This window comes from Nicotiana tabacum, chromosome 15, assembly GCF_000715075.1.
Source record: "Nicotiana tabacum cultivar K326 chromosome 15, ASM71507v2, whole genome shotgun sequence".
In the NCBI taxonomy this organism is placed as follows: domain Eukaryota; kingdom Viridiplantae; phylum Streptophyta; class Magnoliopsida; order Solanales; family Solanaceae; genus Nicotiana; species Nicotiana tabacum.
This window is the reverse complement of record NC_134094.1, coordinates 86,426,356-86,498,444: the sequence shown is the minus strand read 5'-3', so window position 1 is coordinate 86,498,444 and position 72,089 is coordinate 86,426,356. Positions and strand designations below refer to the sequence as shown.

General features: G+C 34.6%; 3 protein-coding genes and 2 pseudogenes across 4 annotated transcripts; all 5 read right to left on the bottom strand.

The window, feature by feature from the left end:
- Positions 1 to 1,736: 1,736 nt before the first annotated feature.
- LOC107813049 (zeatin O-glucosyltransferase-like) lies at positions 1,737 to 3,403 on the bottom strand (annotated as a pseudogene).
- Positions 3,404 to 28,872: 25,469 nt separating this feature from the next.
- LOC142169467 (zeatin O-xylosyltransferase-like) lies at positions 28,873 to 30,092 on the bottom strand (annotated as a pseudogene).
- A 7,232-nt stretch (positions 30,093 to 37,324) lies between these two features.
- Positions 37,325 to 39,197, bottom strand: LOC142169468 (zeatin O-glucosyltransferase-like). Its single transcript, XM_075230975.1, has one exon. The coding sequence runs from the start codon at positions 39,051 to 39,053 to the stop codon at positions 37,626 to 37,628; it is 1,428 nt and encodes a 475-aa protein (XP_075087076.1). The 5' UTR covers positions 39,054 to 39,197; the 3' UTR covers positions 37,325 to 37,625.
- A 4,449-nt stretch (positions 39,198 to 43,646) lies between these two features.
- LOC107777806 (transcription initiation factor IIB-2) lies at positions 43,647 to 51,808 on the bottom strand. Of its 2 annotated transcripts, none has more exons than XM_016597956.2 (7): positions 51,317 to 51,808; positions 49,218 to 49,242; positions 48,382 to 48,511; positions 48,162 to 48,292; positions 47,931 to 48,019; positions 44,428 to 44,504; positions 43,647 to 44,109 (listed from the first exon to the last, which is right to left on the bottom strand). In XM_016597956.2, exons 1-7 carry the CDS (start codon positions 51,664 to 51,666, stop codon positions 43,976 to 43,978), a joined length of 936 nt encoding a protein of 311 aa, XP_016453442.1. In that variant the 5' UTR covers positions 51,667 to 51,808; the 3' UTR covers positions 43,647 to 43,975. The 2 variants fall into 2 exon arrangements, with proteins under 2 accessions (XP_016453442.1, XP_075087075.1); XM_075230974.1 differs by lacking the exon at positions 51,317 to 51,808 and adding an exon at positions 51,184 to 51,295.
- Positions 51,809 to 54,511: 2,703 nt separating this feature from the next.
- LOC107777807 (transcription initiation factor IIB-2) lies at positions 54,512 to 61,318 on the bottom strand. The gene is made up of 7 exons (XM_016597957.2): positions 60,830 to 61,318; positions 59,385 to 59,409; positions 57,238 to 57,367; positions 57,029 to 57,159; positions 56,848 to 56,936; positions 55,159 to 55,235; positions 54,512 to 54,940 (listed from the first exon to the last, which is right to left on the bottom strand). The coding sequence occupies exons 1-7, from the start codon at positions 61,171 to 61,173 to the stop codon at positions 54,801 to 54,803; spliced, it is 936 nt and encodes a 311-aa protein (XP_016453443.1). The 5' UTR covers positions 61,174 to 61,318; the 3' UTR covers positions 54,512 to 54,800.
- Between the last annotated feature and the right edge of the window lie 10,771 nt (positions 61,319 to 72,089).

Genomic DNA, 72,089 nt, shown 5'->3' with positions numbered 1-72,089 from the left:
TTTCAGAACTGGATTCCGACCCCGATATCAAAAAGTCAACCCCCCGGTCAAGCTTCCCAAAAATTTTATTTTCGCCATTTCAAGCCAAATTCCACTACGGACTTCCAAATAATTTTTCATACAGAACTATTGGAACCATGAGAATTTGAATCCGAGAGCGTTTACTCAAAAGTCAACTCTCCGGTCAACTCTTTTTATTTATGCTTCTAAATAAGGATTGTTCTTTTAACTTAATTCAGAATCTTCAGTAAATCAAACTCGACCACACCCGTGGGTCATAATACATATTGCGAAACTGCTCGAGATCTTAAGTCACTGAACGGGGCATTAATTCTTAAAACGACAAGTCGGGTCATTACAATACAAGTTACATGGTATCTCTTACAAACTTCATAAATCTATCAAGGTCCGGAGGAATTTTCGTTGGTGGTGGCAGAAAAGTAGCTGGGTCATCGCCACTTCCGGACGAAACAACATCCTCCGCAAGTTTAGCTAGCATTTCTTCGTAAGCTTTGTCTTCATCTGGTTGTGATTCAGCAAGTTCAAAATTTCTTCTTTCCGACCGGATCCAATCTCTGAAAAGTACTGATTTTTCCAAGATCTCTCTCATAGACGCTCTATAATCACCGAGTTGAAGTCTTGATTGACTGAAAGCGCTATCTGATGCCACTGTTGAAGCTTGAATAGTTAAAATATCTCGGGTCATCCTTGAAAGAACCTGAAAGTATTTTTCTTTGTCCTTCCACCATTCCAAAAGATTAAAGGAGCCGTCGGGATTCACTTCCTCAATTCCCTGCGACAAATAAACTTCAAACTTATTTAGTTGTAAAAAATCACTACTACTAGAACCTTGAGAACTCCTAAGCCCTGCCCAAGCACTAAGTGCTCTTACTCTCGCAGTTCTTTTAGATGATTGAGAATCAGAAGAAGAAGGAGTTGGAATATTTGGTCTAGCATGATTTAATGCAACTTGATAAGTATTAAAAATAGTTTGAGCATTTATTCTAATTGTGGCTATTGCTTCCGGAAGTTGAGACAATTCCTCATCTTCAAGTGCTAAACCATTATAAATAGTTTCATACCAAAAATGAGGACCTCCTAATTTCATACAAGGATTTAACAAAGCAGAAAAACCATAAATAGGGGAATAGAAAAAAAAATTAAACTTTTTTCTCATATAATCAATAGCAAATTTATAAATTTCTGATGCCGACACCGTACCAACAATGCCGACACCGCACCAACAATGCACTTATTATTTTAGTAGAACAATAATCCTCGTTCACATGGGATAGGGAAGATTTTCAACATCATATATCAACCAATATATGTTTTTCTTTTCGCTTATTATTGGTCGAATTTTAGTGTACTCTAATAGTGTATAATAGTTTTATACCATTATGCTAAACTACCTGCAACAATAAGTAGTATTTACTAACCTGAAAGGTAAAAAGTAGATAACCTAGTATAACCAAGTTAAATTAAATTGATGTAATAAAAAATTTACACCGAAATATATACTACACATTTTATTTTATTTTATTTCATATGAACCTGTTTTATTGAGTATAAAGTTAAAGAAAGAAACGAATATTTTTGTAACTTGTAATCTTAAACATATCATTAAATTTGTGTTAGTATACGACTTTTGAAGTTTATGGTCTTATTATAACATTTGTATGACTATAAAAGCTTAACATTAAAGGTAAAATAAATCATTCTTCTTGGAATATAATGAAAATATGAAATAGCTCAGGTCACATAATTAAACGGGAATAAATGTATTAAAGGAGCATAACTTAAATCCTTAACGGTAAATATTTATCTAGTGATGTGACCAATGAAAGACTCCAATTCCTTACTTGTCACGCCGCCTTCCACCACCGACTTCCGAATAGCCACTCCTAAATCCGCCGCTCTTTTACGAATCTCGTTTCCTTCATTGCTCAACACCAGTGTTTTCACAGCTCTTTCAACAGTATTTGATGTTACTACTTCATTTCTACGTTCCCAATTATTCACAAGAATTCCAACTTTCAGAAATTTCGATATTAAAATGCTATTTCTTGGCTGATCAGAATGCATGGGCCATGCAATAATAGGAACTCCCATTGAAAGACTCTCCATGCGCGAATTCCATCCACAATGGCTCATAAATCCACCAATTGAAAAATGTCCTAATATCTCTAATTGTGGTGCCCAATCTCTTACTATTATTCCTTTATTCTTAATTCTTTCTTCATACCCATTTGGAAGTTCCATTTTTCTCACTTCTCCTGAAAAAATATCTCCTTTATCGGCATCTCTCAATGCCCAAATGAGCTTTGTCTCACTTCTTTCTAATCCTATACAAAGCTCTTTAATTTGTTCATCAGTTAATGAAGTTGTTGTTCCAAATGAAATAAAGATGACGGATTTTGGAGATTGTTTATCAAGCCATGTCAAACATTTGTGACGTTGCCCGATTGATGAATTGTTGCTTGAACTACTAGTCATCACTGGATTGAATGGACCTATACCCCAGTGCATTTTGTTTCTTTTTATTGGTTCTTTTTCTAGTAAATTCATGAATTTTCCTTCTATGACTCTGCTTGTGTTGTAAATATTTCCAGTGTCAGAATTTGAGTATTTCCTTTGTGCAGCCATGAAATCCATGAACTCTGACGTAAAACAACCTTCAAATTTTCGGGAAAAAAAAAAACAAAATAAGAGAGATGGTAAATGTAAGAGATCATAGTAAATTCAGAAAATTTACACCCAAGATATATTTGGGTGTTTGACGAAAAGTAAACATAAATGAGTTTAATATGGTGTAAAAAATACAGGGGCATAGGCACCTTGTTCCAAGCGGTGTCACGTGACACCGCTTTGTCGAAATATTTTCGTAATATGTATGTATAAATAACAAATAACATTAAAATATTAGGTATAAATATAAAAAATAACGCTACTTGTTGTGACAAGTAATTTATTTATTTGTTCATTTTTCATATATTGACCCCACTTACGAAGATTTCTGCATAAGCCGTTGATGAAATAGTTCTACAATTCGGTTAGTTATAGGATAAATATTAATAAAATAAATTTTTTGATGACATTAATCACTACTTCGATAATTATGGCTACTGACCTACTATCACAAATTAAAATTTGATGATAGTGTAAAAAAAATACTTATTTTATCGGTGTATATAACTTGAATCCAATATAAAAATAAAAAAAACAACCTGTAAGAGATGGTACGTTTTCTAGTATTCGGGCTTCAATAGGGAAAGGCTTTCCCATAGATTCCCAAAAGGAACAAGAAAATAGTAAAAGCTGACACACTATGAAAGTTGTAGGACTCAGCATTTGGTATTGAAGTGAAATCTTGAACAACATAAGCCATTAGAGAGTCATGAATAACAATAATTCGACGTGCATTTGGTGATAAAAAAACGTAGAAGTGAAGCCACAGGCTCTCGAAGATGAGACGACGATGATTCGAATGAAGGTTGAAGGTGTGAAGGGAATTTAATGGTGGAATTAGGATTTGGAGGTGGTGACTGAAATGGAGGTGTTGGCCATAGAATATGTATGATGTTATAATTTATTAGTTTGACAAAGTAAGATGAATGTTGTGTGTGTGTATATATATATATATATATATTTATTTATTTTATTTATTTTATAGAATTTGACCTAAAGGAATTTTGATGCTCTTTGTATCTATGTTTACGAAAAGCTTCTTGCTTGTTCATTTATTCTTATTTTTATTAACAAAAAGAGTATCAAAATCTAAATCTTGGATAAATTTGAATTTGAGTGGATACAGTTCATTTGGATAGATGGAACTAAAAGTAGCATCTCAGTAGAAATGCCGTAATATATGCAGTTATAGAACTTGCACTGGAATGAATTCTTATCAATGTCGAGATAAACATAAGACTAGGCAGTTATAAGAGACTAAAAAATACTCCACTAAATATCACACTTGGGATTTAAAGTTGTTACCCCCTTTATCATTACACTAAAATTTTCCATTATGCTAAGAGAAAATATTATTTTTTTCGTACTTGTACATTATATATAATTCTCCCAAAGGGAATCCTTTATAACTACATATTGCGGCCCCTGGGTCTAGGATATACACTGTCGGAACACTGATAAGAAATTGCACTTTGTGTATAGGAAGAAGACAATCTCAACGCGAAATAACTTCCACTAACAATATCCTTTTTTTATATAAACTAAGTAATATTTTCATGAGTCGACAGTCGACAGTGCATAAATATGGAATGTCATTCAGTCACCTAAATGATGAATAGAAAATAGAAAATATTAATGCCGATCATGTCAAACGAGTCGACATCTCTGTTAATGTGAAAAGTTCTTTTTGAATTGACAACAAACACTGATCATGGAGCAGCCCATGTCCCTAGCTTTTAATAAAAAGGTCCTTAACGAATATTGCATGTCACTATATATAGTATATAATAATATATCAATTAATATTTGGTTTATCTGATATTGGCTTGGCTACATATTATGTATATTCCATTCTAGGTGTGTTAGTATTAGATAGTATTCTCATGTCAGATTAGTATAGACGAACTTGATTCTCTTTATCCTTTGATGGAAACTCTCGTTAAGTTGCAAATAACTGATCGACATGTAATATAAAACACGTGAAATTGATATTGACAAGTCACTGTACATGTGTTTTTATGTTAACAAGTCTATAGTGTACATGTGTTAGATAATTCTAATTCTAATTCTAATGTACATATCTTGGTCTTTGTTCAATGAATTTGACTTTTTAAGTACTGTTTCAACAAATAGGAAAGCAACAACGTTTTTCATGATTTGACTTTGTGTCGGGGCAGAATTCTAAGTTTGTGTACATATATTGATGCTTCTTTTGAAAAACAAAAAAACAGCTATCTGTAACAGTTACTTGCCATTTCTTGTGCAGAGCACTAGCAGATGATACTACACTCCATTTATGAGTATAAGTTAATCCTACTAACTCTTGTACTGGACTTCATAAATTGATTGATTTTGATAATAATATTTTTTTAATGCCCTCTCTGAAACCATCTACCCATTTATTTCCTCATGCAACTGTAGCCTTTAATTTGATTAAGGACTTAAAAATAAACTCTTCACTTTATCACCGCTTGCCCTTGACTCTTACTTTAAGTCTAACTTAACCCTAAAAATAAATTTATAAAAATAAGAATAGCCCGAAATCATATAAAGAAACCAAGACACTCATTACTTACCGATATGAGACAGCTCAACATCATCCTAGCTCTATGGCACGGGGCATATTTCATGCGAAGGATCCTGAGATGTTAGTTGATCTTTGACTCGTTTCAAGACCAAAAGCGATCAATGAAAGCACATTAATCTCATGAACCAAACGCAAATATTTTGTTTGGTTTTAAGAGGAAAAGAATTTTGGAAATCTTTTTTCAAAAACTAAAATCAAGAGGTGTTGGAAAGACAAAATCAAACTGTTTTTTAAGGATATCCATTATTCTGAAATTGGTAGTTAGTTCCTTCATGGTGACTCAATTCATTCTATTCTATATTTTTTTCTATATGTACAAATCTTCAGAATCTTGTCTTTTTCAGTTTTATATTCCATGAAGGACATCGAATTAAGTTATTTTCCTATAATGAAGGGTCCAATTGGAAAAGCTCTAACAGGTGGAAACTAATATTCCACGTCAATGATTAAAAAGATCAGAATATTAGTTCAAAGAAATAAAGTGATACATCGAGTAGTTCTACAAATTTAATGTATAACTAAATTATATATCAATAACGCCAACCATAGAAAAGATAAATTATTAATTCAAGAAGTCCAAACAGTGATTTGAACTTCCTATTTCCTGAAGTGGAAGGGGGTTTGGCTATTTTTAGACACAATAAGTATTGGACCGCATGTAGCAAAGTATATGGCAGAAATGTATGAAGATGAAGTTCATAAATAGAAGTCGTTGCAATTTGATAGCTGATGATAAGATGCCATTAAAAGTAGGAACCCGAATAGATGTCTTGTTTTGTATCTATTTTCTGTCATTGATCTATTTCTGTCACCAAATAAGGCAATATAGAGGACTGTGTGTGTGCCACTATTTTGTAAGTATCCATTTTATTTTACTCTTAATAAATATGGATAAGGAGAATAGTAAAAGATTCGTTTTGGGCATTTGCATCAATACCCAGTTTTGGGGTCATAATTGAAGTTATATCCACTTTATACAAAACTTTGCAAGTCTACTAATGTTAAGATCAACTTCATACTTATCGGGTTTGAAGTTGAAAAAGATTAGTTTAAAGTGCAATGCACTTAAGGCCAATTAAGTCTAATGTGCACAAATTGCACTTAAGATGCACTTAAGGTCAAATAGGTCAGAAATGTAACAAATGTTTTCATGCACTTAGAACCAAATAGGTCTGAAGTGAAAAAATTGCACTTCAAATTCACGTAAGGCCAAATAGGCCTGAAATGCAAACTACCCAGAAATAGAAACTTGTTCTTCGAATTTCAATAATCCAATACACGATTTAATACCTAAATCTACTCCAAATGGGCTCAAATTTAAAACAGCCTCCAAATATCATTAAGAACAAACCACAATCATCAATTTGTCAAAACAACAATAAATCTAATAAACTCATTTTGCAAAGAAAAAGAAGAAGAAGAAACCCTAAGCAATAGTAAAAAATAAAGTGTCACAACAACTCACTACTGTAAAATACCAACCACCTTAAAACATGCTCGCAAACACCATATAATTCGATGTCACCTTTATTTTCACAACGCAGAAGAAGAAGAAGAAGAAGAAGAAGAAGAATAGGAGGAGGAGGAGGAGGAGGAGGAGGAGGAGGAGGAGGTGGAGGAGGAAGACGAAGACAAAGAGGAGGAGGAGAAAGAGGAGGAGAAGGAGAAGGAGAAGGAAAAGGCATGAAATTGTCTATACTTTGGGTGTTGGTTAAAAAAAATTTAAAAGTTGGTACTGGTTAAATGGGGCAACCAAATAGGGAGCCCCGTGAAATTTGTACATCCGTTTTCTTAACTGGTGCAAGGTTAAACTTAAAAGGTGTTAAGAGGCCGGGTCATTCCAGGCCAGTCTTGGCAAAAATCAGCCCGGCAAGCCTCAGTATCGGTCTGCCATTAACGATATTAACGTGTCCTGGTCCCAGCCGATTAAAATTGGGCCTAGAACGGTACCGTGTTTAAAAATTTTATTTAAAAGTCGACATACATATATATATATATATATATATATATATATATATATATATATATATATATATATATATATATATATACATATATATATATACATATATATATATATATATATATATATTATATATCTAATTTTTATTTTAATGTTATGAATATTCTAACTTATAAATAATAATTTTAATTTATACGAAGTGAAAGTAAAAATATAAAATTTCCTCTATAAATAATATTTGGATAAAAAATTTCAAAGGCTTAAGAGCTTTATATTTCATTAAGATAATATCATAGTACATTAAACATGAAGATCTTTAACTTATAATTTGCAAGTTTTTTAAAAGAAAATTAAACTTTCAAATTAAATTTTACATTTTACAACAACCAAATTAAAGTAAAAAGAGTACATTCAAATTTGGATTTAGTCTTTAAATATTTTGCATTTGCCTAGTAAGTTCTTCGTAGTCAAAATGAACTTCATGGTCAGCTTCTAGGGGGTGTTAAATTCATATGGGCAACTATTTGTCAATATATTTCTAAGTTCCTCGTCCTCTTGTTTATCTATATCTTCACGTCTTTGATTTCTTCGCTCCGATCTTTCAATCGCTGAAACATACTAGAACTTACAACGCATTACTTCTCAATGAGTGATTACTTGTTGTCTTGCTTGACTAAGTGTGCTCTCTGATGAAACGATTGAAATTGGCACATTTAGCATGTCCCGAGTCATTGCCAAAAGAACGGAAAACTACTTTTCATTTTTCTTTCACCATGCCAACAGTGAAAATTCCTTTGTGTAGGCTCCGTTTGCTTTTGCAAGTAGATTTGAAGTACATCCATATTTCTGTTGTTTGTTTTTATGGAGCATAGTAAGACCGGCCATGATGTATGGGACTGAGTATTGGCCTGTTAAGAACTCACATATCCAGAAGATGAAAGTAGCAGAAATGAGGATGTTGCGGTGGATGTGCGGGCACACTAAGATAGATAAGATTAGGAATGATGATATTCGGGAGAAGGTGCATGTGGCTCACATTGATGACAAGATGCGGGAAGCGAGACTTAGATGGTTCGGACATGTTCAGAAGAGAAGCCCAAATGCTCTGGTACGGAGATGTGAGTAGCTGGTTACGGAGGGCACGAGAAGAGGTAGAGGGCGGCCTAAGAAGTTTTGGGGAGAGGTGATCAGGAAGGATATGGCGAGGCTCCAGATTTCCAAGGACATGACACTTGATAGGAAGATGTGGAGGTCAAGTATTAGGGTTGTAGGTTAGGAGGTAGTTGAGTCGTGCCTTACTTCGTAACATGGTGAGACTAGCCATGTAGGGTATTTTTCTAAGATAACTAGTGGGAATGTTGTGGCTTACTATTTCTCTTTTCAGTGCAGGTCCTATTTACTAGCTATCGCTTTTGCTTTACATATTTCTTCTAGATTTCATGAGGTTCCAATTTTTCTTATGACTATTGTGGTGATACTAATATTTACTAATATTGTCTCCCTTTACTTTGCATTCTTTCTTCTGGATTTCATGGTGTTCCTATTTATCCTATGATTGTTGTTGTGATACTAATATTATCTCCCTTTTTGTCCCTTTTATCTTTTTATTTTTTTGAGCCGAAGGTCTTTCGGAAACAGTCTCTCTACTCCTTCGGGGTAGGGGTAAGGTCTGCGTACACACTACCCTCCCCAAATCCCATTAGTGGGATTTTACTGGGCTGTTGTTATTGTTGTTGTTGTTGTGTTTTTACGGAGCATAGTGTAGACCAAATTTTAAAATCATCAAGGCTATCATCTTCATCTGTAATAGCAGATGTTGTAGCAGAACTAGAAGAAAGATTGGGGTTATTAATAGAAGGATTTAAAACAACACCGATTAGGTTAATAGGGGGAATATGAAAAGAATTTTTTTAAACTTTTCTTGCATTGTTTCAACAACATCTTTATATTTTTCTTTCTTCTTGAAATTAGAGAGTAAAAGAGAAATTTCAACTATATATATTAATACTTTAGCATTAGTAGGGTAATAAGCTCTAGAAAACTCAACATAGCCACATAAAATTTATGTAAAAATTTAACATCATTAATGGCATCTCAAATATTAATTGTTATCATACGGTTAGGATCGATACAATTCGCATTAGCAACTTTAGTTATAGGCAATTTGTATTTATAGAATATTTTAAGAACATATATACATAATTTCACCGAGTAATGATTTCATCTCGCATGAATCTTGGGGTGATGTTATGTTCAGTACACTTATCCTTAAATTCTCTAATTCTAAGGTGTCTATTATTTTCTTCAATAACACCAGTGACTCTTCTAACTAGAGTAATCTCATTCGAAAATAAATCAAGGTCACTTTTAATAATTAAATTATAAACATGACATGCACACCTAACATGAAAGATATCATCAAGTGGTGGGTTCAAATGCAGTTCTAATAGTGAAATAGCGACATATTAGTTAAAAGCATTATAAAAAGACAGACACAACACTTTTTTTTTTTATTAAGATTGTAATATGCCACGAGTTCACAAATGGCAGTACTTAAAATTTATATGTGTATCACACTATGTATCACATATATATCATATTTGTATCAAATGCGTATTATATATATATTCATGTATACTTGTGTGTGTGATAAATGCGTGATACATGTTTGATACATGATTTTTTTTAACACGATTTTAACTACAAATTTTGATACCAAATCACCTCCAATCTTCCTCAAAATTTGTATATTGGCTCATATATATGTTTTCAATGAATTTCAACCATACTCAAGATATTTGAAATCTTGTGTATTATATATATTGTACCTCGCTACTTGTCAAAAAATAATTGGAGAAAATTATACAGACCGACGATTAACATGACATATTCTTTCTACAAATAAGTAGCTACAATTGAACCATTCATAGGGTTACTTCCAAGAACACAGCGTGTTGATTATAGGTAAAGGGTACTTAAAAAACAAAATGGCATGTCTGTCAAGTAATTAACATGATATTTCATAGATTAGCAGCTATAACGGAATCCTATATGTTTAATTAAAACCAACTAGATTTAGGATACGGGCGATGCGCGTGTACCCTTTACGATGCATATAAAATTATAAAAATATAAGCTCTTGAAAATGACAAATATTGAGGCTATTCAGTCAAAGAAGTAGAGGCTAAGCATGAAACAACCAAGATGATTTTGGAAGTTTAGTGTTCTATTATGTATCTCATTCTTTTATATTAATTTTGTATCAAAATAATCGTCCAGGTACCATATATTCTAGACAAGTCAACTAAAAAAAGAAAAAAATTAGCAATGAAAAATTATGTAGTTAAATAATAAAAACTTATCGCTAATCCTATTCAGTGACAAAATTAGTGACAGATCATTAAAAAAAAATTACCAGCTACAAGATGAATTTCATAACTAATTTCCATTTTTAAAGCTAAATTATGTAATAAAAATTCTTAGTAATAATATTAGTTTCTTTTTTACCAAAAAAATAAAAGTCATTTTCCATCTTTTTAACACGAATATGTATTGAGGTAATTTAGGTAGTTTTGTAAATTAAATTACGGTAATTAATTTTTTATTACAAATTAATGATTGTTTTTTTTTCAAAAATAATTACTATTTCAAAACCTAATGCCGTAGGAAATTTTAAGAATAGACATAAATGAATTTAACAACCAAGCTTCTAGAAAAATACTTTTGATTTAAATTTTAGACACAACAAATAAATCATATGAAAGGGAAATAAAGAGGCAAAATTGGTCTTTATGATTAAACAAGGACAAAGAACAAAAATATTACACAAAATCGTGAATTTTCCTTGTTGGAAACCAACAACAACTTTTCCTCCTACTTTTTTGGATTCTTTTATTGTCTTGATATTTTGTATCCTTATTGGGCGAAGATATCACACTAAATTACTTAATTAGAAAAAACTTTTTTGATTTAGAACTCCTAAAAATTAGGAAAATTTTAGATTTTATAATTTTATCCAATATAAAATATGCTCTTTAAGGGTAAAATAAGACGAACGATATTCGCTAAGGGCTTTCGTGATTTTAATATTTTACTAATTTTTTGACACGTGCCTTGCACGTGTATCCCATACTAATTCATACAAATATTTTTAAAATGTTATAATAAGTGTGGGATGAGTTGCATAAATTAAGGGGGGAAATGCAAGCTCAAACTAATTAATGGTGAGACTATTTGCTCGATATTGATTATCATTGCAAAGCACAATCATATAAAAAAATTAATGTCGAATGAATTTGAAAAGTAATTTTCGAGCGACTTCAATTATGCAGTTCTTATAATATATCAAGTATTCAACTTGAGAATATTCTTTTATATGTCAACAAATCATAACTTAAATGTGAAGCCTTCTTTTTTAGAAACTATTGCATCCTCCTGACATACATATCAAGAAGTTATTATTGAATGAAAATAATATTTGTAAAAACAATACAGAAAGTCAATCAACGTATGCCTTCCTTAGGATGGCGAGTGAATCGTTGTGTACACTACACTTAGTTGCAAGTAGTAGTTATTTGTGATAGATAGAATAGCTGCTGAACGATTTAATTGATGTACATAAATCATATTTATATACCCTTTGGTCATAGGAAAACTCAAAACGATAATGTAAAATTTTCGAAGAGTTTAAATAGAAATCACTGTCACGACCCAATTTCACTTATAGGTCGTGATGACGCCTAACATCGTCGGTAGACAAGCGAACTATGAACTAGCCATATATTTAGTATTTATTCTTTTTAACAATTTCGAAATAGTTATTTTCTTTATTTATTAAGTAAGTAAGAGGTGAAAGATTTAATAAAACAAAGCATAAACAAATATAAGAACAAGTGTGGTGAAATAAATACTCAAAAGCCATCGAATTGTCTACTAGTATATTTTTCAAGATCTGGTATCACAAGTATATGAGCTACTAGTAGAATATACAACACACTAAACTACTGTCTGAAATAGAGTAGACAGAAAATAAATGCAAAAGAGAGACTCTGGGTACTGCAGAACGAACTCGGAAGGCAGTTCACCACTAAGTCTCGAAGTACCAAGGGTGCACGCCGGGATGACTGTCAGATGCACCTACCTTAAATCCTACACGATTAGTGCAGAAATGTAGCGTGAGTACATAAACAACATGTACCCAGTAAGTATCCAGTCTAACCTCGAAGAAGTAGTGATGAGGGGTCGACTTCGACACTTACTATGGGCCAACAATAAAAATACAGAAATTCTTAACAAGCATGAGACATGGGAATGATAATAATAATACAATGTCAAGCAGGGAATAAATGACCCATTAACTAATAATAAATTTCATAAGTCTCCAACCACCATCTATTAACCCCGAATCAATTTCTGTCATTTAATAAGTTTATAACCTCTCGAGCCATAAAGTAATATCAAGTGTAATCAGGTTCCGAGTATTATTACGCACGAGTTATGCTAAGGTCGTACGGCCCGATCCAAGAATATATTGTGTGCACTGCCGAGGATCGAACGGTACGAACCATAGATGCATCTATTAACCTACCAAGGCGAACGTCCCGCTCCTATGAGAGTAGAGAAATTTACCTCACTCACAGAAGTACTTGCGATGCGAGTGGACATGGATTTCTCACAGTTATTAAAAATTCCTCAATTCTTCCCAAAAATAAGAAATCTAAATTAGAAAATTTCAACCTTACAATCCCTAATCCCAGCTTTATTTAAGACAATTAATATGCATAATAAATATAACAGTACAATCAAGGCATGATGTAAATCTAAGACTACCCGGACATCTCATGAAACATAGCTACGCATGAAGTCTCGTCACCTAGTGCATACGTAGCTTCCCACACAAATAATTCACAACAAGAATACACCTAAGGGGATGAGTTCCCTCTTACAAGATTAGGCAAGAGACTTACCTCGTTCTCAAGCTTACTTCCGATCCACAAATATGCTTTAAAGGCATAACTTGATGCCAAACAACCCGAAACTAGTCAAATGTTATATAAATTAATCAATACATGTTCAAAAGTTCATAATTTAACTATTAGAGTAATTACCCAACCCAAATTAGAAGATTCCTAAAAGTCACCCCCGGGTCCACGTGTCCGGATTCCGAAAATTTTCGAAGATAATTGTTACCCATAACCTCACGAACTCAAATATATCATTTTCACCCAATTTTATAATCATTTTCGTGGTTAAATCTCATTTTTATTAAAACCTAGATTTTATAACTAAACCCATAATTTTTATAATTTTTTATGTTAAAATCTACCCATAATCTATGTATTTAACTTACATTAGATAGAAATTACTTACCTTTAATAGTTCGGTGAAAACCCTTCTCTAAGAAACTCCAAGATCGCCCAAGAAGTGAAATAAATGAGCCAAAATGGCCTAAGTCACATATTAAATGGACCATTCTGCCTCCAGCGATCTTCGCTTCTGCGGAGAATCAGGCGTTTCTGCGGCTTTGCATCTGCGAAAAAAGTATCGCAGATGCGGCTCTCCCCCAGCTGGCCTATTTTCGCATCTGCGGATAGTGGCCCGCGTTTGCGGCGCACGTGCCGCACCTACAGCCTTGCCCGCTTCTGTGCTTGCCTTCTTCGCACCTATGCTTTCGCAAGTGCGGTCCTTTTTTCGTTTTTGCGATCCCTGGGCAGCCCACACCAGGCTGCTTCTGCGGTCGTTAGCTCGCTTCTGCGAGCTCGTAGCAGCGGCTAGCTCCTTGCAGGTGCGATTGCACTAGAAACTCTTCTGCTTCAGCCATTTTCTCCAAGTCCAAACGACTTTCGCGCATCGTCTGAATGGCATGCGGATCCCCCGAGGCCTCACCCAAACATACCAATAAATTTAAAATCATAAAACGGACCTGGTTGACCTCACGAAACACGAAAAACAACACCAAAACTTAAAATCACATTACAAATCAAATCGAATCAACTTATGAATTTCAAGTTCTTCCAACTTGCTCCTAACACGCCGAATCATACTTAAATTACTCGGAATGACACCAAGTTTTGCGTGCAAGTCTTAAATTACCATACGGAACTATTCCCCGGCTCGAAATCCCAAACGGACCTCGATAGCACCAAAACCTACTCCAACCCAAATTTAAAGAACTTTAAAACCTTTCAATAAGCTAACTTTCAACCTTAGGCACCGAAACGCTTCTGAGTCATCTAAAACCCGATCCGAGCACACGTCCAAGTCCAAAATTATCATACGAACCTATTGGGACTGTCAAATCCCGGTTCCGAGGTCGTTTACTAGAAATATTGACCGAAGTCAAACTTACCTCTTTAAAACCACTATTAAGGAACTAAGTGTTTCGATTTCAAGCCGAACTCTTCCAAATCCCGAACTAACCATCCCGCAAGAGTCGGGTCGTTACAATCATAAATCATAAGACAAAATTGACACATAAAAAAATCTAATATTATAGGAAAAACTAATAAAACCTCACAGCTGGCAAATCTGACGTTGAAAAGAAAAGAAAAGACATTTTTTCCCCATGTCTCACCATCCTTCACTTTGTATACAACATCCAGTATGATATGAAAAGTAAAACCGAAAATGTGAAAATGTGGAGTCACAAATTGTTGTCACAAAAGAGCAATGTGGTCTATTGCAGAGTGAAGCAGAGAAACAGAGAAAAAACTAAAAGTAAACTTGTAATCTATTGCAGAGTGAAGCGTAGCTGAAGTGGAAAAACCAATGGATCTGTTGCGGAAAACGGATTTTTTGATAGAAATAACAAATAAGTAAAATGCGATACAGTGCTTAGACAATTGACATGCACTTTTATAGAGTGAAATAAAAACTGTAACTGCAAAATATTCTTACTACCGTGAAGATAAAGAGCCAAAATTGAAATGTGCTTCTGAGTAATAATTAAGAAAATTTATAGCTGACAGCTTGCTTTACTACTGTGGAAGATGAAAAAACTTAATTAAAATGTGAAAATGAAACTGAACACTGATTAATAAAATGTACAGTTGAGAAGCAATATGAATGCCCCAGCCTAATTAGATTCATTGAAGTGATTGTCTGAGCATTAAACTACTATTATGATTCACTCGGCTAACTTCTAAAATAATTAAAAAAATAATTAATTGAAGGTTTATTATTTTTTCTTAGGGACAAAATGATAACTCAGAGTTTAAAGGGTATTATTGTAAACTAACGTTGAAGGTAGGAACTTCTTACTTTTAGTATAATACTAGTTTATGTACTTGTATCTCTTGTTAAAGTATAAAGCTCAAAAATAAATATTGTAATACACAAAAATAAAATTAAAAAAATGAATTTTGTGGACCACTGCATCAACCTTGTTAAAATTTAGCAATCCTTGTTTTCTTGTTATGGGTAATTTTGTTTCATAAAATAGGACACAAATATTACCAACCGTGTTTGTTGCCATTTTTGAGCTCCATATAAATAGGAATCACATAACTTATGCAGAGATTTATGTATCGTTTATAGTAGCAATATTTGGATTATTTCACCTTCATAAAAATACGCAATTAATATGAATAAATACCCTTAAAGTATGTTATGTATTTTATCCAAACTGAAATACTATTGTTTCTTCATATTTTCTATTCCTCTGGAGTAGGATAAATTCTGCGTACATACTACCCTCCCTAGACCCCACTTGCGGGATTTTATTGATTTGTTGTTATTGTTATTGTTGTTTTGTTTCTTTCTTATTAATACAAGATATGTAAGATGAACTGTTCGGATGGATTGATTTTAGATATAGCTAATGATCATATTTGAAAACGTACCCCCCCCCCCCCCCCCGAATTGTCTTGCGGTGACTATAGTGTATAGGAAACCTATCAAATTTTTCTGTTCGAAGGGTGATCATATAAGAGTAAATGTGTAATGAACAATACAAAAGAACCCAACACTAACAAATACACAATCCTCAACTCTCCTCCCCGACCCTTTCTTATCCTGTTTCTTGCATTTTTTTTAGTTCTTTTTACGCATACAAGAACAATACTACAGTTTGAAAGATCAAAGGAAATGTAGGAGAGTTCTTGACATTTATTCTAATTAGCAAATATAATATACATACAAACTATACCTGATTTTTCTTCTTTACCCAAATTTATCCTTGCGTCAATATAATTTTAACTTTTCGAGCAATCACGCCAGAATCTAAAGTACTTCTAACTTTTAACCTTCGAACATGACTGATTTGTTTCACCTTTTCTTGATAAAAACAAATGTTCATGCGTCAAGATATATAGTGGTTTGAGCAAATTAAAACTGAAACGAAAAGATAAACCTAGTATATGAATGGGCAGTTTCTAATTTGCATTTAATAAATGCATCGGTCTTGTATTTGAATTAGTCGAATGAATTTAGTCACTACCAATAACACCTACAATAACTATAGATAGGTGGAACAATTTTCTCATATTACATTCACCTGTTTTAATCTAAAAGTAATTATTTAATGAAAGTTTTTTTTTTATTCAAGGACAAAAGGGTCAACTAACTTTTGAAGGATATTTTAGTACTTCAATTTTTAACTTTGGGCTTCACACTTATAATATAGTATGATATGATATGACGATAGATAAGTAAAAATTACATGTAAGAATTAAGAGAGCCCTAAAATTGTTGAGGTTTTTGTTATTTAAGATGAAATAGTCTTAAAATGAGGGTGAATGGGAAATGGAGGGAAAAATAAAATTTTTGAGTAAAATTTTAAGTTTCCCCCTCTTGACAATGAGACATTGTCCCATATTGGAAGAGGAAAAGATTTTTGGTAGGTATATATATAATTGCTCTTCTTGTAGCTCTTAAAGAGTTAAGAAGAAAGCAAGCCTTGTGCCGTCGTCGTCGTCGCTCGCTCGGCTCGGCTCGGCTTCGGCTTCAGCCGGCTTCGGCTTCAGCCGGCTTCGGCTTCGGCTTCGAATTTGGTCAAATGATCGATTGATTGATTTACGTTAATAGTAAATATTAACGTAAGATTATCCGCATTTATAACGAATATGTTCCAATCCGTGTATTGACCACCAGCTGCAATAGCAGTCGCCTAATGCTCTTCCCACCATGGCCAAGTGCTTGCTCCACAAACAAGCTAGTGCATGTTCCACCATGGAGGGTGGAGGGTCGTTCATCTTCAAAGCTTACTGCTATAAATATGTGCAGCAGCTGTTGAAGAAAGATACACCAAACTGAAAATGCTCAACTTTGGCTATACATTGCACTCCTTCCTCTCAGCATTTTCATACGATTTTCTGAGTTTCTACTCCTTTGTTCTGCATTGTTTTAACTTCAAACAAAGCAACTGTAAGTGTGATTTGCTACCGAACTTTGTGTTCGCTGAAACACTGGGGTTTGAAGTACTGCTACACCAGTGTGTGATTCGTTCTATCCTGGGAGGAAATAATCCATAACCTTGGGTACTAGGAGGGGATTAAATTCCTTAAGGAAACACTATGAATTCAGTGGGCTCGAATTAATTACTGTTTCATTACGATAACTTATATTTCCCAGAATTATTATTTACAAATACAGCAATATTGGCGGGACTAACAATCTTAAGGAATTTAATATTTATTTCTGTATTTGTGTTATTCTTATTATTCTGCAAACTAAAACCTTTGTGGTTTTGTATACTCCCATTTTGGAGAGTAAAGCTTTCGTGGCGTTCTGTTGGAGATTAAAATCTACGTGATTTTTTCTCCAGTTTGAAAACATTTATTAAACGTTTGTTTGTGTCATTCTTTTACAGAAAAAATAACGACTGAAAGCGAAAATCAAGCTGTTCCGACGGTGACTGCCAATGCATCGACAAGCCGAACACCGGCTTTGGCACCGGCAGAAAAATCCGAAAAATTTTTCGGGATTGATTTCAAGCGCTGGCAGCAGAAGATATTCTTCTACTTAACTACGTTATGTCTACAGAAGTTCATCAAGGAAGATGTTCCTGATCTGCCAGATAAAACTCCAGAGAATGAATGCTTTGTCGTGATTGAAGTGTGGAAGCATTCTGATTTTTTATGCATGAATTATATTCTTAGCGGACTGGATGATAATCTGTATAATATATACAGTGGCGTGGAGACATCAAAAGAATTGTGGAATGCGCTTGAAAAGAAATATAAAACTGAAGATGCCGAGATGAAGAAATTCATTGCCGCAAAATTTTTGGACTACAAAATGGTAGATAGCAAGTCTGTTATTACCCAAGTCCAGGAATTGCAAGTGATTATTCATGATCTACTTGCTGAAGGTCTTGTCATCAATGAAGCATTCCAAGTAGCAGCAATGATTGAGAAGTTGTCTCTGTTGTGGAAGGACTTCAAAAATTATTTGAAACACAAACGAAAGGAAATGTCCCTTGAAGATCTCATTGTTCGGTTGAAAATCGAAGAGGACAATAAAGCTGCTGAAAGGAGAGGCCGTAGAAATTCAACAATAATGGGAGCAAATATTGTTGAAGATAACAAAAAGAGGAAAAAGGCTTCTGTTCCGAAATACAACCCAAGCAAGAAGCGGTTCAGTAGAAACTGCTACAACTGTAAAAAAATCGGACACAAATCTACGGAGTGTCGTGCTCCGAAAAAAGACAAGAAAAGGGGTCAAGCAAATATAGTAGTAAAGCATGATGATGTTGATAACTTGTGTGCCATGCTTTCTGAATGTAACTTGGTGGGAAATCCTAAACAGTGGTGGTTTGATTCTGGAGCCACTCGCCATGTTTGTGCAGTTAGAGAAGCTTTTGATACTTATGCTCCTGCTGGACCCGGAGAGACAGTTTATATGGGAAATGCTTCAACATCAAAAGTTGAAAGATATGGGAAGATATTTCTGAAAATGACTTCTGGCAAGGTCATAACTTTGAACAATGTCCTTCATGTTCCCGAAATGAGAAAGAATTTAGTCTCTACTGGACTTCTTGTTAAGCACGGTTTTAAGTGCGTTTTTGTGTCCGACAAGGTTGTCATAAGTAAGAATGAAATATTTGTAGGAAAAGGTTACCTCACCGAGGGCCTTTTCAATCTAAATGTAATGGTTGTAGAAAATAATAATAATATTTCAGCTTCTTCTTACTTACTTGAGTCAAATGATTTATGGCATGTACGTTTGGGTCATGTCAATTATAAAACCTTGCGAAAAATGATTAACTTGGAAGTACTGCCTAAGTTTGAATGCGAAAAATCAAAATGTCAAACATGTGTGGAATCTAAGTATGTTAAACATCCTTATAAGTCAGTTAAAAGGAATTCAAATCCTTTAGACTTAATTCACACAGATATTTGTGACATGAAGTCAATACCATCTCGCGGTGGAAAGAAGTATTTCATAACTTTTATTGACGATGGTACTCGATATTGCTATGTTTACTTACTGAATAGTAAAAATGAAGCAATAGACGCATTCAGGCAATACAAAAATGAAGTTGAAACGCAACTTAACAAGAAAGTAAAAATGATAAGAAGTGATAGGGGTGGTGAATATGAATCTCCTTTTGAAGAAATATATTTAGAATATGGAATTATTCATCAAACAACAGCCCCTTACACGCCCCAATCTAATGGGATTGCGGAAAGAAAGAATCGCACATTAAAGGAGATGATGAATGCGTTGTTGATAAGTTCTGGTTTGCCACAGAACTTGTGGGGGGAAGCCATTCTTACGGCTAATCGAATATTAAATCGAGTACCCCATAGCAAAACACAATCCATTCCATATGAAAAATGGAAAGGAAGGAAGCCCAACTTGAATTATTTTAAAGTGTGGGGGTGTTTGGCAAAAGTGCAAGTTCCTAAACCCAAAAGGGTAAAGATAGGACCGAAAACCGTTGATTGTGTTTTCATAGGATATGCGACAAATAGTAAAGCATATCGATTTCTGGTTCATAAATCAGAAAATTCCGACATTCATAATAATACGGTTATAGAATCAGATAATGCTGAGTTCTTTGAAAATATATATCCGTATAAAAAGGAATGTGAGTCATTTGGTGAAGGATCTAAACGACCTCGGGAAGAAACAAAAGAAAGTATATGTAATCAGGAGAATCCAAGACGTAGTAAACGTCAAAGAACGTCTACTTCATTTGGACCAGATTTTGTGACTTTCTTATTGGAGAATGAGCCTCAAACATTTAAAGAAGCTATGACTTCTTCCGAATTATTGTTTTGGAAAGAGGCAGTCAATAGTGAAATAGAATCCATATTGAACAACCATACATGGGAATTGGTTGATCTTCCTCCTGGAAATAAACCTTTGGGTTCTAAATGGATTTTTAAGAGAAAAATCAAAGATGATGGCACTATTGATAAATTCAAGGCAAGACTCGTAGTCAAAGGGTATAGACAACGAGAAGGTCTAGACTACTTTGATAGATACTCTCCAGTTACAAGAATTACGTTCATACGGATGTTAGTAGTATTAGCTGCAGTGTATGGTCTTGAAATTTATCAAATGGATGTTAAGACGGCCTTCTTAAATGGAGAGTTGGAGAAAGAAATTTACATGGAACAACCTGAAGGGTTTGTGGTTCCAGGTAAAGAAAAGAAGGTATGTAGACTTGTTAAGTCTCTTTACGGACTAAAACAAGCACCCAAACAATGGCATGCGAAATTTGACCAAACAATGTTGTCAAATGGTTTTAAGATAAATGAATGTGATAAATGTATGTATATTAAAAATGTTCCAAATCACATAGTCATTGTTTGCCTATATGTGAATGATATGCTGATAATGAGTAATGACATTGCCAACATAAATGCTACTAAGCGTATGCTCAATAGCAAGTTTGATATGAAAGACTTGGGAGTTGCTGATTTAATTCTGAGAATTAAGATCCATAAGACTCCTCAAGGTCTGGCATTATCACAATCTCATTAGATTAAGACAGTACTTGAAAAATTCAAGCACTTGAGCTTTAAAGTTGCAAAGACTCCAATTGACGTGAATCTTGCATTAGCAAAGAATAAAGGCCAAAGCATATCACAATTGGATTATGCTCGTGTGTTGGGATACTTAATGAATTGTACACGACCAGATATAGTTTATGCTATAAGTAAACTGAGTCGATATACGAGCAATCCAGGCCAATCTCATTGGATGGAAATGAAACGAGTTTTGGGATATTTAGAACATACCCAGAACTTTGACTTGCACTACAGTAAATTCCCTGCGATGATTGAGGGATACTGTAATGCAAATTGGATCACCAGTTCAACTGATTCTAAGTCCACGAGTGGATATATATTCACTATTGGTGGAGGAGCGGTATCTTGGAAGTCGTCCAAACAAACATGTATTGCCCGCTCTACAATGGAGGCTGAATTCATAGCCTTAGATAAAGCCGGTGAAGAAGTTGAATGGCTCGGAATTTCTTGGAAGACATTCCATTTTGGCCCAAACCATTGGCACCAATATGCATACATTGTGATAGTCAAGCGGCAATTGGAAGGGCTGGGAGCGTTATGTATAACGGTAAATTTCGTCATATACGACGAAGACATAAAACCGTTTGGCAATTACTCTCTAGAGGAATTATCACGATTGACTATGTAAAGTCAAGTGATAATATGTCGGATCCACTTACAAAAGGCCTAACTAGAGAGGTAGTTGAGAAATCATCAAGGGGAATGGGGCTATGGCCGAGAATAAGTCATTGTGGCGGTAACTCTACCTAGAAGACTGGAGATCCCAAGATCTAGGTTCAAGGAGATCAAACAAAGTCATTAATGACGGTTCAACATTGTCAAATAAAATTTTAGTCCGTTCTCGTGATGAGACAATGTTCAGTACCAAGGATAAAGCATTAAGGCTTTTTAATGATTTCTAAATTTGATACGGGGTATATCAAATAGTGTATCTACAGGATGACACGTTTAGGAATCACCTATGTAAGTGTGAAGTGTTAGCCGCTTCAAGGAGAACTTTGTAAGGCCAGTTCTCTACGCACTTATAAAACCAGGCGGTGTTCATGGCTGAAACGAACACAACAATGAGAACCAAAGACGGTTAAGGGTTGATTGTGTGACTTATAGTTGTCTAGGTATACACCAAAGATCGACGGTTCAAAGATATCAAATCTACCGATTGACCGAGTATATCCGACATAAGTTCACTACGGAAAGTTCAAAGGGAAACCTACTTATCCAGATGCGATTAATCCTTGCTTGCAAATCAAACAGTTTTTCCATGCATACTTTCGTGATATAGCCATTCCCCATTCATATGGGGGAATGTTGAGGTTTTTGTTATTTAAGATGAAATAATCTTAAAATGAGGGTGAATGGGAAATTGAGGGAAAAATAAAATTTTTGAGTAAAATTTTAAGTTTTCCCCTTTTGACAATGAGACATTATCCCATATTGGAAGAGGAAAAGATTTTTAGTGGGTATATATATAATTGCTCTTCTTGTAGCTCTTAAAGAGTTAAGAAGAAAGCAAGCCTCGCGCCGTCGTCGTCGTCGCTCGCTCTGCTCGGCTCGGCTTCGGCTTCGGTGATTAATTTTTTGGACCAAATTTATTTGTTAATAGTAAATATTAACGTAAGATTATCCACATTTGTAACAGATATGTTCCAATCCGTGTATTGATCACTAGCTGCAATAGCAGTCGCCTAATGCTCTTCCCACCATGGCCAAGTGCTTGGTCCACAAACAAGCTAGTGCATGCTCCACCATGGAGGGTGGAAGGTCGTTCATCTTCAAAGCTGACTGCTATAAATATGTGCAGCAGCTGTTGGAAAAAGATACACCAAACTGAAAACGCTCAACTTTGGCTATACATTGCACTCCTCCCTCTCAGCATTTCCATACGATTTTTTGAGTTTCTACTCCTTTGTTCTGCATTGTTTTAACTTCAAACAAAGCAACTGTAAGTGTGATTTGCTACCGAACTTTGTGTTCGCTGAAACACTGGGGTTTGAAGTACTGCTACACCAGTGTGTGATTCGTTCTATCCTGTGAGAAAATAATCCATAACCTTGGGTACTAGAAGGGGATTAAATTCCTTAAGAAAACACTGTGAATTCAATGGGCTCGAATTAATTACTGTTTTATTACGATAACTTATATTTCCCAGAATTATTATTTACAAATACAGCAATATTGGCGGGACTAACAAAAACTGCTTAGTTAGTGATGAACTTGTTGATTGATCTAAGATTGGATTAGATTGTTGCATTACAAGTATCTGAGTCTTCTTTACGTATATAATGCTATGGTCCTATAAAGTGTCTGGTTGTTGACAAGAAGTGAGTTGTTATTACCTTGTGAAAGGAACTTATGTTGTCTCATCATTGTTGGATCTTCTAAGTGGTCGTTTGGACATAAGAATTGTAAAATTCCCAAAAAAGCGAAATTTTATTTCAAGTGAAAATGGTATTTGAAAATTAGAGTTGTGTTTGGACATGAATATAATTTTGGGTTGTTTTTGAATTTTTGTGAGTGATCTGAGTGAAAATTTTGAAAAATAACTTTTTTTTGGAGTTTTTTAAATTTTCGAAAAATTCCAAATTTTATCTTCAAGTGAAAATTGAAAATTTTATGGCCAAACACTAATTTCTAAAAAAGTAAAAAAAAAATTGAAAAAAGTGAAAATTATTATGTCCAAACGGACTTTAACTTGTAAGAAAAAGTGATTCTGAAGTCCAATGTTTGACCCTAGGGATCTCCTCAACAATCAGAACTACCTCATCTGCTACAGGAGAGCAAAAACTTATTTCCCGTTCTAAACCTTAAAAATCAGTCTGAGGCTGGAGCCTGGAGGGCAATTAGTTATATTATTGGTTAGAATTTGGCTCATATGCACGTAAAGTGAGAATTTTTATTTTACCCTTAGATCTATTTATAGATGAGTTTAACTTATATACACTTATAATACAAATAACTTTAATAATTTAATTGTTTTAGATCATGTTACCTACCTTTATTTTCCGTGTAACTAATTTCTCTTATTATGGGTAGTTATCCATAGTTAATTTTTAGGTAATCTGAGACACCGTTAGCATATATAGAAGTTAAATAAACTCATTTGTAGACTTGATCTTTCTACCATCCTACTGCTACAGCCTACAAAGGGCATGCCTAAAATTCTCGATAATGAAATTATTGCATTTGAAAGTTGTTTTTCAGTTCTCTAGGAGAACTTCCCTTAACTCTTATCATGAGTCATCAAACTTTAATCTTAGCCAAAATTTGTCCAGTATTCTTTTCGCTCCCCTCTTTTTATCTATCTATCTATCTATCCATTTTAGTTACTTATTTTTTTTCTCTTTGCTGGATGGAGCCATTGTAATGGCAATTGGGGGTACTATTTTAAGGCTCAGGACTATTAGCAGTAGGAGCAGGTGTATTAGGCCATGCAATATTGCATTTGGTGCAGATCAATTTGACACAAACACAAAAGGGCAAATCGAAAGTTTCTTCAATTGGCGGTATTTATCATTTACTATTAATTTGCACTAGGCACTAGCCATTGCTTTAACAAGGGTGGTTTATATTCAGACTGAAATAAGTTGGACTATTAGTTTTGCTATACCAACTGCTTGCTTATCATTGTCGATTACAATTTTCTTGATTGGCTGACACACTTATATTTAACAAGAAATCTCAAGGAAGTGTCTTTGGTGACTTGGGTGGATAGCAGAGGCGGAGTCAGGATTTAAAGATTATAAGTTCTTGATCATGTTACCGACCCCTGCCTTGTTTTAGTTACTGAGTTTGCCATTAAATAGCTTTATATATTTAATGGATTTGCTAATACAAATACAGAATTTAAGTAAAAGTTACTGGGCTCATCGAACTCGTACCTACTACATGACCTCCGCCCATGGTGGGTAGTCATGATCTTAATGAAGGTAGATTGGAGTGCTATTATTTCATAATTGCAGCTCTGGCTGGCTTGAACTTCAATATATTTACTTTGTTTGCTAGCAAGTTTTTCACTGCTATCAAAACAACTGAGATTTCAACCTTGGGTGCATGCCAGAGAAAAGATGAAGAAATTGGACGAGATTGCAACACTGCTTGATCTATTTGGTTACATTTTATTGAGAAATAGATATCCGCGTTGTCCAAGAATTTCCTGCGATTGTTTATAGTACAGAATCCATTTTAATATCTTATTGAACAAAAATAAAGACTTGTATTACTATAATAAAACTGTACATTGTACAGAGTAATCAAATAATTTATTCTCTATACAAAAGAGTAATATCATCTTTTCCTTATTCGTTTATAAGAGGTGCAAAACATAGGGACGAACATCTTATCTAATTTAAGCAGACTCTCTAATAACTGTAGTAATTAAGTTCTTTATAGTTGTAATAAACCTGCAAAATTTGCAAAGTCGGCAACCTTATTAGCTTCTTTAAAGTAATGTTGGACTTGCACTTGCCCCCGTGCAAGTTGTCTGTTTTGTTGAAACAATAACAACAACAACATACTTACTTACTTATGGCTTGTTTGGATGGTTGTTATCTATTGTATTGTATCGCATTGTTATTTTAAATATAATATTTATTTTGATTGTTATTTAAATTTTGTTATATCGTATCGTTAAAGTCGTCGTTACGTAACGACGAAAAGTGTCACTATATATAACGACCGATTTGGTGTGGTTGCATCATTGACTTGTCTTTTTCTCTCATCCCCTTCATTATTATTAAATAATCCTACTTTATCCTTTGTACTATCTTTTTAATTGATGATTCTACCTCGTACTATACTTTTTCTTTGTAATATTACAAGTTTATTCTTCATGTTGCTGGTGCATGATATTATGAAATGACGGCAAACGATACAATCTATCAAAATACTGTATTTATCAAATTATACAGTACAATATAATACAATATAATATAATACAATAAAATACAATACATTATGAAACGATACGTAACAACCATCCAAACAAGCTGTAAGTGTATTCCTACATGTGGGGTCCGGAAAGTGTATTGTATATGCAGCGCTTGTAGAGATATTGTTTTCAACAAACCTCAGGTAAAAGCTATTATATATTTGGATTTAAATTATATACACCGGCAATTTTATTATCCATGTAACTTTTCACCTATTATAGCACTGCAAGTGTAGTGAATTTCCACAATTATGCATTTTAGCATGTTACTTTTTAGGTTACTAATTCCCTTTAACTATAGTTAGTTATGTTTAATTACCTTTTAAGTGATCGCTTACTGGAAACAAATTTTATCCTGCTTAGTCTGGTAATCTGAGCGCAATGATAATATAAAGGAATACTTCCTAAGTTTGAAAATCTGTTATGTCTCCTAAGAATTTTTCTCCCCAAACACTGAAACTCTTAAATGACGTGCGGAATGGTGTCACATTTTTACTTCCAATTGTCAGTCATTTGACAGGCCGTAAAAACGAGGAGCGCGATCACTGAGAATGATAAGCACTCAAGGTGCTTGTCAAAAAGTCTGAAAGAAAAAGCATAAGAAAGAGCACTTGTGCTCCTAATTGGAACATGAAGAATGCAGAAGATGGACACGGAAGAGAAAACGGAGCGGTGATAAGGCAACAGAGAAAGAAAAAATTGCAAGATCAATCACAGGCGAGGTACTCTGTTCTAGACCTAAATTTTAATCATGTTCAAAGTTACTTGTCAATGCATTAAAGAATAAACATGTTAGTTTAATTAAGTTCAATCCTGTACACAACATGTTTTTCGTATATGAGGAAAATGTGGTAGATATTTGAGCATATTGAGGCCAATAGGATTGAACACCAACTTTCTAACCCCATTTACCACTAAAATATATTTTTTCCTTATGTCAAGGGAATTCAACAATTTATATATAACCAACAAATTTGATTTTTATCCTATTTGCATATAGTATAATTATTCGACAAGAGATTCGATTGAACCCCCTTCCCTCTTACTAGCTCCGCCCTTGGATGTACTAGATGAATATGATTACTTGGCTAGTCGCATAGAAGACCCAGAAATCAACAAAAAGAAAATAGATGTGCCAAGATTTGAACTTGGACTTTTCAATAAGTAAGAAAAGAATATGAAGATGGTCCTCATAGAAATATGAAACGAGTAACCATTACTAGATATCGCAGAATTTGTTGTTTATTTTGGTTCTGCAAAGTCAACGTTAAGAAGATCTGAGAGATGCCTCATTTCTCACAAATTTGATTCACAGGGGTATTGGCCTAGTCCCTCGCTATGTTTTTGTAGTTTGTTGTTCTGTTAATGAACTTTTTAAATTTAAACAAAAATACAGTAAATTATGAGTTCAGTGATTACTAATATTATGCATTTATTAGTCCTCACTTCACCCTCCACCAGAGAGAGAGAGAGAGAGAGAGAGAGAGAGAGAGAGAGAGAGAGAGAGAGAGAGAGAGAGAGAGAAAGAGAGGGAGAGAGATTGAAATTATAAACTACGATTTTAATAGAACATAGATTAAAAGAAGAAAGGAAAAATTTAAGAAAAATAAGCCAATGTCCTTAAATATGATTCAGTTACCAAAATTTTCAGTGATGACTTCATCAAAGTCATTTTGATCGATGAATCGGAGTAAGTTGAGCGTGCAATTTTCCGATATGTTTTGCAAATATAACGCTTTGCGCATTTGGTAAATGGTGTGCTTTTAAAGAGGCTTCAAATATTTGGTTTGGGTTTTAAAGAGGCTTGAACCAAATACGTAACTGGCGTAATTCCTTGAACTTTCAGCCTTTTGGTGTAAGACAATCACTTTATCAAAGAGATAGCTTTCACTGCCTTCCTTTGGTACCTGAAGTGATATCATTTGTCTTCATGTACACCCCGAAAAGGAAAAGATTTTGGTGTCCATCATGTTTGGCAGTAGTCTTGAATATGACAGATCTTTGAAAGATTGCTTCATGTGAGTTGTACTTAGTGATACATGCTGAAAATTTGTCTTAGATCATACCATATCATTACCTCTTGCTAGAACTTTTTGAAAATTTTCCAGAATTTTGAAAATCTGAAGTCTAGCTTAGCTGATAATGAAAAAAGATTTGAGATACAAAAAAAGGTAAAAATATATATTGCCCATAATGGCATAGTGTTCGTGTCGACAGTTTCAAATATTGACTAATAGATAGGGAGAACAAACATAATGAAGTTAATTCAGAAGAAGAAAAAGGTTAATTTCACATGTATGGTCATCAAAATAAATCTTTATTTCTGGAAAGCTACAACACTATTTTCTTTAGCAAAAAGTACCTCAACTGTCTCTATAATTTGCATAAAATGAAAAATCATTGGAAGATAAAAAGATTGGCACGAGAATGTTTGTAGAAATCCAAATAAGCTCTGCCACATCATCAACTCAGAAATTCTTTTCCACATCATAGCACATGTGGAAGAGTGTACAAACACAAACCAATAGAACATAATTAACCCTTTTCCTCCCTTTTGAGAAATCAGCATCCATGCATATCGAGAAATGGTTTTAGTAGGATTCCGCATGGCATGGCATGTTGTGAGGTGGAAATTTAATTATGTGCCATTGGTGACTTGACAAGTATTGCTTATCTGGCATCTGAGTTGTTGATATTCTGATGATATTTTTCATTTTGTGCAAAATATATCGATAGTTTAGCTACTTTTTGTTACAAAAAATTTAGTGTTATGACCATCGAGCTATTAATGCTTAGTTCTATGACCATGTGAAATTCATCCAAAGATTGAAAACTTATCGATTAATGTGAGCTATAACAGAATCCATCTCCACACGGTTAACTCCCCCATCTAGCACTGATTGCTTGACGGCATCACTTTGTTCTGTTGCTCTCTTCCTCATCTCATCTCCCTCAAGTGAATCCATCAAAGTTCTCACCGCATTTTCAACTATTTCTGATGTAACTAATTCATCTCAACAATGCCTCACAGTTAGGCCAATTTTCAGAAACTTAGTTACCAGCTGAGAATTCCTTGGCTGGTCTGAATGCATTGTCCAGGCTGCTATAGGAAACTCCCATGGAAATACTTCCCATGCACGAATTCCATATATCCGCAGTGACTCATAAAACCACCTGCGGAAGGATGTCCCTGAATTTCCAACTGAGGTACCCAATCTCTTATAATAATTCCTCTTCCTTTTATTCTTTCTTCATAACCTTCAGGCGGCTAAGCTCTTCTGTCTTCACCTGCAAAAATATCACCTTTGTCAGCATCTCTGAGAACCCAAATGAAATTCTGCATGCTTTTCTCTAACCCAATGGCGAGTTGTTCGATTTCTTCATTCGGCAACGAATAGATGATCCAAAAGATACATATATCACTGAGTCTGGTTCTTGTTTGTCAAGCCAATCCAAGGTTTGGTGATGTTTATTTAAGTCTTTCTTCTGCTCAGTCAGCAAAAATGGGTTCAATGGACCAATAATAGCCCGTAGGTTTAAGCCATCAATTTCTTTGGCTACTAAATCAAGGTATAAACCTTCCATTACTCTGGATTTAATTGTAAAGTTCTCCAGAGCTAACTTTCCCCATAAGGGATTCCTGTTTCCTCCACAATTCCGATAACTCTGGAGTACCGCAGTTTTCAGAGTGATGGAATGTCCTCGTATAGTTCAGTTCCTGCTAGCAAAGGCTTTCCTTTGGCCTCTCAGAAAGTGGAGAACATATGAAAAGCTGAGATAGTATTAAAACAATAGCACTCAGCATTTGGGATTGCTGGCACACCCTCTACTACCCAAGTCATCATAGAAGTAGAACCATGCATAATAACAATCACTCAACCCTTCGGGGTTGCCCAGTTGGTTTGGAGGGTGGTCATCCATATGGATGACCTGGGATCGAATCCCCCCTCAATGCCTTTTGGGTTGAGCCTGTCGCACAGGGCTTGCCTAGTGTGGTTTACATCCCTTGTGTGGTTTGCAGGCTATTACACAGGGGGAGGTTTACCCACCCGAAGGGCAGAGGTTGTAGCGACTGCGGGTTTCCCCTCTTACCAAAAAAAAAAAAAAACAATCACTCATAATGGTTCGGGGAGATGGATTGTTGCATAAAATGAAGGGATTAATTGGTTACGAAATTTATTAGAAGCATTAGGATTTGGAGGGCTAGTTTCGAAAGATGGTATAGGGAATTCATGAAATTGTAGGTTTTTTGCTGTGAGAGGATCAAAACCATGGACACGAAACTTAGGCTGGCGAATATGACTGGTCGTACTCGTTCAAACATAGTGTACTGGGATATTACATGAGGAAATATGCCTAGAGAGGTGGAGAAACTGGTTGAGATGGCCACGTGCTGAAAGTGATACCATAATCACAACCACTTGTGCATCTTGAACACTTTTTTGGCCATGGATTTTTGCGGGGTAGTTTTATTTTAAAATTTAGAACTCAAACACTTCAAATCCTAGCTCCATGAATCCGACCACAACAAATGGTTAATGGTGCATGCACAACATGTACTGTAGCTAAAAAAGATTATTAAAAAGCTTAACATCTCTTATCTGACAAGTACTGCAAAGTATACTACTACTACTTTTACTTAAAGCAGTCACAATCACTTTCCTTTGTTCTTTTCTCAGTAAAATCAAAAAGTGGTTGAGTTTTACATCCTCTTCGTCATCATTGTAAAAAAACAAAAACTATATTTTTTACAGGTGTAAGTTACACATTGACTAGCTTGTGCATCGAAGCAGTATTATTACTCCATTATTTTTATCGTACTTAGTACCATTATCTTTAGAAAATTATATCCTAGGAAAAAAATACTAAGTATTATTTTATGGGAGCAAATTCTAGTCCACGAGCAGACATAAAAAAACTGCATATTCAGAGTATTGTTTGCATGTTCTTGCTCCATTATTTGATAAGACATCTTGCTTTTTGATCTTTGTAACACTAACTTAGTTTTACCGAATTATGTCAAGATATATAACAAGTGATAATGCTCTAATTTACCACAAAAAGGAACATAAAGCATTGGAACGGTATATTGTATAGCTCGTCCTTTTCCTCTTAATGTTTCCTCCGCAGTACTTACAATCTTTTTTTCAACGACATGAATTTGATTGAAGATAACGATTGGTGAGAGGAGATCCACAAAATCTCTTTACTAATCACAAACCACTGGGTATCATTATTGAAAAATCGCTGTACTGATTCTTCCATTTCTTTGGCTCTCTGTCTCTTCCTTTCTCCTTTGTTTCGGTTGTTTTTTATTAACTCAACCAATATAATTCTGAGTTATAAACCACTTAAGTGGTGGAAGTTATGTTGTAGCTTGATTTTACTCACCTGTAAGTATATTCTGAGACACGTGTTTATCCCTTAAACTGTTGCTAGTGGATGTATATATATACGTATGGAATGGCGTAGATAAATATTTTTCTGGCTAAGTTTTTGTTTCTACGTGGGAATATCACTTGCTTCTATGATTATTCAGCCTTTAAACACGAATTTGATTATATTTTTTTCGGTTTAACCATCTGGTACCTACTGGCCAGACTGATCCACATTTGCGCTGCTTAGGTCTATTGAAGGAGGTACCACTATTTCTCCATTTTCAGGGATCACAAGCGAGACCTCTCATTAATGATGGAGAGATCACATACATTCCACCTCATTCCTTATTTTAAATCAATAAACTTCACCATGAAATCCCCAGCATGTATATTTCCCAATTCCACAGATTGACCCATCTCGAGCTCTAGTTGCTTCTCTATGTTGCCGGCCAGTTTGCTTCTTCATTGCTCCAGTCGCAACAGAGCAAATTTCTAATTCAAATCAAGAGTCTCATGAAAGTTTATTCATGGTTTAAAAGAAAAACTACAGAGAGTACTTGAGCTCTTCCTTATTTGTCTATTTGCAAAATCTGTTAAGTATACTTAAAAAGATTGTCTATACCTACCAACATGAGAAGTCTAGCGGAATATCAAATACAAGGTTACAGAATCAAAGATAAGCTCCAAAAGTCCTGGAAGAACATACTATACCATCCAGGTACTAGCAAAAAGTTCTTGAAAGAATTCACAGACAACTGTTGCGGAAGCCGAATATATAGAGAGCGATTAAATCACAATTACTATATTTAAAGGTAGCTAATAAATAGTAAATGAGACAATAATAAAAGGAACACCAGATATTAACGAGGTTCGGAAAAATTTGATTTTTGCCTAGTCCTCGGACACAATCAACTCAAACTTTATTTCACTCCAAAAAATACAAGTGAAATACTACAAGAGAAAAAGAAGATTCAAATGTCTTAGGAGATAAGAAGGCAAGTGAGAGATGATTTCAAATGAACAAAACCCTTGCTATTTATAGAAGGGAAATGACCTTAATAATGTCATGCATGACATCATATTAAGTGTGAACATGCAATGTAAATGCATGAAAAATGCATCTACCAATTTCTTCCTAAAAAGAGATTTCAAATGTTTACAATAGTTCACATTAATCTTGTCAAATTCAACAAATCTCCACCTTGGCAAGATTTCCCTTTTTCAATTTTCTCTTACTGATAAATTTTGATTGTCTTCAACTTCAATCTTCAAAGTTCAACAATGTTGATCAAGTTCAAACAATGTTGAAACTTGATCGCAGTCACTACTTTTGTTAGTATATCGGCAGGGTTGTCTGTAGTCCAAATTTTGTGCACCATGACTCCACCTTCTTCTATAATATCTCGTACAAAGTGATATCGGACATCAATGTGCTTCGTCCTTGCATGATAAACTTGGTTCTTTGCTAATTTGATAGCACTCTGACTATCACAAAACAGTGTGATGCTTTCTTGACCAATACCATGATCTCTAAGCAACCCTTGAAGCCAAATTGCCTCCTTTACAGCCTCCGTAATTGCCATGTACTCTGCCTCAGTAATAGACAAAGCAACCGTCGACTGCAAAGTAGACTTCCAACTAACTGGTACATTTGCAAAAGTGAAAACATAACCAGTAGTTGATCTACGCTTGTCCAAATCACCCGCATAATCCGAGTCACAATATCCAACCAGATACTAACTATCTTCCTGCACAAAAATCAATCCAACATCTACAGTATTACAAATGTACCGTAGAATCCATTTCACAGCTTGCCAATGCTCCTTTCCTGGATTATGCATATACCTGCTTACAACTCCGATAGCATGTGAAATATCAGGTCTTGTGCAAACTATTGCATACATCAAGCTACCAACGGCATTCGCATATGGCACTCTTGACATATACTCTCGTTCAGCTTCATTCTTCGGTGACATAGAAGCACTAAGCTTAAAGTGAGGAGCAAGAGGAGTGCTAACCAACTTCGTGTTCTCATTCATGCCAAATCGATTTATTACTCTCTTCAAGTATTCTTTCTGAGATAGATAGAGTTTCTTTGAATATCTATCTCTTTTTATCTCCATTCCAAGAATTTTCTTCGCCTCACCTAAATCCTTCATCTTAAACTCCTTTTTTAGTTGAATCTTCAACTTTGCAATTTCCTCTTGACTTTTGGAAGCTATCAACATATCATCAACATATAGGAGAAGATATATGAAGGATCCATCTTCAAGCTTGCGCAAATACACACAATGATCATATTTGCTTCTTTTGTACTTCTACCGCAACATAAACTTGTCGAATCGTTTGTACCATTGTCTAGAAGATTGTTTCAATCCGTACAACGATTTTTCTAGTTTGCACACCATATTTTTCTTTTCAGCAACTTCGAATCCTTCTGGCCGAGTCATATAGATTTCCTCTTCCAAGTCTCCATGTAAAAATGCAGCTTTTACATCTAACTGAACTAGTTCCAAATTGAATTGTGCTACCAAAGCCAACAAAACTCTAATGGAGGAGTGTTTCACGACTAGAGAAAACACCCCATTTTAATCAATTCCCTCCTTTTGAGCGTACCCTTTGGCCACCAATCTTCCTTTGTAGCGAACATCTTCTTGGTTAGGAAATCCTTCTTTCTTTGCAAATACCTATTTGCACCCAATTGCTTTCTTGCCCTTCGGGAGATTGGCCAATTTCCATGTGCAATTCTAATGAAGGGACTGCATTTCTTCATTCATGGCAATCCTCCACTTATTTTCTTCTGAACTTTGGACTGCTTATTTATAAGTGGTAGGAACACCATCAGCTACAATTGAGGCTGCACAAGCCACCGCCTCTATGAGACGAACAGGTTTCTTTATTGTTCTTTTTGGCTTGCTGGTTGCTATTGATTCAAGTTGTTGTTGGGGTTCCTAAATTGGAATCTCCCATTCCACTGACTCTTCTTACAAGGGAAAATCTTCTATCGTTTCCTCGTTTTCTCCCTGTGTTGGGAAAATTAATTTTCCCTCAACTCCACCTGCTTTGAAGCACCATCAGTTTGTTTGACATCTTCAACTGTCACCTTATCTGTTATGGCAGATTCATCAAAGGTAGCATCTCTACTGAATATAATTTTTCTTGTATCTGGACACCATAATCGATATCCTTTGACTCCAAAAGTAATCCCCATAAATATAGCTTTCTTTGCTCTCGGATCCAATTTTGACTCTTTCACATGATAGTATGCAATTGAGCCAAACACGTGAAAAAGTTATAATCTTCAGCGGGTTTTACATACCATTTTTCAAATGGTGTCTTGCCACCAATAGCGGTAGATGGTAGACGATTAATGAGGTGGCATGCATATGTTATTGCCTCAACCCAAAATTCTTTGCCCAAGCCAGCATTGGACAACATACACTGAACCTTCTCCAGCAAAGTACGGTTCATACGTTCTGCCACTCCATTCTGTTGTGGTGTATTTCTGACGGTGAAATATCTCAAAACGCCATCATCTTCACAAATCTTATTGTAAAGATCATTTTTGTATTTTTCACCGTTATCTGTGCAGAGACACTTTATCTTTCTGCCTGTTTGAGTCTCTATCATCGCCTTCCATTTGAGAAAAATTCCCAGTACCTCATCTTTGGTTTTCATAGTATACACCCACACTCTTCGGGAAAAATCATTAATAAATGTTACAAAATAGTGTCTCCCACCTAATGAAGGTGTTTTGGAAGCACCCCAAACATCATAGTGAACATAATCCAAAATACCTTTAGTATTATGGATTGTTGTTCCAAATTTAACCCTTGTCTGTTTCCCCTTGACACAATGCTCACAAAACTCCAAATTGCAAGTCTTTACTCATTTTAACAATCCTTGATCTAATAAAATTTTCAAGGATTTTTCTCGAGCATGTCCCAAGCGCATGTGTCATAGCTTGGTTGTTTCTGCCTCCTTGTCATCACTGGATGTCACTGTTGTTGTCCCAATAACTGTACTACCGTGATAGTGGTACATGTTATTATTTAGCCGAATTTCCTTCATTACCACTAGTGCACCGGAGCATATTCTCATTATCCCAATTTCTGCAACGACTTTGAGCCCCTTTGACTCTAGGGCTCTTACAGAAATGAGATTTTTCTTCAATTCTGGTACGTATCGAACATCTGTTAATGTTCTGATCAATCCATCATGGTTCCTTAATCGTATTGAACCAATACCATATGCGGTAAAAGGATTGTTATTCGCGGTGTGAATAACTCCACATTCTCCTTCTTGAAAATCAATAAACCAGTCCCTGCTAGGACACATATGATAGCTACAAGCTAAATCCATCAGCCATATGTTAGATGGTTTGAATGGCTCAGTTGTAACTAGTGAGAAATCAGAGTCGTCACAATCAGCTACATTTGAATCCATGACAGCCTTCCCATTGTTAGGTTTGGCCTTGTTTTTCAACTTTGGACAGTCTTTCTTCCAGTGTCCTTTTTCTCGGCAAAAGGCGCATTCATCTTTGCTAGGTCTGGATCTTGACTTGGATCTTCCTTTCTTCGTTCTCATATGATTTTGAGAACGACCTCTCACAACCAGTGCTTTTCCTTCTCCACTTTTTTGCTTTTCTCTCTTTCTTTGTTCATAGCTGTATAAGGCAGAACAAACTTCTTTGAGAGACACATCATCATTCCCATGAAGTAGAGTTGTTTCAAGGTGCTCATACTCATCGGGAAGTGAACTTAATAATATTAAGGCCATATCTCCATCACTAAAGGTCACGTCCATATTCTGAAAATATGTCGCCAACTTATTAAAGTTGGTGATGTGATCATTCATTGTAGTACCAGGAACATATGTGAAGCGCAAGTCTTTTTTTCGTGTAAAGTTTATTTTGACTGTTTTTCTTCAAGAATTTATCTTCCAATGCATTCCACAATTTACTTGCAGAAGTTTCTTTTTTGTATGGATACTTTTGTTTTCTTGCGAGGTAAGATCGAATGGTACCACAAGCAACGCGGTTGATAATCTTCCAATCTCCTTCGCCGATATTGTCTGGTTTATTTTCTTCTATGGTAATATGTAGCCCTTGTTGAAAAACGACATCAAGAACCTCAGCTTGCCACATCCCGAAATGTCCTGACCCGTCAAATATTTCAACTGCAAATTTCGTATTTGACATAATTCTTGTCATAAGTGAAGATGCCAATGACGTATTACTGACACCCGATGTGGACTCTTCATTTTTATTATCTCCCATTTTGCTATAGATACTATTTATTTGCTGACAGTACAGAACACCAAAGTAATTCTTTTATGATGTGAAAGTTCAGACTATGCTGCAACCACAGAGCATACTAAGATAGAACCTTGGCTCGGATACCAATTATTGCGGAAGCCGAATATATAGAGAGCGATTAAATCACAACTACTATATCTAAAGGTAGCTAATAAATAGTAAATGAGACAATAATAAAAGGAACACCAGAAATTAACGAGGTTCGGCAAAATTTGATTTTTGCCTAGTCTTCAGACACAATCAACTCAAACTTTATTTCACTTCAAAAAATACAAGTGAAATACTACAAGAGAAAAAGAAGATTCAAATGCCTTAGAAGATAAGAAGGCAAGTGGGAGATGATTTCAAATAAACAAAACTCTTGCTATTTATAGAAGGGGAATGACCTTAATAATGTCATGGATGACATCATATTAAGTGTGAACATGCAATGTAAATGCATGAAAAATGCATCTACCAATTTCTTCCTAAAAGGAGGCTTCAAATATTTACAATAGTTCACATTAATCTTGTCAAATTCAACAACAGCTTCCAATATTTTTGTATCTCTGGTCCAATAAACTAGTTGCTAGTAAAGGAGGACCTCCACTTCTATATTAGCAAATACAAAGAACACAAAGGAAATGTTCTTCTCCTTCAACATACATATCGTGGTGCGCATAGAGGGTGGACACTAAATCCACTCGGCTGGTGATAGCACATCGATACAGTCTCATAGGTTGTACCACTTATGCTAACTAGATGGCATGGTTCTACTTCTACCAATTTAATACAAAAGAAAAAAAGTTATCGAGTAATGTGAGCTATAAAAGAATCCATCTCCACACAGTTAACTCCCCCATCCATCACTGATTGCTTGACAGCATCACTTAGTTCTGATGCTCTCTTCCGCATCTCATTTCCCTCAGGTGAAGCCATCAAAGTTCTCACAGCAGTTTCAACTATTTCTGATGTAACCAATTCATCTCGACGTGTCCAATGCCTCACGGTTAGGCCAATTTTCAGAAACTTAGTTACTAGCTGAGAATTCCTTGGCTGGTCTGAATGCATTGGCCAGGCTGCTATAGGAACTCCCATGGAAATACTTTCCATGCACGAATTCCATCCGCAGTGACTCATAAAACCACCTGTGGAAGGATGTGCCAGAATTTCCAACTGAGGTGCCCAATCTCTAACAATAATTCCTCTTCCTTTTATTCTCTCTTCATATCCTTCAGGAAGCTGAGCTCTCCTTTCTTCACCTGCAAAAACATCTCCTTTGTCAGCATCTCTGATAACCCAAATGAACTTTTGCATGCTTTTCTCTAATCCAATGGCGAGTTCTTCGATTTCTTCATTAGAAAACGAAGTAGATGTTCCAAAAGATACATATATAACTGAGTCTGGTTCTTGTTTGTCAAGCCAATCCAAGGTTTGGTGACGCTTATCTGAGTCTTTCTTCTGCTCAGTTAGTAACAATGGATTGAATGGACCAATAGCCCATAGGTTTAAGTCATCCTTTTCTTTGGCTACTAAATCAAGGTATAAACCTTCTATTACTCTGGATGAATTGTAAAGTTCTCCAGAGCTGATTTTCCCCATAAGGGATTCTTGTTTCCTCCACAATTCCCATAATTTGGTAGTAGTGCCGCCGTTTTCGACTGATGGAATGTCTTCGAATACTTCAGTTCCTGCTAGCAAAGGCTTTCCTTTGATTTCCCAGATCAATGAAAACGTATGAAAAGCTGAGATACTATTAAACTGGTAGCACTCAGCATTCGGAATTGCTGGCACATCCTCTACTACCCAAGTCATCATAGAATCATAAATAACAATCACTCTCCGATGGTTTGCATCCAAGAGTTTGCGTGCAAGAGAGCACACTGGCTCCCGGAGATGGATTGCTGCATAAAATGAAGGGATTAATTGGTTAGGAAACTTATGAGAAGCATTAGGATTTGGAGGGGGATTTTCAAAAGGTGGTGTAGGGAATTCATGAAAATGTAGGTTTTTAGCTGTGAGAGGGTCAAAACCATGGACACGGAACTTAGCCTGGCGAATATGAGTGGTTGCTCCAACATAGTGTACAGGGATATTACACGAGGAGATAAGCCTAGAGAGGTGGAGAAGCTGGTTGAGATGACCTTGTGCTGAAAGTGGCACCATAATCACAGCCACTTGTGCATCTTGAAAACCATTTTGGTCATGGCTTTTTGTGTGGTAGTTCTCAGCCATTGGAAAGGTATAAAATTTTTCTAGTTTTAGGAGTATCTGCAGCTTCTGAAGTGTCTTGAATAATATGTAGGCGAAAACGTAGATGCTCTTATAAGGATTATGTCTAATGCATGAATCCAATGAATAGTACTTGCTGGCGGGCTGCTAAATTATATGCACATAGTTTCACTTCTCTTATTTGACAAGTTGATGCAAAGTCTACTACTTAATTAATACAGTCACAATCAGTTTCCTTTGTTTTGTTCACCTTAATAAAACCACCAGTAAGTGGTTATAAAAAAAAAAGTATAACCTCAACTCTCTATGCTATGAATTTGTGTAGAAAAAAAGTGTTGTATGCTCACAATTCAAATATATTATATATGTTTAGCCAGCTTCTTAATTTTCTGTTTGAGAACTCTTGTGCTAAAGGAGACTGAAGAGTCAAAGATTGAATTGATTAAAAACTTTTTCCATATGTTGATAGGCAGGCTCTTCAGTATAGGTATCATAAAAAACACAGAATATATTATTTACAAGCCTGAGCATTAAAGCAGTATCATTATTATTTTGTGGTCCTCAGTACCACTATTTTAAGAATCTGCAATCAGAGGACAAAATAATATTCCATTATTTATGGGAGCAAAATATAGTCAAGGAGCAGACATATTAGACTGCATTTTCATAGTTTTGTGCATTTTGAACAGTTGCAGTAGCTTGCTCCATTATTTGATAAGATACATGTGCCTCGTCTAGTTGTTCTCGCCAATTATGTGTGTTTTTCTTTTTTTAATCTTTGAGACCCCAACTTGGTAATATAAAATTATCTCAAGTTAACACGAGATTAATGCTCTAACGTACTCATAAATGAAAAAGCGTAAAGCATTGGAGTGGGATATTGCTTAACTCGTCCTTTGCCTCTGCAGCACATATGATCTGTTTTGAACGACATGATTCGGCTGAATATAACGTTTGGTGCGAGGAGATCCACAAAATTTCTTTACTAATTGCAAACCAATGAATTGTTGGACGTGTTATGGTAGAAAAGCAAAAAATTGCAAGCCAAAGTTTTTCTTTTATATATAAATTGTTGCCGTCTAACTTTTCTTCTCTCGTTTTCTTTTCTTTCATTCTTACTTTTTCCCTTTGTATTTTTCTACTTTTTTGTCTTCTTTCTTTTCTTTCTTTTTCAATGAATAGGGTTTGTTCCCATATGGGTTTCATAATTGAAAAATCTACGATTTAGTAATTCTTCCTTCTTCTTTTTGGCTCTTTCTGCCTCTTCCTCTCTTTTGTTTTGGTTGTTTTGCATTCACTCAACTAATACTATTCTTTGAATTATAAACCGCTTAAGAATTGGTTGAAGATTATGTTAGTAATTAGCATGGCCCTGTAAAGATGACACACAAATCAAAAAGTAAAAGATTATGTTATAATTTGATTTTACTCGTATGTAAGTGAATATTCTCAGACACATGTTTGTCCCTTAAACTATTACTGGTGTATGTGTATATACATATGGAATGGCATATATTAATATTTTTCTGGCTAAGTCTTTCCTGCTATGTGGAAATATTGCTAGCTTCTGTCATTATTTAGCCTCAAATCAAAATTTGATTTCTTTTTTCTTGCTTTAACCATTCGGTATCTATTTACCCGATTAATTTAAATTCACGTCACATAGGACTCATTAGAGAAAAGTACTATCCACCAGAATTTTTTTTTTTACGTCCATCCCTTCTTTAATAGTGAATTTGATCATAGACTATAATGATTACTACATAGTCCATTTGAACCATATACTTTAACGATTACTAGTCTTTTGCTTTCATATGATATAGTATATGTCTTCCACTTGAGAAACAACGAATAATCCGCCGCCTATTAATTATTGCAGACACCATCTTTTATAAGTTTTGTCACATATTGAGTCAATAATGTTCTTAATTTTTGTCAGTTGTTTACGTTGGAATCTTCAATGATATACTGCCACTTATGCTGATGAAAGTATATAATATTGTGTGCGAAAAGAACCATTAATATGAAGAAAAGGGGCAAGTGACAGTGCACGAGGGCTATAACCAAAAGGAAAATAATGCACGGGTTTGCCTCTATGTAACTTAAAAGTTTTGTATTAGCTACATATAGTGATTAAAATAAGATAATGATGATTTGTGGGGAAATAAGGTGATTTGCTTGTATGCGTCTTATGTTTATGGTATTAGCAATAATATTGGACGAAACTATCTTCTTTTACATATGTCAAATATACTCCCCTCAAGAACAATGTAGAAGAGATTCAAGAAATATATGACCACTAAAACTGATTATACTTCCCAATAGGGGTGTTCAAACCGAACGGAAAATCACACCAAATCGAAAAGCTAAACCAAACCGATTAAAAAATCTGATTAGGTTTGGTTTGATTTGGTTTGGTATTGAGTAAAAAAACCTGAATTAAACCGACATATAAATATAGAATTTTTATATAGAATTTTTTTTAAAAAATATCTAGAAATATTTGGGATCCTCTCATGAAATGTAATATTTAATAGAACTATAAAGTGCATCCATTTTTATTTACTTTAAATGTAAGTTGTAACATCTCTTTCTTATCAATTATTATTGAAATGCGTCAATCTCTTCTTTCATATTCATATGCGAAGATCTATTAAATTCTAATATCTTTTTTCGAATTTGAAATGATAGTTGGATAATTTTTAAATTAACTAAAACATATCATTATTTAGGTTTCATATTGATTTTGTGTTTAATTATTAAATTCGGTTAGCCTTGAATGCGTACATCAACAAAAAATTATTGTTAGATGACTAAGAAAATAACTTCACGAGTTACTAAAAAACTATCCCATAAGAATATCTTAATAGTTTATATGTTTGTCAGTTTTTTTAATTTTTACTAAACATATATTCACTTATCAAAACTTTAATAAAGTAGGATTGAAATAATATTCATGTAACAAAAAACACCCAAAAACCCCAAAAAAATCCGAAAAAACAAATAAAATCAAACAAATCCAAACCGATATAGGTGGTTTGGTTCGATTTTAATAAAAATCGAACTAACCCGGTCCATATACACCCCTACTTCCAAACACTAGTTAAATTGTGCGTAAACATGCATACACGTTCCATATTTCATGTCACGAATTTGCTCAAATGCATAGATGACAATATGTTAGAGATAACATGTTCCATATTTAATGTCCCGAATTTGCGCTTGAAGTGGCAATATTTGAAAGAGGTTATAACAAATATGATAAATTGATTTTCTGCCTTCTTATGATTGAGGAAAACATAGAGAGTTATGATTGAAAAATCACACATCACGACTAGATAGTTTCTATTTCATTCTTTGAAGTGAACTGGTAACTTTCTAATATATATGCTCTACACATCCATTCCCCTTAATTAAATGCGACGATATTTACTAAAATTCAAAAAGAGATCAGTGAGGGGTGGAAAAGAGATGGTGATTTGCATCTATACCCAGTTTTGGATCACAATTTAACTTATACCCACTTTGTAAAAATAAATTGCAAGCGTACTTACTTTTTGGGTAACTTCAGACATACGGGGCCTGAAGTAGCAAGAATTTATGTCATTTTTTGCCTGAAGTGTGACCTTATCAAAGTAAAACTTCAAATATTTTTGTCTGAAGTTTGGTCTGACTTGCAAAAGCAATCAAAAAAACTTCAGTTCGTAGTGCAAACTTCAGACAAAATCAGCTTGTTATATTTGAACTTCAAATAATTTTTACCGGCATGATAGTTGCAAACTTCAGACAAAATTTAACTTGGTAATGTCTGAAGTTTGGCCCTGCAGTCCTAAACTTCAGTTGATGCTTCTTCGAGTTTTGACAATAAACTCTTGTTTTATTATTTACGTACTTTGTGTTAGGGTACAAACTTCAGACAAATTAGTCTGAAGTTCTTCGTAGTGCAAACTTCAGACAAAATCAACTTGTTATATTTGAACTTCAGATAATTTTTCCTGGCATGATAGTTGCAAACTTCAGACAAAATTTAACCTGGTAATGTCTGAAGTTTGTCCCCGCAGTCCCAAACTTCAGTTGATGCCTCTTCGAGTTTTGACAATAAACTCTTGTTTTATTATTTACGTACTTTGTGTTGGGATGTATTAATATTTGAGAGGCAGTGGCGAGTCTTTCTTTCTTCTTGATTTGTCGCTTTGTTCAATTTCCAGAAACGATAATATGTGTAACTTACAGGATAACATGTTTGAGAGAGAAAAGAAGAAGAGGAGTAAAAGAAGAGGAAGAAAGGAGCGCATGGGTAGCAGGATCTGAAGTTGTCAAAATTAGGGTATAGATTAAATAATTTTAAAAATATGGGTATAGGTTAAATGGGGGCGACCAAATAGGGTGCCCTGTGCAATTTTTACGAAAAGAGATTGGATCACTTCGTTGCTCAAGTCAATAGATAAACTCTAATAGGCTCTAGTGACCCAAAAAAATGCATCAATTGAATATTTCCCATTCAAATGGCTCTAATAAATCAGAAGAAGAAAGAGACAGATTATGATTGTACAATTTTTCAAACTTGTACCTGATAAAAGAAAAAACTCCAACAAATATAAAATCTTCTTAGTTGCTTTAAAAAAGATGAAGCACAAGTGATGACGTTTAGTTTGGAAACTACATTTCCATGTCAAATCTGAGTGTCAGAGATACACGTCTATGGAGAAAGAGCCACTTTAAGAAAAGCATTTACAACTTGCAGTTTCAACTTGAACATCTATCCTAACACTTTTCTGTTGAATGAGAGCTAAAAAATTTCATGTGTATTAGCCCCCTTTTAAAGGGATAAAAGAAACTTTCCTCAATGTATCATCCCACCAACAACATTCTTGAAGCTATTTCAAAAAGTTTGTTACTTCTTGCCATGATGTTCGCTTAATCAATCAAGGACTGCTGATATTTTTAAGGTCTTGACCCTGGGCATACCAATTTGGTATAATCTTTGAGAGATGCGGGTATAAATCCTTGAACGAATTCCGGATCGTGCCTTCAGCAACTCCAGTTGCAAGTGAGACATCTGCATCCATGCAGTTTTATGCATGAGATATCGGATATTCAATATGCATATAGAAACTCTATAGTAACACGAGTGGCGTTTAACCACCAATATAACTACATCAACCCCCCGCGACAAACATGATCAATTTAAATCATCATAGAGTGATAGTGCATCAGATAATCACATTCACTAGATATAAGAAGGGAAACTCGTTCCACTGAGGTTTTCCTGAATATATCTTAGCTATTTTTATGCAATTCCGATCAAAGAGGGAATTGGTTTCTTAGTATACATGTCAGGACAAAAAGGAGGAGAATAATGGTGATTTCTCATTACCTTTAACTGGCTTCTTTTCATCCGAAAGCTGTGTGACTATGTAGATAACTGCTGCAGCAATAGAAATGGGACTTCTCCTGCATTAATGAATTCAATGGAGGAGTAAACAAATATGATATATCCTGTTGGTATCAAATGTTTGTTCAATCATTTTAGAAATTGGAACAAGTACCATGACCAGCTCTGTGAAAGCTGCCAAGCAGTATTAGGTGACAATTGCATCTCAAGAAGGGCAACAGACGTATAAAATTCCTCATTCTTGTGTAAGAATATAAGAAATCACTAAATTGTAAAAAGCTACATAGAAACAACAACTATGCCTCAATCCTTGTGATGGAGGTTGGCTATATGAATCATTACTAACCATGGGATCTCAAAAAAATGGTATTCAGGTAGAAGAATCACTCTCTAAGCCTGTGACTTCTTAATACAAGTGACACCAGCTCTTCTTTACCTGACTAATACTTTAAAATCCAACGCCATGCTTCAGGAAACAGTCAATCTCAACTACAAGTCTGGGAATTCATACTTTAGCAACAAGGGATTCGCTTCAGAAAAGGAAGTAGTTGTTTCTCTCTCGACCCTGTAGATGTCTACTCAGGGAACTACACAACAGAATTTGACCCAGAAACTCGAAGACAAAGAATTAACATCTGCACGGTTTAGTAAAACCACAGAAACTACTATGAAGCACCTCCAGTTTTCCCTTCACAATAAAAGATCAGTATTTGCAGTTATACTTGGTTCCAGAATGCCATGGATCACATATATTTGTGGGTGACATTTGTCACTTGTGAAATCGAATTTATTCTAAGTCCACAATCTGAATATTCCAATACAAGAATGCTATTACCCTCAAAATAAGCGAACCTAGGCTTGCTTCTACACAACGGTTAAAGAAGGTCTAATATTGAAATTTAAAAAAACAGGGATTATGTCTCGTTTAGGACTTTACAGTATATCTTTCACTAAGCTTTCCTCTAAAGAGAAGCTCTTTTGACTTGCAACATTTACAAAAGATTATACGTCTCCTTTTGCATCATCAATAAAAATCTTTAATGAAAGGGAAAAAAAGCAGGAAGAAGAAAAAGGGACATCTAGCATGGCCCCAAAATTAAAAATATCATTGCATGCTGTAAATCGTATTTCAGAAGGCTATCAGTAACATATATATAATGGAAACAAACCAAATACATCTATGAATCTAGCAAGCCCTTAAAAATAAGGATTCCCTAAATTAATACAAATGAAAAAAATGTGGCAAGAACCTCTAAATTCTAGAGCACAGTCATATTGATAATATGCAGTCATGTATTTCTAACCTTTCTTTTTCATTCACAGAATTCAGTATTAATTGCGAGAATTTCATATAAACACCTACTCCTCCCTCCTTCCCCCTCCCCCAAAGGAAATATAATGCATGACTTAGTTTAACAAAATTAAATCACTTATAAAGTAGACCTTAAGTTGCTGGTATTTCTTTTCCAATAATCAGTCTCATAATTTTAACATTTTTAGCCAACTAAACATTGTCAAATTAGTGAACTTGGACAATGACTCAGTCAAGAATATACCAATAATGTTTCCCCTGTATTCCCTCTTTTATATTGTAAAGGGGATATCAAACAGTTAACAGAGTATTTGAACAAATATATAGGGTAAGACACATGCCTTCAGATTACTAATATAACTTCTTGTAGGCAAGAGATCAAAGGGTAAAAGGTGAAAAGACCCTTTAACAGATGCCTCAAGTTATATCTTTATTCCCAACTTCTATTTTGTCTTTGACGTACTCAATCATAGCATTTGTTTTTAGATCGTCCTTCTATTCATGATAGACCAAGTTGGGTTCAATATATGGCAGCAGGTAAGCAACGTGTGAAGAACAATTTTGAAAGTAAAAAAAGCTATCTAAAAGTAAAGAAAAGAAAAACCAAGGGAAAAGGAAGAGAAAACAAAAAAAGAGAAAAGCGAGTCATAGCGTCAGAAAGGGACCCATCTAAGTTCTTCAGCAACAGGCTTCCACCAGTCCCCCTGCTGGAAAATTCAGCACAATCCTCCTTCAGCATTCCCGTTAACCCTCACCCATTAGTCCACAAATTCAAATGCTAGTCACCCTCCACCTCCAACTTCACAACTGCCACCTTTGCCATCCCTAACTCCCTATCCATCGCACCCCACCCCGACACATACCTTTTCCCCCTTCACCGTACAATGTACCCTGTCCCTTGCAACTCCCTTCTTCCCACTTTTCCAGTACTTCACTAGTCTCTTCTCAATATCAGACCAGCATCCTGTTGGCATCTCCTTTCCTTAGTCTTCTTCCGCCCTTCTCTTAACCCTATGTAACCACCCCTTTCCCACTCTTCAGGTCCGTCGCTGCTGTCCCACAGTAACCTCCTTAGAATCAACTTGAATGCAAATCAAGTGTGGATGTGATTGTATGGAAGCAAGGTAGGATGTGGTCTATACCTTCGTGAACGTCTTTCCTCCCATTTTAAATTTTAATTCCGCATGAATCTCAAAAACATCGCATAAGTCAATAGAAACAGAACTCTGTGGTAGAATGAGGAGAAGGACCACTTAAACACATAGGAAGTTAGGAATGATTTCTATTCAGTATTTTACTTGGAGATCAGAGATTGATTAGTCACAAGAACAATTTCCCTTCCATTCTATTTTAGGTACTCCAGTACATGCAGTCATTTAAAATGGATAATTTGAGCTTAATTACCAATATTAGAAGGTTCATTTCCAAACAATCAAAAAGTAGAACAATCTAACAAAAAATCTGGGATTTTTACCCCAGCCCACAACTACAATCATCCTATAGTCAAGCTAACAGATAAAATGAAGACTAGGTTCATCTTCTGAACATGAAATGATGTGAAAACATAATTCATACACACATTCATTGCTGCTGGACAAGAGAGAGTTGCCCTAGTGGTGAGCACCCTCCACTTCCAACCAAGAGGTTGTGAGTTCGAGTCACCCCAAGAACAAGGTGGGGAATTCTTGGAGGGAGGGAGCCAAGGGTCTATCGGAAACAGCCTCTCTACCCCAGGGTAGGGGTAAGGTCTGTGTACACACTACCCTCCCCAGACCCCACTAGTGGGATTATACTGGGTTGTTGTTGTGTTTTGTTGTATTCATTGCTGCTGCTAAGGGTCATGGTTCTGCTATATAGTTTAGTTATATATAATCTTTTGATACCAAAAACAGACACTATTATCATGATGTATATACCAATTAACAGTACCATGTCTATGGTTTTGTCTTCTCCTGGAATATACTAGCATGTAAGGCACAATAAATTTAGAACTGATTAACGATCTTACATAGTCATAGAATTAAAGACTTCCCTCATTCACCCACTTATTTCAAAATATATGCTCCACTATTTGGAAAAAATGAGATTAATTATAGTAAAAACAGCATTTAATTGAACACTAAATAAATCTGAATAAGCATCTGCAGATCAGCATAGATACAAGCAGAGCTACCTTATGTCAAACTCTTCGGATTTTTTGACTGCTTCTTGGGCAGCTTTAACTGTTTGATTTGTCATCCCAAGATTAGAACAAAAGCGCCGCTAAAGATTAAAAGCATGTGTCAGTAACCAAGTTAAGAGAAACAGAAAAGGTTCTGATTTTAAAGGAAATCCAATTCAGAAAAATACTGGTTAGAAGGAGAATGATGTCTTTTTCCCTTTCTTCTAAAAAAATAAATCTCACCATGAAATCCCCAGCATGTATAGTTCCCATTTCCACTGATTGACCCATCTCGAGCTCTAGCTGTTTCACTATGTATTCCTTTGCTCGGCCAATTTCCTTCTTTGTAGCTCCATTCGCAACAGAGCAAATTTCTATTTCCAATCCAGAGTTTCAAGAAAGCTCATTCACATTGAAAGTTAAATCAGGAAGCACCAAAATGACAAAAGATCTTAGCCTGTACCCTTCACAGTTCGAGGCTTGTCTTCCTGTCGACAAGCAATATATAGGCAAGCAGCTAATATAGCATCCTGGTTCCTTCCTCTACTAGATTTTTGATCTTCTACCTTCTTGTAAATCTCATTAGCTCGGTCCTTTGAACAGAATGTAAATCATTATAACAAAATACTGAACAATAATGATCTATGGTTTTTGGTGTCAACTTACTTTATATGAAGTATAACAATATTTTCAAATTCATCTTTCAAAAGAAAAATAACATAGAGTACTTGAGCAGTTCCTTATTTTTTGTACATGTTTAATAAAAAAAAATTCCTATTAATGTTGAGAAAACAATACTGTGAAGTACATTAAAAATTTGCCAATTCCTATCAAAATGAGAAGTCTTGCAGAATATCAAATATAAGGTCACAGAACCAAAGCTCCGGTATTTATGTATATGGTCAAATCAATCGGTTGCTACTTGCTAGTAAAACGAGAACCTCCAGTTAATGTATTGGCAAATACAAAGAACTCATCAAGGAAAGGTTCTTCTCTTCATGCAATGATGCAAATGGAGGAGGGGAGTGGGGGTGGACAGTAAACCCATTAACATTGTCGAGTATTGGACAGCTTATCCAACTCTGTGATAAAACGAGCAAATGAATCAGGCAGCCTTTATTTAATGACCATAGCAAAAGAGATAGCATGACTCTTCATACATAATGAATGAAATTGGAAAGAAAAAGTAATTGGCCGCTTCTTAACACATTTACATATATCTGCACATACTTGATACTTCCTGACATCTCAATGTCATCCGATGAAAATGAGTATCAGGACTTTAGGAGTAAAACATACCTTTATGGTTGCAACCAGGCCCAACCTGAAAAAGATATAATTGCATCAGCCATCTCTTGGAATTCCACGTTATAAGTTCAGCTAAAGTCAATAGAATAAGAAGCCTGACCAAACCCATACTGAGAACGAATATTACAGGTTTCACATTACAAGTTCATTTTGTTCAAATAGGATAACATAACAGAAAGAGACGGTAACAAACACATACATAGAAAGAATAGCACAGTGAAGAGCATTGTGTGAACAATAAGTTGAAATTTCTGACCTACTCAATTACTTGAGAGCAAAAGGTGAATGTTGTAATTCATTTATCGCCTAAAGTAGTTGCCTTGAAGAATAGTAATGACTAGAAAAACAGAATCACAACCATATCATGTTCTCTATGGCACAGGGAAATTATTCTTGGTGCACCGAGACAACTTTTCAGGTGAAAAGACACATGATGCTTCCAGCCACTTAAGGTAATGCAACAATACATGAAGGCATGGATAGAAATTTCCCAAATAGTATAAGGGTAGGAGACTCGGCCACGAGAGCTCTTGGCAATTTCAAACCAAGCAAAGGTCTTCAATCTTCTAATCACAAAATTGTTGTAGCGAGCCAAGTATTTTCTTTTCGTAGTCTGCATGATACACATGCATCTTCCATTATTGGATGCCATCTAAACTAATTTCTCCTTCACATAAATTTTTTTAATATTTGTGTAAAAGAGATGAAATCTAAAACATAGCCTTTTTTCTGATTTAATAGACATAACACTATTTTCAGGCAATGCAATGACTTTGGACTAAACATTCCTGATTCACTACACGGAAGCATCAAAAACAGAAAACATGAGCATTTTCAAATTTCAACCAAGGAACATACTACCAGACAAGCATAAAGACCCAAGTTAGTACAAAATGGCAAGGTCTAAAGGTAACACTTCACATTCCACTTTCAACTGTAAAGTGCAATAGCTGCTTCTTCTATCACCAATATCTTGGAACCAAAATGTTTGTGCCCTTTATATACAGCATTCATTTAGTCTCATCTGACTGTCATTATCTTGTCTATTGTTTCACTTTGTAAAATGCACAACAATGGTCCAGCCTTCTAACTAATGCAAATGTTTGCAACCCTTCATTTTTTTGATAACTCACCATGGTAATCCTAGCTAACAACCGTTGCCAACCTTAAGGATTTTTCAAGCAATCAAGAGTACAAACTGCACACACCACTATGAGCATTCACCTCATCAAGAAAATCAATAAATACAAAATTTGCGCATATGTTCCTGCTGCTTAGACCAATAAAGAAGCAACAAGTGCTTCAGCCTATAATATTCACACTGTACCATAACTTAGGCCACTTGTAGCAAAAGACAATAAGTTGAGCAACTAGTAAAGATGCAAACCTTTCGCACACTAACTATGGCTATCATCACCGCATGTCATTTTTTAACAGTAATGAATCCAGAAATACAATTTTTACCATGAAGGTCAACAATTTAATTCAGTTGGCTCCAAGGAGTGCTAGAGTACCCAGGCACATACTCAAACCAGGACAAAAAACGGAGAGAGTAAAAGAGTACCAACTCAGTAAGTAATTCTACTCCAACACAGGTAATCAAATAAACCAAATGTGTAAATCTCCACTCACCTAGGTCACCTGCACCAATCACACAAGGGGATTCAAACACACACCAGGTGTCACACCTAGGATTTAAACCTGTTATCTAAACTAATTCTCTTATGAAACGGTAACCAAAAAATCGTTTTGCCTTATATGTAGTGTATAATTTTCCAGCAAAAGGGATTCAATTAATACATCCTACGGGTAAGTTTTTCCTTCAGCCCATATCCCACATTCCAACAAAAAATCAGTGAAACCCCATATCAAAAAATCTAACATTTACATCAAAAAGCAATAACAAAACAAAAAACTAAAACCCAGAAAATAAAAGGAAAAGAAAATTAAAATGCACCTATCAGACATAACACCAATGGCTAGAGCAAAAATCAGAGTAACCCCATATCAAAAAATCCAAGCTTTACACCAAAAACAAAAAACAAATATTAAAACCCAGGAAAATAAAGTGAATCAAGATTGTAAATTACCTATCAGACATAACACCAATGGCTTTAAAAGCCAAGATAAGGGATCGATCGGAATTAGAGCCACGATTCTGCCAACGGCCCAAAGAGGAAGTCAAGAAATCGCTGGTAGTTCCATTGGGTTTAGAGATCACAGTGGATAAACCACCATCAGAAAGCAAAGGGTTACTGGGCCCACCAACTCGATTCGGGTCATTATCCCCTGACTCATTAGCAAAAGTCCTCCACTCAGATGTTTCATCAATTGAATGAGATTCCAAAACTAGCCCACATTCTGAACACACCATATCACCTGCTGAATGATCAAACACAACTTCTGTACTCTTCTTACAGTCTGAACAGTACGCATCCATTGATATACACTAGTAAAAAAATTGATGATTTTTTCTAACTTTTTTGATGAATTGGGTTAGTTCTGTTTTTGGGTGTAAAGAAGAAATGATACAGTTGTTGTTTTTGCTGTGATATATATAGTTGGAGGCGGAGGAAGTGGCGGGGGAATGGGTGAGAGTAGGAAAGTCATGCGGGACTTGTGGGGTTGGTTCAGTTTTGAAATTGTGACAAAAAAGTAGGAATTTGTGACATTTTTTTATCGTCCCCCTTTGTTTGCTTCTCTTTGGAAAGAAAACAAGTAAAACAAGTGTGACCAACTTCTTTTCCTTTTTTTTTTCTTTCCAAGAATATAATGGGATGACATGTATGTGGTTTTTTCTTCCGATATATTGGGTTTAAGTTATGAAAATAGAAAAATTATTAATATGAGGGTTTTCTCTATGTAACGTTAATCTGAATTAGTTAGGTCAATAGTTATCAGATGGTTAAACAAAAAAAATTTGTAACCTCAACTAATTAGTCATTAAAACTTATTTATATTAAGTATTGTACTAATAAAAATAGACGCACACATATATGTGTGTATGGCTCGAGCAAAAAGTAATGAGCGTGACCGTATTCGTTTCCAATAACTTGATTTGTTAATAGGATTCTACTAATATGTTGTTATAGAAAAGATGGTGTTTTAGCTCCTTCTATGCATACAAGTTTGATGGCCGTTGACAAAATTTTGTTCAATATAAATGATCTTGAGATACATATTGAATTTTTTATAACATTACTATTTCACGAAGAAATTATAATTACGATTCAAATATGCGAGCTATAGATTACCTGAGGAGCAATTATGTCGTTGCGCTAAGACTGGTGGATAAAATTATTGATAATATTGTGTTTTAAATCTTTATGGTACTATAAAGAATGTGATATGGTTCATACAATATAATGCACATCTATATCAAATTGATAATGCTTTTGAAAGAAAGAAAGAAAAAAAAGATTCTATGCATCCATGATTGCTAAAAATAGTAGAGTATGAACCCAAACTTTCTTTTCTTTTCCTTTTTCGTTTTTAGTTCAAAATGCCAAAATTGTTTCTGTTTCTATTTGAGGATAATCTTATTTTCTTTCACATGGTTTTCGAGGTAAATTGAAACTGAAATGTACTTAACTTGATTTAAGACTAAGAGAAGAAACACAATTGACTGTCTTATGAACTTAAACTTTACTACCAAAATAATTGTAATTCTTAGTAAAATTCTTATTACAGAACAGATAAGAAAAATTTTAAGGCGCAATAAAAAGAGACCATGATACTTTACATCAGAGAAATGAAACATATTTGAAAAGTCAAAATGATTTATGAAATTGGACACTTTCTTAAACATCTTATTTGGTGAGTCTCAATTCCTCACTTTTCTAGCAGTAACTTACTAACTTTTTTCTTATTTTGATTAGTCATTTTCCTGCTTCCTGGAAAATAAAAAGGGAAAAGATGAAATCATCAAGGGACCAAATACCCTTTACTTTAAAAATAAAAAATAAAAAAATAAAAAGGATGGTAGTTTTTGATAAGACATTTTCCTGCTTCCTCCTTTTTGTGCTCACCCTAGTTTTATATATATAAATGAAAATGAGCAGTAGTTTCTTTTCAATATAAACAAGACAAAGGATGGGAAGCCAAGAAAAGAATGATTGTATGGAAAGGAAAAGAAAAGTGAAATTGAAGGACAAAAAGAGGAATGGGCTTGCCTATTAATGTGATATATGCCAAAGGACGCAAGCAAATGGATAAGATATTGTAGTAGAGAAGTCTTTGATCATAAAAAAAGGTGATAAGATACTGTTAATCTTGCTTCACAAAGATGACAAAGACACTATTCGGCATTGGTGTTAATATATGTTTGTTTGATTTTAACGAAAAAGAGCTATTATTTTGTTTGTCTAGGTGAAAGACTACTATCTAATTATATACTCCTAAACCATTATTATTTATCTTTTAACGAAATTGCCTCCTTCTTAGAGATAATGACAAAAGCCAAATATGTGTAGTCAAAGCTAAATGTAAAAAGTATTTTGGGTTGTCCAAAGAACTTGTAACTTAGATTGCTCCAATACAATTATTTTGGAGATCAATTTTATGATCCAGCACAAGATATTATTTTAGTTTTATGATTCTTTTCATAGGAAATGAGAAGATATAACAGGAAACATCATTCATAAGGTCATTTTCTTCTATTATAACTTGGAAGATCTTAAGAGATCATTTCTTCGTTATTTTTTGTTTTGAAACACGTCATATCAATCTCTTCTTAATGTATTCTCTGTTGTCTCCATCCACTAGAATTGGTGTGTTCGCACCTTCTTCCATAAGGTCGGAGACCGTTCTTCTTCAGTAGTCTCAAGTTAATTCGTTCTTTCCTTAACAAGAATCAATTCAATCTATATGATGAGTGTTTTTCGTCTGCTTATATGTTGACTATATTAGAAATTTAGAACATTTCGAGGTACGCCATCCAAGCAACACAGCAAAGATTTAGAGTCTCACAGGTATATCCAAATGTACAAGGGAACTCAAAATGTATGTATGTGGTTCTCGTTTGGAACAGCAATCACAAACCATGGGGCAACTGAAGCCTGAACCTGACGTTTTCTTATGACCATTCCCTTTCAAATGCATTGAACTAAGGAGAAAACGAGAAACTGTCATCTAGTTAGTGAGTTACCTGCTGCTTAAAAATGGTCATTGGCAACTATAGTCAGAACAAACTGAGATATTTCATTTCATGAATAGAAGAAAAGCAACATCGTTTTGAAAAGGAAAGTATCTTACCACATAAATGGATCTTATGGAAGAAGAGAGCCTTTCGCATGACAATGTATAGCCATAAAAAAATTGGACAACAATGGCCTATAAAATCTGTGATTGCTCAATAACATTTAAAAATCAAATTGCCTATCTGTGTTGAGGGGAAAAAATGAAACAAAAATTTAGATTACTCAGGACCTACATGACTACAGTGCACCTGTATAAGAATCCAGAACACAGAATTGCCAACTTCAAGGGCTAAACTCCGACATATAATGTTTTCTCTATTTGCCTTCTTACAGAGGCCCTAGAGCAGATTCCTATAACTCAACAACTAGGCGTCTCTTATGCCTTTGGACTGCACAGGTTCTTAAGGTCCTTATCCTTGACATACCATTCTGGTATTATTTTGGAAGCATGAGGATAAAGATCCTTGTACGCATTCTTGATAGTCCCTTCTGCAACTGTGGTTGCAATTGAGATATCTGCATACGCGAACTGTCAAACCATATATGCAAAACTAGCATAGTCACCCAAGATTAAAAGCAACTGTGCAACCACATATGAAGAATTCAATTATGCAATCAATAGCAGGTGGAAACACTACAAATGCAAATGCTCCTATTTAAGCAATGCATGCATTTATAGAACATAGCGCCTATTTGGCTCAAGATTGCACAAAGAGGAAGGTAAATGTCCAAACCTCGCAGGGGTTTCCTCATATCTGTAAGTTGAGTTATCATGTATATTATTGCTGCAGCAATTGATATAGGACTCCTCCTGCAAAAAGGGGAATAACTATTAAGGATATAATCTACCAAACTGTTGTGCATAATAAACTCTGTTGCCACTGATAGCACCCAATTACTGGCTTCTGTTCCCTTTTAGCAATTGTTTTACTGGTTAGAATTCCAAGGGGTCGTCCATACAACAACAACAACAAAAAACCCAGTAGTTTCCCACAAGTGGGGTATGAGGAGGGTAAGATGTACGCAGCCTTACCCCTACCCCTGGAAGGGCAGAGAGGCTGTTTCCGATAGACCCTCGGCTAGAGAACGACTGAAAAAGAAAAGGTAATTGCAACAAGTAGGAATAACAGCAAGATGAAATAAGATTGAATCCAAGAATGCAGTCAAACTCTAGGTAGTAATAGCCATCTATGAATAAAATATATCATACTAACACTACTGCTAGCGAACTGAGTAAGACAAAGAGAAACGCTCGACTATCCACGAACCTTCTACCCTAATCTTTGACCTCCACACCCTACAGACAAGGATAAGCGAAAATAATCCCGGGATAAAATGTGAAATTATTTTATCCAGCGTTTGGCTGAACTTTTTATTCCTGTACAAGCAATCCCGAGATTGTTTATACCACAACTATGATATTAGTTTTGTAGCACTCTCCATGTGGGAATAACATCTCGAGATTACTAATCTCGGGGATAAAATAATAAAATGACACAATTGCCCTTTTCCAAAATTTCTCTCAACATTTTTAAAAGAAAGCCAGGGTCAAAATTGAAAATAAAAGTTTATCCAAGCACATCCAATATTAAAAATGAAACAAAATTTTTGTTATACCCACTATACCTCTTTTTAGTCCAATGAACCAAACATCTACCAATAAAAGTATATCCACACCAACAAGGGTCGTGGTGGAGTGGTAAGTACTCCTTCATCCTTAATCAAAGGTCTCGGGTTCGAGTCCCTGGGTATGGAGTCGCCTTTGTTAGGGAGCGCTTTACCCTCAATGTGGGACTTCCCGGCGCGAATCCGGATTTAATTGGGCCCCAATGTGGGTATCGGACACCGGGTGGGAAACCCAAAAAAAAAAAGTATATCCACAAAATAACCCCATTCTTATTTAATCCATGTATTATAATCCCCACATTGTAGTTCACAATATAACTTGTTCACACACCAAATGACCTCCAAGAGAGCAACCTACGTCTAGTTGAGAAATGTCCACTAAAATTTCTTCAGCTAGACTTTCATATATTTCTCATTAAAATCAAACCAGTGTGGTTTATTCAACCTTCTTCCTTGGAGGTTGTGGAGCGGTGAACACATTCAAAGCCCAAGAAGTTGAACGAACTGACAAAAGTTCTTCACCCACTATACTCACTGACCCAACATCATTTTTTCCGATAAATTCAGAACTTTTCTCAAAGTTCCAGACAGAGTAATTGCCAAAATCAAATTTACAGAAGGTTCACTCAATATGAAAGAAGAGCATTCAAGCCACCGCAAAAATCAAAGGGTTTCATCAGAGAGTTTACATGCGCATCCACAAACCAATGACTTTACCAGCCTCTGGATTATTACGTGACCAAGGAATGGACTTACCAGATTAAGAACTTAAATAAACATACACAAACAAAATGTACCTTATATCAAACTCTTCCGACTTCTGAACAGTTTCTTGGACAGCCTTAATTTCTTCATGGTTCATACCAAGGTTGGAACAAAAACGTCTCTGAAGATCAAGAATAGTTCATGTCAGGATAGTATAAAGGCATATAAATATCAGATAAGAGGCGCACAACCCACAATATTTGGTTCACTCACCAGATAGTCCCCAGCGTGTATAGTTCCCATCTCCATTGATTCTCCCATTTCAACCTTCAATTGTTTCACAATGAATTCTTTTGCTCGGCCAATTTCCTTCTTACTAGCTCCATTGGCAATTGAGCATATTTCTAATCAACATCCAAAGTTTTAGAGTTCACACAGAGGACTAAACCGTTAATCTACATGATCAGGTAACATTGCCACACCTTTTACAGTGCGTGGTTTGCCTTCTTGGCGACAAGCAATGTAGATACAAGCAGCTACCAAGGCATCAAGATTCCTGCCTCTGGTACACTTCTGGTCTTCCAACCTTTTATATATCTCACTTGCTCGATCCTGCACAAGATCAAAGAAAACACACATCTTAAAAGAATAAGACAGAAAGAAGACTTGGTGCTACCATATAGTGCAAAAGAATTGTCCTAGCAACATAATTCAGTATGGACGAACAGAAGATTAATCCTAATAAGAGAAAAAAGTTATATCAAAATACTCGATGCGGATTTCAACCAAGAAAATGGAAAAAAAGATTATATCAGATGACATCCCCTGACATATCAAGGAAATAAGTCCGCAGCAATAAGGACTATCAAACTTTGGAGCTTCACACAATATCTTGGGCAGAGAAAACTAATGGTTTCTGTTTACTAAGGCAAATCATGATGGATAAGATGCAGAAATTGGCCGGAATCTACATAATTAACTCATAAGATAGGCAGAAGCACTAAGCAGAAAAAGACTCAAAACAGAAATAACACTTGAGCACAAATAAAATGAACTGAAGAAGATGCCAATGGAAGAAAGTCAGACTGCTTCAACTGAAAAGGCGCGAGAGAAGCCAGAAAGCAGTGAGATAATTACGAAAAACCCTCCAGAACATGTCAGAAGAGCACAGCAGAATAAGAGTCCTTATGAGATGAATCTTAGCATGATCATATGAGGTCAGAAACGGGGACTAAGTATGTCAAATCGTATATGACATTTAACGGGGTATATACAAATAACTTTAAAAGATGACACTAAGAAAGTAAGTTTTACTTTCATCACTCATGAACAGATCCCATTTTGTCGCTATGACCAATGCAAATTCACAAACTATATTACTTGTATGAAAAAATAAATCTATCTGATATGCACAAGCAGGAGAATCCCATGAAACAAATCGCTACGCTAAATCAGCTGTTCAGAATCACAAAAATGGCTTATTACTCACGGAAAGTCATTTTTCAACAAAATGAAACAGCTAACCCGCAAACAAGCAACATGCAAGCAAGTTTGAAGATTGCTGTCATTATCTTCTGTTGCAGATGCTACACTTCAACTTCTATGAATTCCCCATTATTTAATTGAAGATGTGATGCATGAGTTACTACAGATGTTTAACAATCAATTCTGTATACGCAAGACCAATTCACCAAATTTAAGGTTCGATGAATGTTCTATAAAGTGCAACCATATAATGCTTCATCCATGGAACAACAAGACAAGAAGGATTATTTGTAACATGGCAGTTACTCAGTGTTGGACAACAAACCACTTTGGACAGCCAAAGCGTCTGTCCAACTTTTAGCTAGCGTTTGGTCATAGATTCCCAAATTTATTCTGAAAAATCTGATTTGGATGAAGTTTGGTTTGAAGATGAAAAATGTGTTTGAACATCTGTTTTGGGTGAAGTTTGGTTTGGAAAAACATGAAACATGACTTATACCCACAAGTTCTAAAAACTATCACAAATACCCAACAGTACCATTATCAATAACATTCATTATATTATCGCAAACTATAGTCCTGAACATAAATAAATTTGATACAAAATTTTATCATTTTTATAATGAACTATATGATACACTATCAGATGACCGAGAAGACGAAGCAACATCGTTACAAAATAATAAATGGTGGGCTCTTTTATAAAATATAAAAGTTTGGGGCAATTTTTAAAAAATATAATAGTGACATTTTGGCCCAAAACCAGCTCACATTTGGGATTTGGGACTTGGGATTTGGCCAAAATGTAGGCAAAATCTATGGCCAAACATGTGTTTGCCAAATAAAACCCAAGTTCATTTTGACAAAATCTATGGCCAAACGGGTCCTTAGTGACAGCCCATATTGTCTAGTTCACTGTCTGTAGTAATTATCAGGAAAGTGAATGATTTTCCATTTTTCATTCAAAGTGAAGCCCCCACATTGTGAGGAAAGTTTATAATCCTATTATGTGGGAAAGAAGCAGCAAACAAAAACAAAGATGCAACACTAATTCTCAGAAACACTTTATTGGAAGTTAGTATTATTTTCAAAATTACTTGCATGTCTGATGCCCAATTAACTTAAAAGAGTACTAAGAACATACCCTTATAGTAGAAACAAGGCTCAACCTGTAAAAAAAGGAGGAAAAAAATCTCAGTGCAATCAATTGATACAAAACTCCCAACCTTACAAGAACTAGAATGAAGGATACAACATTAACTAAAACACACAAAACTAATTCAAACATTTAATGACTCCTAAACATCTCAATAATTGTTTCAACAAAGGCACAAACACGATTGGTCAGCATCATTACTCATGTCCTCCTAGCAATCTCAACAAGTTATAAACCAGTATTATCACTTCAAATACAGTTGTAACATAAAGCTAACTGAAATGCCATCTCAAAGAATTTGAGTAATTACAGCACCAAATCAATCAAATTGTGAATCTATATTTCATCCACGAATGTCTTCCATCCAAAAAGCTTAATGGAGGAAAAGAAGTCGTCCAGTTTTACTCTTCAAATTAACCACATTTTTACCTGTGCAATTTCATTACCAGATTCTCTAAGATAAACCTATTTGATACCAATAGCCAACAACGTACAAGCCCTGAAGTCTGATCAATGATAAAATTAGCTATGGGTTGTGACTCAAACTCTATAGATGTGTTAACCACTAGATTAAATAAAAAATAGATTCCAGATCAAAGGCGAAAAGCGCAAAAAAGCTCTAAGGTCTGTTGGGGCTTTAAGCGCAAAACGTAAATAAAGCATGGGCTTTAATGAAAAAAGGCGCAAACTGGAGAAAAAGTAAAACCGTGTATATGTAGTCCAAGACTAATGCATGAATAATAAATATATGGACAAAGAAATTGAAAAAAAATTACGTTAAAGTTCAATATCAATTGTTTAATGTCGCCTTTTCAGGATTACACTCATTGGCAAGGAAAAGTATACCTTAGAGCCTTGATGCGACACTAAAGCACCCAAAAAGCAAGGCAAAGCACTCAACATGTTTTAAGCCTCGCTTCAGGGCTTAAGCGCGCCTTTGACAATATTGTATTCCGAACCCGGTAAATCAAATGGGTTGTGGTAAAATACCAAACTGGAACCCATAAAGTTCAAATGCTGGATCAAGTCTCAGATAAAGAATAAGCTTTTTTCATCTTCCAACATACCATTACTACACCTCAATCCAAAACTAGTTGGATTAAGCTGTATATATCCCCATATCCAATCCGATCCATTCGAGCTCAATTCATTTCAAAAATAATTAATTGTAGAGATTCTCTTAAATTCACTCTTGGTTCTAGTTTCTACACAAACATACAAATATCAAATACATAACCTAATATAAGTGCATCAATAGTTGTTTCAGTCCTAAACAAGTTGGGGTCGGCCATATAAATCCTCACTAACCATGTTACTTCATATTAGCTTATCTCGGGCCAATAATATATAAAATAAAATATTAAAAATATTAATAATAATAAGCATTAGGGTTTCATCAACAAGTAAATAAAAGCAACCGGTAATTAACAGACCTATCAGCCATATTAGCAATGGTCTTAAAAGCTATAACAATGGCTCTATCAGGATCACCGCCCCGATTCTGCAACCGAGCAAGAGAACCATCCCCGTTACTACCATTAGGCCCTTTAGAAATAACAGTTGAAAGGCCCGCATCGCCAAGTAACGGGTTAACGGGTCCGCCAACACGATTCGGGTCATGATCACCGGATTCATCGGCAAAAGTACGCCACTCAGATGTCTCATCGATTGAACGGGATTCCAATACCAGCCCACACTCCGAGCAAACCGTATCGCCGGCGGCGTGGTCGAATACTACCTCCGTGTTCCGTTTGCAGTCCGAACAATATGTATCCATTTTTTATAAAAACAGTTTTGACCCGATTCGATTCAATTATAGGTCCGGTGACGATGAACGGAAGAAGGTAACGGAGAGAGATAAGTTACAAATTACTATTGTGTTTTTGGGTTCTCTCTCTCCAAAATTGACCTGCTAATGGAGAGGAGTAAGAAAAATATTGAAGGGTCAAAGGGTATTTATAGACCTGAATTCAGAATGCGGGTCGGTAGAAGTGTCCTCGGTAGGGTCCACTAACTTTTATTTCTAACAATTAAGAGAATGGAGAAAATATCGATTGTACCTCTCTGTGGTATATTTGATTAGACGAAGTTTAAGAAGGAAGAAAATTATTTTCAGTATTTGCAACTTAAATTCTGCTTCAATTTATGTCGTATTCCCTTTTCGAGATTTAAATTCTTTTATTTTGATAAAAAAATTCAAGTTTTTAAATAAATTTTATATATGTTGAAAATTAAACCAAGATTAATTAGTATTCCTAAGTTGTCTAGGATTTGGTTGGTATTTTATTTAATTCATGTCTAGTAAGGTTTTATTTACCAAATTTATATTGCAATAGGTTTTGTTATTCTAGTCAAATTTGGATTGCAGTATTATAAATAAGGGTTTTGATACATATTTTCAATTGTGGAGAGGTGGCTACGATGTATAGAGATTAAAGAGTTTCTGAGTTCTGAAAAAGTCTCCTGCCACATTATCTCTCAAGTTTTATAAATTTTCTTCTATATAGCATTTGTTGAATTTTTTACTTGTGTCTAAATTGTACTTCGGGATATTTCAATCCTTCAAATTGGTGTCAAAGCCTGTATGAGATCCTACAGAGCCGCCGGGAGATCCTAAAAAATATGGATACTCTATTACCTGATTGTCCCGTTTTTGTGTTTGATGGAAAAATAATTTTGAAACTTGGTATCAATAGACGAATTTTTTTTTAAGGCTATTGGATTATGGTCCACCATTGATGAAGGATTTGAGGAACCCCCAGAAGGCATAATATTGATGGGTGATGCAACTATGTAATTGGAGAAGAAGAGACATTTAAATTATAAGGCACGTTACTATCTCGCCATCAAGGTCTAATTGCATGTATCTAAAAAATATTTGCATGCAAAGTTATCAAAAGAAGCGTGGACAATCTTGGTGAAGTCATATCGAAGAGTTGCTGATATAAAGATGGAGAAACTGCAAGAGTTTATGAGTCAATTTGAGTTGGCTTATATGAGGCCAATAAAGTATGTCAAAGAATTTTTTACAAGAATTAAAGATATAGTCAATGGTCTAAGCACTAATGGAGAAGTATTGAAAGAAGTTAATGCTGTTAAAAAAATATTGAAGTCTCTAAGTCAAGTTCACAACAAGAAAGTTATTATTGAGGCTACCAAAGATCTTAGCACTCTCAAACTTGATAATTTAGAATGCGAATTGGTGATATATGAGAGAACACTAAATCAATAGAAAGATGAGACATTGGAGAAGGCATCGCAAGAAAAGGATGATCAACCAAAAGAAAAAGAAAACACATCAAATATGGTGAAAATAAATCAAGAATACTAAAATTCAAAAATAGAAAAGAAAAGAAGAAAAGGTACACGTAATTTTTGTTGTGATAGAGATTTCATTGAAAGCGAAGAGAAGTCAAATAATATTCAAATTTATCTAAAATTTCTGCAATTGTTAAAAAGGACGATTTGATTGCAAGGAATGTCCATCCAAAAGAGGATGGTGTTTCACCAGAAAAATTATTTGATGGTATTAGAGATGAACCTAGTAATGAAAGAAGCAAGATAGTTCATCATGAGAAAGTTTCTAACGATTTACCCAAGATTGAGACAGAAATAGCTTGGAATCTAGAACCAGAATAACACATAATTATAAATATTGAAGATACAGTGCCATTACTCGAGATTGCATGTTTCAAGGAGCATGACAAAATGTTTATTGGTGGCATTACTCTACAACCTGTCGAATGTTCAATTGGAGTTGAATGGGTGTGCAAGTTCACCCACAAGGCAATTGGAGAGGTAGATGCTTTCAAAGTAAACGAAAAATATATTGATGATATTTTGAAGGAATTTACCATGGTTAAAGCTAAATCAATTATGATTAATATCGAAGAGAATTTGAAATTGACTAAAGATGATACCCGTGATTTTGTCGATACTATATATTTTAGGAAAATGGGGAAAAATCTAAGGTATTGAACTTCTACAAGATATGATATTACTCATAGTATGCTCAAGTTTGAAGATCTTGGTTTAAGGGAGGCTGTCGGAAATTAAACCAAGATTAATTAGTATTCCTAAGTTGTCTAGGATTTGATATTTGGTAGTTTATTTAATTCATGTCTAGTTAGGTTTTATTTACTAAATTCATACTGCAATAGGTTTTGTTCGTCTAGTCAAATTTGGATAGTAGTATATAAATAGGGGTTTTGATACATATTTTCAATTGTGGAGAGGTAGCTACGATGTAGAAAGATTCAAGAGTTTCCGAGTTCTGAAAAAGCCTCCTACCACGTTCTCTTTCAAGGTTGATAAATTTTCTTCTATATATCCTTTGTTGAATTTTTTACTTGTGCCTAAATTATTATTAGGGGTATTTCAATCCTTCAATATATTTGATAATTATATAAAAAGTATTATAATTCAGAATAATTAATAGTTTAAAATATTTAAAATATATATTTTAAAAATTACGATAAATGAACAATTCATTTGACTTTTGAAATCCGAATACCATCACATACACCGGGACAAATTGAATAATAAATATTTACATAGTTACTTACCAAAACTCCAGCCCCCTCTCCCATAACAAAGTCGTCTGTATCTTTGTCCCACCGTTTAGAAAGCAGTTTGTTGATTATTATTTATTCTTCGAAACGTTAAATTATTTTCAAATATAAAAATATATTGTTTTTTTATAGATTAAAAAAATACGTCACTTAGGCCATTTCCAATCCTTGCCTTCATTTTCTCCTCCAAAATGAAGTAAAGTTACTCCAACCATTACTCCATTTTTCACTCTAAAAAAGAATATTCCATTTTATATTCTTCTCTCTCTTCAATATTATATTATTATTTTAAAGAAATTCTATCTTTTTTCTATTAAAGAAATTCTATCTTTTTTTCTTTTTTATATATTCATCACATATAATTTAATATAAAAATATTTTATACCATAAATTTTCAAATAATATAATTTGTAAGCAAATATTATAGATTATATATATTAATGGATAATTCAAATAAAAGTGAAATCATTGAGATACAAGATAATTAAATACATATTACATTACAGTAAAATTCATATTAAATATTACATAAATATTCAACTTCCATCTCTAGTATGCTCCCATAAATGATTATTAATGCATTACGAAGTGCAAAATGAGCATCTTTGTCCTTAATTTTTTTGTGTCGAGTTAAAAATTGCTCAAATCGGTGATTTTCATCTATTACCATTTCTACCGTTGGAGGTGGACATTCCCAATCATCTTGAATTGGTGCATTAGATCACGTTCATCCTCTATTATCATGTTGTGCAGTATAATACATGTAGTTATTTCCAATTTTCATGTATTTCTAATTTTAATGTATTTTCAGTATTTTCAATTTTCACTTTTCAATTTTAGCAACATCTAATATTTTATATTCGCACCTTTCAATTTTAGCAACATTTAATATTTTATATTTGCACCATTCATTTTTGTGAGATGATTATATATTTTTTGTATAATTATAACTTATAATAAAATTAACTTACAATTTTACATAAAAATAATAAATACACAAAAATTAATTTATCAAAATTATACACCAAAGTTAAGATGTAAAATTAATATTATAAAGATATTACATAAACATAATTAGATATATATAAGGAGATAGATTAAAAGAGTTAAATAATAAAAATAATAATAAAATAAGGATGAATAGTAATGGAGGGGATGAATAGTGTCACTCCATATTTGAGGTAACACTATTTATCCCTCATTTTGGGGGCAAAAATAGGGGAGCACTAGAACCCCATTATGGCAAAAAATGCCTCCATTACGAAGAAATGGGGGAGGGTTGGAGATGCCCTTAAAATAGAAAAAATAATAATCTTTTAAGTTATCATATTAAACTTGATATGGAGAGTCATATATCATTATAATAACCTAAATTTAATCCGACGAAATACAAAAATTGTAAATACTACCAATTATTAAAAGAAATGATCTGTAAGTGCTAGTGCTCAAAACTTAAAAGTATGACGGGAATATAAGTTTTGATAATCCACTACTAATTCAAGTCATAAAAAGGTAGAAGTACCTCTTTTAATGTTATTGGGCAGACAAAATTACTACTAGTAAATTAGTAATTTGTTTTTATTCACTTGTCCATTTTTTATTTACAGTTTTTACTCTAACAGCTTGTTTGGACGGTTGTTACCTATTATATTGTATCGTATTGTTACTTTAAATATAATGTTTGTTTTGATTGTTACTTAATTTTTATTGTATCATATCGTTAAATCCATTGTTATGTAACGACGAAAAGGCTACTTTATGTAACGATTGATTTGGTGTGGTTGCGTCGTTACCTTGTCTTTTTCTCTCACCTTGGCCTTTATTATTATTAAATAATCTTTTATTTTACTTTTTAATATAATAATTCTACCCCGTACCATAATTTTTCTTTGTAACACTGCAAGTTTATTCTTCATATTGCTGATACATGACATAATGAAACAATGACAAACGATACAATTTATCCAAACAGAATATTTATAAAACGATATAATACAATATGATACATTATGAAACGATATGTAACAACCACGCAAACAAGCTATAAGAATGCAAGGAATACTAATTTGTTTCTCTTTGGCATTTATCCAATCAGAGCATTTATCCAAAAGATATGAATTGTTTTATGAAGATATGAGTAATTAATTGTTGATATCATTTATGGCTTCAATGCGTATGCAACACCACGAATTAAAAAAATGAAAATGTCACAAAACAATCTCTGTAGTTAGTATGTGTACAAAAAGAAACTTCATAGCAATTTCCATTGTCAAACATGAGAATAAAAATGAAAATTTAATTGGAGGTATTAACAAATAAATGGTATTTATAGGAATATTCCTTGCCTAAATTGATCTTTTACATTTATTCTTGGCATTTTTAATACATCTAAAATTTAACGAATAATTATATTACTATGTTCTTTGGCGTAACATAGAAAACGCACTGTACATATATACGGGAGGAAGAAGGGCTCTTAAGCCCTTTTTTCTTTCCTTTTTCTTCCTCTTTTTTAACTTTATATTTTCTGCCTCTTCTTTTATTTCTTATTATAATTTTTTAAATCAAAATTATTAGTGTTCACTCTCTTTATTTGCTTGTATTACACGCATTTTGTCCAACTCAGTCTACTCAATGCCACATAAGCTTGAGCAACTTTATGACTATCTGTACAAATTTCTTTGAATCCATACCTTTTAGAATCGGCGGTGTCCCTGGTATTTGGTCAACCCGGGAGTTGTATGTCTTCACTTTCTTGTCATTTGCCTCGATTTTCTTTTCTCCCGATTCAATCCGTTTAGTGAGCTCCTCGAACATTTTCATGATGGCGGGGTCAGTCCCCGATTCGTTGGCATTCGACCTTTCTGGCACAGGTCCAGTCCTGTGAACGACTTCTGGTTCGATTCTACTCGGTGTTCGATGCTGATTTTGTAGTTATGTTATAGCGGCTTGTTGAGCCTGTAATATTTTGAATATCAATTGGAGACTAACTCCACCATCTTCTCCGCCCTGTGTACCTCGACCACCTGATCGAACTTCCCTACGTATACTACTTTCGGGCTCAACGCCCAAATTTGCATTTAAGGCGACAAGTGAACTGACATCGACGAGATTAACAATTGGTGCTCCCTCGAGGTCGGCCTGAGGCACCTCGATTCATGGGGCGGTTAATGTGATGACCCAAAATGTCATCTTTAAATTTAATAATTAATTTTATATTCTAAGATCTCAAAAAGTACTATTTATTATTTCTCGACTTGCGTGCACAGTCTGTAAGATTTTTCAGAAAGTTTTCAGGTAAAAAATGGATTAAAATGTGAATTAGAGCTTTAAAACTCAAATGAGTTGACTTTGGTCAATATTTTGAACAAATGGACTAGGATCAGTATTTTGATAGTTCCGTTAGGTCCGTATCGTGATTTGGGACTTAGACGTATGTCCGAAATCAAATTTCGAGGTCCCTAACCCGAGATATAGAATTTTGATAAAAAATTAAAATTTTAATTTCAAATAGTGACCGGATATCAAATTATGTGCAAACGACCCCGGAATATAATTTTGATGATTCCAACATCTCCGTATGGTAATTTTGGACTTAGGAGCGTGATCGAAATTTTATTTGGAAGTCCGCATTAGAATTAGGCTTGAAATGCCAAAAGTTAAATTTTTGAGAAGTTTGACCGGGGGGTTGACTTTTAGATATCGAGGTCGGAATCCGATTCTGGAAATTAGAATAGGTCTGTTATGTCATTTATGACTTGTGTGCAAAATTTGAAATCATTCCGAATTGATTTGATATGTTTCGGCATAAGATATAGAATTTAAAAGTTCAAAGTTCATAGATTTTGATTTGAGGCGCGATTCGTCGTTTTGATATTGTTTGATGTGGTTTGAAGCCTCGAATAAGTTCGTATTGTATTTTGGGACATGTTGGTATAATTGGTTAAGGTCTCGAGGGTCTCGGGTAGATTTCGGAAGGTAAACGGAATGGATTTCGAACAAAGAAGGCTGCTGGAAATTTTGTTGCAGAAATTTCGCCTAAAATTTTTGGTGCGCGGAGCCAAATTTGGAAGCTTATATCTTGCAATCTATAAGGAATCGGAAAATTTTCAAAACATAAAAGTTGTAGCCCTTTGATTCATAGTTTCCAGAAAGTTAAACCATTCATTATTTGGACATTTGTACAGAAAGTTATGATGGATTGAATGAAGGCTGGTAGAGCAGTTTCGCTAGAAATTTCGCCAGAAATTTCTGATGTGTGGAGCCAACTTTGGAAGCTTATATCTTAAAATTCATAAGGAATCGGAAAATTTTCAAAACATAAAAGTTGTAGTCGTTTGATTCTAGTTTCCAGAAAGGTAAACCATTCATCATTTGGACATTTGTATATAAAGTTATGATCGATTAAAGGCTGGTAGAGCAATTCCTAGTGGACTTTTAGTGACGAAAAATGGACTTTTAGTGACGGAAAATGGACTTTTAGTGACGGATTGGCAGAAACTTAAGGACCAAAAATGGTCATTTCATTCATTTCGTTTTGGATTTTTGGAGCACGATTTTTGGGCGATTTTCACGGAAAAATATTGGGGTAAGTATTCCTTATCCAATATTGATTATATTTCATGATTTCATACTCATTTACATCATGAATCCATGAATTTATGGAAGAAAAATCAAGATTTTTGTAAAATCTTCCAAAAACGAAAATTTAAGATTTGGAGGTTGAGTTATTGCAGGATTTTGGTAAAATTGGTATGGGTGGACTCGTAATTGAATGAGTTGTCGAATTTTGTAAGTTCTGCCAGATTCCGAGATGTGGGCCCCATGGACAAATTTTGAGCTAATTTCGGATTTTATTAAAAAAATATAATATTTTCTTATGAAATTGATTACTATAATTTTTGTTGACTGTATCGAATTAATTATGACTAGATACGAGTCGATCGAAGTTGGAAAATTCGAGGAAAAAGCATAATATTTGGTTAAATTGGAGCAAGTCGGGGTAAGTGACTTGTCTAACTTTGTGTAGGGGAAATTCCCCTAGGATTGATAATTGTAATGTATGGAAAGTCATGTACACGAGGTGACGAGTGTGTACACGGGCTAAATGTGAAAGATTATGTTTTAAATTGTGTAGATCATTGTTGCGCATTAATTAAATTATTTTATTTTGTTATATTCTTCATTATTGATTTAATGTTTATATTTTTAAATTTGGTTGACCTTTTCCTGCTAATTGTTTTATCTGTTTAGTTAGAACTTGGTTTCTTTTATTCTGTGCATTATTTGAAGGTTGATTTTCTTTAAACTAAATATTATTAATATGAAGTATTTAACATTTTTAAACTTGATATTGAAGCAACATAATAAAGATTTTGAAATATTATTTTCCTGAATTATTTACTCCTGAATATTTTTGTAAGATTTTCGTACTCATTGTGATGGAGCAGTGAGCTCTTTATTGTGGAAAAATATTATTGTTGAATTATTTTGACATGAGCCGTGAGCTCTTTATTGTGGAAAAATATTATTGTTGAATTATTTTGACATGAGCCGTGAGCTCTTTATTGTGGAAAACTTTTATTGTTGAGTTATTTTGACATGAGTCGTGAAGTCTTTATTGTGGAACAATATTGTTGATGAATTATTTTGGCAAGTTAAATTATTTGAGCACCTGAGATGCAAATTGTGATATATTGTGATATTGATACGCATGCGGTGGTATAAGGTCTGGGTATTGAAACACATGCGGTGAGATAAGGGTAGCTTGATACGTGTGGCTAGTAGGGGGAACTACTAGAAGTCATGCGGTGTGATAAGGATGGCTAAAACGCGGGATGCTATTTCGGAAAAAATATTTTCTTTAAAATAAATTGTGAAGGCTCCCGCGATGAGATAAGAAAATGAGATATTGTGAATTTATTTATGATTTGGGACTACGAGGCGGTACCTCGGGAGTGCCCTTATTGATATTGATTTATGGCCGCAGTTGCCTTTAATTATTGTGTGATTTTCTTAAAGTTAAAATAAATTCTTTTTTGTTTCATGAGGTATTTATTTGCCATTATTTGATATAATTAAATGTGACATACTACTTGATTCATTTCCATTGTCATTTTATCTTATAATATTGTTTAAACATTTTACCATGCCATTATTTATTCTCCAGTAGGGCCTGACCTGACCTCGCCACTACTCTACCGAGGTTAGGCTTTTCACTTACTGGGTACCGCTGTGGTATACTCATACTACGCTTCTGCACATCTTTTTGTGCAGATCCAGGTACATCTTATCAGACCACGCGCGAGTAAACTAGCTGTACGAGGAGACTTCGAAGTATATCTGCCAACGCCCACAGACTCTGGAGTCCCCTTCTATTCTTATTATGTTGCTTCCTTATTTTCTTTAGACTCTGTTATATAAAGACATCGAGGATAAATTCTTAGAAGCTTGTGACTTATTTCTACCGGGTTTTGGGAGTTGAAATTGTTTGAATTGTAGTTTAATTATTTCAGATATTTATTATTATTCCGCATTGATAGGCTTACCTAGTCTAAGAGACTAGGTTCCATCACGACATCCTACGGAGGAAATTTGGGGTCGTGAGAATTATGTTGTCGTTTTTCCCGTGAAATCCGAGGCTGTTGTCACCATGTGTAGGCATTGCTTGCGAGTTTGACATGTTTATCCTGAAAATAAAGATTTTTACGAGAACAAGTGTAAAGCAATGTGTGTTATCGAAATTAGTATTAAGCAATCACTATTATCATTAGCCCCATGGTGAGCGCCAAACTGTTTACCCTTAAAATTGGATAACAATTAAACTTATAATGAGGTTCTAAGGATACGCAATTTCACTTAATACCGATAAACAAATATGACGATTAATAACATAAATGAACTATAAAATAAAGTGAACCAGTATTAAAACGGAATTCAACCCTCTAGGGTGCCCTCGAACTGACTGATACCAAAATAGTTAAAAATAAAGTAAGCTGATGAACAATCGTATCAACAGGAAAGAAAATTGTATTGCTTTTTTACGTGAGAACTGTGTGTTACAAATGGTTAATACTCCCTTTTATATAGTAAAAGAGTTCTACTTATGGTATAACTCTGATTACAGAAGAAAATCTCATGATTAGATAATTAACCGTTTCCGATTCGACCAGTCACCGAGATTTACGCCATAATCCTCGACCAGTCACCGAGATTTATGCCGTGATCCTCGACCAGTCACGGATATCTTGCTTTTCTGTTATTTTGCTATCTTCGATCTTGCTCGATGTTTGTCTTGTTTGGCTTTGATCGCTTCTAGCCTCTATTTTGACAGGTGTTGATACCCAATTTTTTCTCATATTTTTAAAAATACATATATACTTTCAAAATAGCATATTTGCATCATCATTTAGTTTACAAACCTATACAAGTATTTTTTCCATAATTTTCCATAATTTTTAGAGCTTTAAATTAATTTTCTTATATTTTTATTATATAAATATCTAGTAATTATCCTTTAAATTATTTTGTGATTACTTAATTACCCAAAATTATTATTCGCATCCATAATACATGTTTCAAACATTTCTATTCTAACTTTTATAATTGCATTAGCATTTTTAAGCCATTTATCTAATTTTGCAATAATGGCTTATATTCTACAAATAATTGTGTTTATTATGTTATTTATGCCGAAGTATCATTTTTATATTTTTATAATATTGGGATATTATTTTCAGTCATCTTATTGCACAACTATAATTTTATTATCTATTAGTTATTTTATAAATTAGTTTTAAAATAATTGTTGTGTATTTAATAGCTGGCCCAAAACAGGCCAATTTTCGGACCTAAAACTACCCAGACCTCAGCCCAATTACCCCAAACCTTAGCCCAATTACCCCAAGCCCAACACAAATAACCCACTAACCCCAACCCGATCGGTACCCGCTTTATATGACCCTCCCCGGCTTTCTTTTAATCTTGGCCATTGATCTCTCGAGATCAACAACCCACAATTAAACCCTCCCTTTAACTAACCTAACCCCTAACCCTAACCCCCATTCACCCTTTGCCCGCCGCCTCCGTATCTTCCCATCTCCCTTCTCCCTCATTCAGAACC

Bases quoted from the DNA above. Each gene is read 5' to 3' on its own strand.
- LOC142169468 (XM_075230975.1), bottom strand. From the start codon at position 39,053: ATGGCTGAGAACTACCACACAAAAAGCCATGACCAAAATGGTTTTCAA.
- LOC107777806 (XM_016597956.2), bottom strand. From the start codon at position 51,666: ATGGATGCGTACTGTTCAGACTGTAAGAAGAGTACAGAAGTTGTGTTT. The intron at 48,020-48,161 runs GTGAGATTTATT...TTTAATCTTTAG, and splicing joins TACATGCTGGGGATTTCATG to CGGCGCTTTTGTTCTAATCT. The intron at 44,505-47,930 runs GTAGCTCTGCTT...TCATTAATGCAG, and splicing joins TCCGAAGAGTTTGACATAAG to GAGAAGTCCCATTTCTATTG.
- LOC107777807 (XM_016597957.2), bottom strand. From the start codon at position 61,173: ATGGATACATATTGTTCGGACTGCAAACGGAACACGGAGGTAGTATTC. The intron at 57,160-57,237 runs GTGTGGCAATGT...GATGTTGATTAG, and splicing joins CAAACCACGCACTGTAAAAG to AAATATGCTCAATTGCCAAT. The intron at 55,236-56,847 runs GTACATTTTGTT...CCCTTTTTGCAG, and splicing joins TCGGAAGAGTTTGATATAAG to GAGGAGTCCTATATCAATTG.